The sequence below is a fragment of the Lepisosteus oculatus genome, chromosome 27, assembly GCF_040954835.1.
Source record: "Lepisosteus oculatus isolate fLepOcu1 chromosome 27, fLepOcu1.hap2, whole genome shotgun sequence".
In the NCBI taxonomy this organism is placed as follows: Eukaryota; Metazoa; Chordata; class Actinopteri; order Semionotiformes; family Lepisosteidae; genus Lepisosteus; species Lepisosteus oculatus.
The window spans coordinates 1,246,695-1,313,093 of record NC_090722.1 but is presented as its reverse complement, the minus strand read 5'-3'; the positions used below and the strand labels follow the sequence as shown (position 1 = coordinate 1,313,093).

Below are 66,399 nucleotides of genomic sequence, written 5' to 3'. Positions count from 1 at the left end.
ATCTAGAAAGCTGATTTGAAGTCTTATGTCTCCAGTCATATCAAAGCAGGTCTTTCATGGTCAGCCCACACTAGAACAGACGTTCCACCTCCACAAGCTTGAAGGTCTTTGCCTGAACCCCTACAGCACTGAGACGAAACTCACAAGTGAGGCCAGATAAGTAAATCGAGATCTGTGAGATCTACTCAGATCAGTAAATCCTGGCACAGTCCTGTATGAGCTCCAGATTGAACCTCAGGCACTCGTCTCTTAAATCTGGACTGGCACGCTAACGTTGAGAGAATCACTGGGATGTCTTGCTTAAGATGGACCTGATGCATGAGGTGATGGAGGGGTTCTCACCTGCAAGAACATGCCTGTAAACTACATTGACATTGTTAGGACCCCCAGCCCCAGTGGAACAGTGTCAGGCAGCGTGTGGGTGAGCAGTCCCCAGGAGTAGATCCTGGTGAGAATGACGGAACTAGTAGGGCGAGCAGTTCAGTCCCTCTGACCGGTACAATACCTTGGCTGAGTGTTTTCCTCCTGGAAGAATCTGGTGCAGCACAGCTCCTGTCCCTCTGTGTGTTATTGGTGCACAAATGATAAGAATCGTGTGAATGGGAAGAGCTCTTTTCAGCTGCCTCACATTTTCAGCAAGCGCTTCACAGGAAGGGTGGGGCCCAGTGCTGCCACCAGGGACTGGAGACCAGCCTGAGAGACACACAGCAGCCAAACGGGCACCAAGGGGAACGCGCCCACCCTTGCAATCAGTGCCAGTGAGAGTTTCCACACCCACACAGCCAGTGTCTCAGCTTGATGTCTCAGCTGAGGATGTTCATTATATCTGGAGGTGAGGACAGCTTCTCCACCAGAGTGTTTCCTCTCTCGGACCCCTGTCAAACAGCCCTGGAATTTGAGCTGTTAATTCAATGATTAGGTCAGTTTGGTTGTATAAAACACATTGGATTGTCACTAAATCTGATCCAAGATAGCTCAGATTGATGTTTCAAGAGCTCATTTTTGACATGAATCTGTTTCTTGCATGTGCACTAAACATTAATATGTCTCATGTCTCGTTAGCTGTGAGGAAAGACTGTAAATACTGTCTGCAGCACAGCTCCCTGGATACAGATACAAGTGAGTACTGTGTGCGTGGGTGTGGATGTATATTCACCTTTACTGTTCGAAATGCTGAAATGATTTTAAATTAAATACAGCTTTGTTGCCTCACAGTGCTGGGGCCCTGGGTTCTGTGTGGAGTTTGCATGTTCTCCCGGTGTTTGTGTGGGTTTCCTCAAAGTGCTCCATTCCCACCCCCCACCCCCCCACAGTCCTAAAATGTACAGGTAGGGTAACTGGCTTCTGGGAATATTCTCTGTGACATGTTTGAGTGTGTGCGTGTCTCTGTGTGTCTGTGAGTGTGTGTGTGAGAGTGTGTGTGTCTGTGATTGTGTGTTTGAGCGTGTGCGTGTCTGTGAGTGTGTGTTTGAGTGTGTGTGTGTCCGTGTCTGTGTTTGTGTGTGTCTGTGAGTGTGTTTGTTTTAGCGTGTGATTGATAGATACTTTATTGATCCCATGAGGGAAATTGCAGTGCAACAGCAGCTTTACACAGGCACAGTGTAACGAATGATACAATAATAATAATACAATACGTACAATACAATCAGTACAGTGTAGGTGCACTAAAAGAGTTACTCACAGTGTGGACACACAAAGAACAAACTAGAACAGAACAGTACCCAGAAAAATCATATAACACATATATGAATATAATTATAAATGTAAATATAGATATTAATATAAATGTATTGCACGGGTACCTGGCATATATTGCACAAAAAACGGTACATTGAAGGACCTGAGCCTCCTCAAGAAGTAAAGTCGGCTCTGGCCCTTCTTATGGAGGGCCTGGATGTTTTTAGACCATTCCAGTCTATCGTCCCAGGTACTTGTACGAGTCCACCATCTCCACGCCACTCCCATGGATGTAGACAGGAGTAGGTCTGACCTTGTTCCTCCTGAAATCTACCACCAGTGTGCGTGTCTGTGTTTGTGTTTGTGTGAGTCTGCCCTGCAGTGGACTAGTGTCATGTCCAGGGTGTATCCTGACAAGCGTCTTGCTTGCTGGGACAGGTTCAAGCTCCCTGTGACCCTAATTTGGATGAAGTGAAAATGGACAGATGTTTCCATAATCAGAGTTTCCTAAAATAACGGAACTGCAAGCTCTCTTACAACATTGATATAACAAACGATCAAGTTTCTCAGCCAGAATCTGGTCCCCAAAACTGATCAGGACAAAATCCACCTCCCTTTCGCTGCTTCTCTCTGTCTGTCTTTGTTCTTCCGTTTGGTGTTTTACTCCCCTTTTCAGGTGCTTAAAGGGCTGTAGATGTTCGATCGAAGAGCTAACTTGGAGTCTCAGCTGATCAGCTCAGCAAACGGCTCCATCGATACACTAAGAGCTCAGCAGGAATGAAAACCTGTGACCAGGGTCCCCACTCCTGTGTGTCTGCAGGATTTCAGTCCAGCTGGACTTTCAGTGACCTCAATTAGCTCATTATTGGCTTTATTGGACCAGTTTTACAGCTTCTTCCAGCTCTTCAGGAGCTGCTGCTTCGAAGACCCCTGGAAACCTCACCGACGCCCTTGGTATCCAGGAGCAGAACTGGGGCTGAGCTACAGCAGGGCCCACCAGAAGCAGGCCTGGAGAGCCTCACCTGCAGCTCACAGTGTGAGGCTGGCCTCAGCTTCACTCACGGTCTCCTTCGCTTTGTCTCCAGATGCTTTTGCAGGGACTGGATATCGGTCTGATAGTGTTTGCGGATCTCCAGCTACGTGTGACCGTCAGTGTGTCTGTTCTGGGCTTGAGGGCTTTGAGCCAGACCGAGGCCAAGGTAAGGAATCAGCCCAGCACACGGCTGCTCTGCTGCCAAACTCGAGTCACCACCTGTCCCACAGGAGACCCAGATCAGGACAGTCTGGGGGTGTCTCACAGAAACTGGGACCTAAACTGGCCACAATCTGGTTTCACCCCTGGGTTCTGGTAGGAGGTATTGCAGTGTCAGAACACTGACCAATAGATTCAAAAACAATTTCTTCCCCAGGGCAGTCCGCATCATAAACAGCTCAAATTAGCACCTGCACTTTAAGGTACTGCACTGTTTGCACTATGTCCTGTCTTGGGTGTGTTATAATGTCTATTGTCTAAATGTACTGTCCATGTCTGTTTGTTATTTCTTTTTCCTCCACTGTTACTGGGTACAGCTGAACGAGTAGGCATTCCAACACACTTGTTGTATATGGCCAATAAAACATCTTGAATCTTGAAAGTGACTGCCTGCAGGAAAGCTTACTTTGCCTGTTCAGCAGTAGATGAAACTGACGAGTTCTGACAGAAGTGCTTATTTTATGTGCAGCTGCTTTTTGATACTACTCTTCTGGTGAAATGAATGTACTTAAAATAAAAATTATCAGAGTTCAGTTGGTTTTAGAAGCAGAAGGAAAATGACCACTTGGAAGAAACACATGTTGCATATCCTGCTGTTAAACCTCCAGCCATTTGGGTTTCAGTCAAATGAGGAAAAAAACGATTCAACTTCAGTTCTTTTTCATTTCATCCAGAATGTCGTGGACAAGTTGTCATGAAGACAGGAAACAAGCTGTTTCACACAGAAATGGCTCCAGCTCATGGTGTATCTGACACGTATTTTCATATCCATCTGTTTTATTATTATATTAATAATATAAAATATTTCTACTGTATTCTTGTTCTTCATTCAGGCCCCGCCCCTTGCTGATAGCGGCTTCTGATTGGCTGAGTCGCAGGTCCGAGCGCTCGGCGTCTCCGCCTCCTCCGGCTCCGGCTCGCGGCTGCCCGCTCCGCTGAGGGCGCGAGAGGAGCGCAGCCGTTATTTGTGAGCGGCTGTGTGTCGGAGGAGCGATCGTCTCCCTGCGGCTGATCCCTGTGGAGGCGTGTGGGGCTCCTGAGGCGCGGCTCTCTCTGCCTCCTGTCACTGCGGAGAAGAGCCGAGGGCAGACCTGCAGCCCCGCTCCGCCGCTATGAGAACCAGCGGGTCTGCAGGACCGTCAGTCTCGGACCTCCTGCGGCCCAGCGACGGGTCTCTGCTGCTCCCGGCCGCAGGGCTTCACACACCGTGGCGCTGCTGCAGGGCGCTGCAAGACGAGCTGCTTCAAGACCAGATGTGTCGCTGCGGACTGGTTAGAGCACAAGGTCTGTGCGTGAGCGAGCGGAGTGACCATGAGGAGGAGCCGGAGAGCAGATCTGCAGGGCGAGTCTGGGTCACAGGAGGACTAATGAGCAGGCTGTGTCTGGGAGAGGTCTGGCAGGAGACTGGAGTGACAGTAGAAGCCCTGATGAGCGAGTCGTGTGAGAGAGGAGGGAGAGGCGAGTCTGGATGGAGGGAGGAAGGGGTGTCTGACGTCATATCGTGAGCAAGACGCTCCGCTCCGTGTTTTCTGAAACTTTCCGGCTGACACTTTGGAAATCAGACAATTAGTGCTTCTGTTGGTAGAGTTGGGAAAAATCAGAAAGCATATAAAATTGTAATTTTATAATTAAATATAGTGATTATAATGACTTATTAAACGTGAGCATGACGTCGACACATCGGGATTGTGACGCAACAGTTGCGGTCCGGGAAAGCGCTCCGGTGCTGCTGAGTCGCTCAGCGCTGATGCTCGTAGCGAAGAAAACACTTCAGCTCGACACGGCTTGTCAATATTCTCTGTCTTTTCACTGAAGATCCTGGTGGTTTACGGACGAGGTAGGGACCTGCCGAGGCTCCGTATCGCGGATCCGATTGTTCTTGTTTCTCCTGGGCAGATCGAGCGGTTATTGTGTTAACACGGTGTTCAGTCAGAGGGGGTTAAAAGCTCTTAACCTGCTGGAGTTTTATTAAAGCCCAGAGTGCAGATCTGAACAGGAATTCATTGCTGCTTCTGTTCCTGTCTCTGCTTTCACTGATGTGAAGAATTTGCTTGTGTTCTCAATATCCCGTGTCTGCCCTTCAGCCTGTTGGGTTGTATTCCAGTAGGACCAGCTGGTTAGAGAGAGTTCTGTGGTGTCTAGTGGGTCTGCACTGGCCTGTCAGCAGTACCTTGACTCCCAGTGTGTGAGAAGCGCCGCCCAGCTCCCTGCTTCACTGTGCTGTTCTACTGGCTGACTGACAGGTCCAAGATGAGCCCGAAGGAGTGCAGCTGTGAGCCCAGCAGGGTGAAGTGGCTCTCCTCCTGTGTGCAGCGCACAGGCTGCCAGTGCCCCGGGCCAGGTATGACACAGCTGGATCTAGACCAGTGCCCCCTGAAGCCAGTCCCCCCACACACTGACTCCTGGCTTCCCTTTCCACTGGGACTCCATCCCTGGGCTGACTGACCTGAGGGGCTCTTCGATGTCACCCTGCAGGTCTCCTCAGCTCGAGGCAGGGAAAGCAACAGCAGTCTCCTCATCTTTTCAACTAATAATGATTTGAGCAAAAATAAACAAGATATAAGCTAAAATAATAAGATATAAAATAATTTAGTATGAGAGTATTTTTAAGAAGACTAACATCCATGTAAGGTATGAAACCATTGAAAGTGTTGAAAATGAGTAACTCACAGTGGTTATGAAATGAGCTGTGTCTGAGTGATGTACTGCAATTATTCTTTCATTTACATTTAATTGTAACTTTGGGAAAAGCAAATGTATATTGATGAAGATCTGTCCAAGTCCTTTTGACTGGGTGTGAGAGACGCTGAATTAGAGGCTCTAATCCCCTTAGAGCAGCAGAAGGAGGTTCTCCACCTGGGAGCAGAGCTGCTGCCTGATTCTTCTTCAACACTGAGATCCTCTGTTTGCGGAGGAGCAGCTGCTAACAGGACTGATGTGACCCACAGAGCAGCTCTGTTTGTGGGCTCTTCAGGGTTCAGAAGTGTCAGTGGCTGCAGCTGTTATTCAGGACCACGAAAACAAAACCCTGCACTCTGAAGCCTCCTGCCCTTAGAGCAGATCTGTATTCCTCTCTGGGGTGAAAGAGTCCCAGCTTTTACGGGCTGTGCATCAAAAATCATTTTGATCTCTATAATTCTCAGACATGTGTCAGCAGGGTTTTAGGTCCCTCAGACAACAGGTCAGTTTAAGAGTTTTCTCCCTAGAAGTCTGTGCTGCGGCGACACCAGTGTTTCCCCTGTCTGTGTGTTTGCTGTAGATGAGGTCCTGGCTGTTCTGGAGGGAATGAGCAGCTCTGATGAGGAATCTGGGAAGCTCCTGATAGAAGAGCTGCTCTCCCTCCTGCAGAGGAACACCAAGGGGACACTGCCAGTCATCCTGGGATTCCTCGAGAGCCCCCAGGTAACATGAAGGAGCTCCCTACACACCTCCTGATATAGTCGTTGCAAACGCACTAATCAGGAGCCCAGTGTGCTCCAAGATACTGTCTCTGCTTTTTCTTACAACTATAAGTCAGAATGTAAGCCCTAACGTGTTGTCATCTTGACAGATGTGCTTGAGTGGAAGGCTGGGGTTTCTCTGTGTGTTTCCACTCCCTCGTGTGGTGAGCTGGGGTGGTTCTGCTGTTTCACCCTCAGTGCCCGTTGGCCAGGCTGACTGGCCCTGAAGGAGAAGCCTTTGAACAGACACTCTTGGTGCTGTGATGAGAGCAGCAGTCTCACCCCTGGCTTTGGTTCTTCCCTGCTCTAGGTGACAACTGCCCATCGCTCTGCTGTCCTCCAGGCAGTGGAGAAGCTGCTGCGCAAAACATCTGCGCAGCATCTGGATGAGTCCTTGGCCAAGAGCACCGTCTCGATGGCCTTGAATGAGATGACGATGTCACCGGTATGTAAATCCCTTTAATTTCAATCTATCGAACTGTTGTCTTGCTGCAGTGCTGTGGTCTGTTTCCTTGCCTGTAGCACACATTGTTACATCTAATGGTAACAAATCGTTGTATGTTAACTTGTGTGCTCATTGGCTTGATCCAAGCTGCAGCTTCAACTCCAATACTATCGACTCCCAAGTCACTCTGATCTCTTTTTACTGTTGTTTCAGAAATGGCTGCCTGACTGGCAACAGCCAGCCAGCAACATAGTCATTTGTGTGGTGAGAGACCACTACGACAGTACCATGGATATGGTACTGTCCTTCTTCCAGCCCGGAGTGCTCCCTCACCACACGCTGCTGAATGCTGTAGGAGATATCTCCCGCAACTGCAGTAAGTTCTGTGCTGCTAATGGGGTGTGATCTGCACAGATATATTCCAGATTTTTTACTGTGTTGTATTTCAAACTTCATGATACTGCTCGTATCTGTCCATTCAAGCCCTGATACATGAGCTTATTATGAAGGCTCAGTGTTTGTTACTCATGCCGCTTCTGACTCTCTAGTGTTATCATGAGCCTTGGTCCCTACCCAGTGTGAAATGTGTTTTCTTTGAAGGTCGTGACATAGCAAGGGATATAGTGAGACTGCTGGACCTGCTGGTGCCTGTTCTTCCCCTTGCTGTGACTAATAAAATGAAGGCAATGATGGCTTTTGGTAAGTGTGCAAGCTGTCTCATTTAGGGGGACAGTTGTTATCAATGCTTGGTTCCACTGGCAATCCACTGATAAGGCCTGTTCAGACCGCTTCCCACTGAGCTACAGGACTGCTTTGATGTAGCTGAGGAGTGTAGCAGGCTGTTCCTCTCTTGTGTTGTCAGCATTGGAAGGCCTGTATGAGAGCTGGGCAAAATTCCAGGGTCCCGGGCAGTGTGTTCAGGACTGTTCAAGCCAGGTCATCATAAGTTTTGATGTAGTGCACAGATGGCTGCCATCTTCTGAGCCAAAGGTATGGGATCTTTAATCCAGTGTAGGTTATTTGACATCTTATTAATCATCCTGAATTCTCAGATGTTCTGGAGGAAAGAATGGACTTGAATGCCAAGAAAAGATGTGTCCATGCAGGTATTAGGGAAGGGTATCAGGGTCTAGGGTTCAGATCACAGTAAGCAAAGTTGAATAGGGTGTACTTATGAAGCAGGTTTTATTCATTGCTTAAAGCTGTTCTAACTGTCTGCGGTTTTAGACAAGTTTGCTTTCCTGTGACTGTATCCTTTCCTTGAGGATGATGGTGTTTGTGTTTTGTCTGAAGGTGACGGAGGCCATTGTCTTGGCCCTGGCAGCTATGTGCTGCCTGCTCCCTGAGGAGAAGTTTCAGAGTGAGCTGCCAGCAGTTTTACAGGCCTTCCAGCCACTGTATGCAGCTGAGCTGGACATCAGCTACTCCAGAATCAACAAGGTAGGCCTGTGACCGACAATGGGCCTTTAGGTGTACAGGTTGTGGATTGCGAGGTCCGTTTCTTTTAGAAAATGGATTTTGATTCCTTAAATTGTAGATCGAAACAATCACTAGTAGCACTTTCCCAGTGTCCCTTTGTCCACAAGCTCCAGTGATGTGCTGGTGAGGCCCAGTGCAGAAGAGGATTATGGTCTGTGGTGCCCCATGTGATTGTGGAAGGGTGTGAACAAGATGGATCTGCCAGGGGTAGAGTCCAGGGGAGGCGTTATCCTGCTCTGTCAGATTTTTGTGTGTGATCAAACTACCAAAATCCTAATGCTAATGTGTTATTGCATACACTGAGAGAGTGAGGCCTCTTGATGAAGCAGCAGTGCCTCTCCAGATTGACTCCAACGTGCTCTTCTTTCAGAGTCTGAGTGTGCTTGTGGGGGCAGCAGTGCCGAAGGCCAGACCAGTGCTGGAATCCCAGCTGGAGCAGCTGCTGACCATGGTCCACGCCCAGGTAATGGGGACAGCAGCCCGCTCACCTGCACAGAGAGACGTTACAGTAGTGAAGCCCTCAGGAGCCTCATCAATGACAGCAGCTCAGTGCTGTGATCTACCCCTCTCCACAGCTCATGGCAACACAGAAGTGCCGTGTATCTGACTGCTGAAGCCCTTATTCATTCAGTTGAACGGATATTGATGACTCGGCTCATTTTATCATGGCATTAGAACAGCAGTCCATGAGAGAGTGTGCATGATGCCCTTGTGGGTGTTGTAAGAGTGCTCTGATGCCTGTCTGGTGTCCCAGGATCTGGCAGTGCTGATGGGGCTGTGTGCCAGTGTGCACCTGGATGTGGTGCTGTCTGTGCTGAAGAGACTGGAGACCCAGCTGACTGACCCAGCCTTCCTCTGCAATGAGCAGGGCTCTAGGGTAGGTGTACTGCATCAGAGTCCTGACAGACAAACAGAAGCTGCTCTTAATGTCAGCTTCTACCTACAAGTTTCAGCACCTTGATCTGGATTGTCATGCTTGTTACTGCAGAGTGATTTCACCTGTGCCCTGATTCTGTGCTATGGGCACGTTGCACTTAAAGCACCTGCAGAGGATCTACTGCAGAGAATGGACACTGACTTTATGGAGAGACTGAGACACCATGTCACCACTAAGGTAGGCAACATGTCCTCCTTTAAGAACAAGAGACCTGACAGAGAGAACCTCACAGCTCCTGTCTGAAGAGTGTATTCAACCACTGCTACATTGTGTAATGTGCATCTCTAACGCAGGGAGGTATTCGTAACAACTCTCAGGAATCAGTTCTTCCTTATTTGTTCTGCTACTTTCCTGCAGTGTCTGGGTAGACATTGTTAATTATACTTCAACCTGATTGGATTGTTCTGGGGAGGAGGACACAGGGATACAGTGTCCAGGCTGTCCAGGCTGTGAGTGTCCATCAGAGTCCAGGGCTGGTGGAGGTGAGGTGGCGTCTGGGCTGTCAGTGAGTGAGCTGCTGTGTGTCCCCCTGCAGGAGCCCAGTGTCAGACTGAGCCTGTGCCGCAGTGTGGGCATGATGGCACAGGCAGTGCGCAGCGCCAGTCCCTCCGGAGCTCCCAGCTTCCCTGCCAAGGCCGAGCTCCTGGCGACAATGATGGTCAGTGTGTCTGACGCAGCCGCCTGTCTGCTGTTTTCCTACAAGGATGCTCTGGACAAGCTGTATCCTGTCACTGTGAATCGGAGAACAGATAGTTTTTGAGAAGTGATTGGACGGGAAACTGTTTTGCTATTGATCAATACAGTTGTGTTTTTAGCTTTTTGGAAACATTGCTCCAGAAGTATTCAGAAAAATGACTCCTTTGTTCACACCTAGTGACAAGATCCTGTGTCCTGTCTCTGAAGACAGCACTGAGAACTGCAACAAAGGGGCAGTAGTGGACAACTTCAACAGTCAGTGTAACAGAGCTCATGTGATCTGTCTGAGATTGACCTGCTGTTCTTGTTCCCTGTAGGCTCTTGACCTGCTGCAATTCTTCGGCAGTAGTTATACTCTGGATGACAGCTTGGAAGAGAGTTTGAGGGAGGGGATATTATATCTGGCTGCAGAGGACCTCAGACAGACCATCCAGTCCCTAGTGACCCTCATTTCTCCCTCTGAGAGGTAGAGCACAATTCTAACAGTGAGAAGCTCTTTGCAATGATAAAAGCATCACAACAACAGCACTGTGTTGTGGCGTCAGTGTTTGTGTATTTTAGCTCTGAGAATGAGTTTGAATGCAGAGCCCTGCACTGACAGCTGGGGATGTATTTTACAGCTCACTCTCGGAGGTGTGGCAGGTCCTCAGTACCAGCCAGGTGGTCTCGGAGACCGTGAAGGACCTGGCTGATCATCTCGGCCTGATGAGGGAGATGAAGGTGGATGATCCAGAACTGGATGTAAGTGACTATAGAGCCAATCTGCTGGTGTTTCTAACTGAGCAGAGGACAGATAGTTAGACAGCTGACAGCTACAGCACGGAGGTACTGTCTCCCTGTAATATGTCGCTGCCCAAGAGCAGGCAGAGAGACACCAGAAAACAGGCAAGCGGCTGTGTGAACAAACAGCTCCCTGTTTGCAGCACAGGGACAGGCTGGTGAGCACAGAAAAGCGTGGTGCAGACCAGCAGCCCAAAGCCACGTCCAGAACAGGCCAGATCAAAGCTGGGTGAACACAGAGGCTCAGCACACAGCAAACTCCAAACTCAGAGCTGATGGTAATAAGCACAGTCTGTAAACAGACAGACACAGCACACAAGCACAAGAGGGTAATCTAGACAACAAAGGCAGGGTGAAGCTAGGGGCCAGTATCCGAGGAGCAAAGTCGGAAGACAGGGAGAAGCTTGAGACTTTTGGCCGAGTTCCTGAGCGCTGCCAGACCAAGGGCTTGTGTAGCTTGAACCACCTGAGTCAGGCGTGGTGGACTGGCTAGCACGTCAATTTTAGCTGTCCCTTCTGCTGACCAGCAGCGACCAGCATGACCCTCCCTCAGTGTAACCCTTGTCCCAGCAGTACTGGGAATGAAGGCCGACTGGTGTCCTCCTGTCTTCAGATCCACAGACACACAGAGGAGCAGCTGGCAGCTCAGAGCTCAGTCCTGACAGAGCAGAAGACCCCAGCTGAGCCAGTTGTTCTGCGGGCTCTACTGGGCTTGATCACTGTCCTGTCCATCGCGGACAAGAGTCAAGCCAAAGCACTGGTGCCCTTTGTGTACTGTAGAGCCAGGCCCTGCTTGGAAAGTGTAAGTTTTTTAAGATGTTCTTTATTCAAATATTGTGTCATTTGTTTTTGTCTTTTAAATTTAAATATAACGTTTGTAATTGTAATCAATTGGATATCCATGATTACAGTGTTTGTTCTTTGAGCTACTGAGCTACAGTGAGGTCAGACTCCAGCCCTGAGAGGAGAAAATAAGTGGTGACAGTTTGTGCGTGTCTGTGTGTAAAGTTTCCCTCTTGTCCTGTGTCTGTGTTACAGGAGAGCCCGGAGGTCCGCAGAGTCACAGTGGTTCTGCTGGGGCAGCTGGTCAGGCTGGGCTCTGGGAAAGCCCGGCTCAACAAAGAGGTCCACAGCTCCCTGGTCAGCGTGCTGCTGAACCTGACTGACCCCAGCCCAGAGGTCATCCAGGTAAAGACACAGAGCTGCCGCTGGCTGGGCTGAGCCTGTGGGACTATGGGTCTTCTCGCGTCCTTCTTTGATATTGATACTTGTCACCTATCCAGTGTTTGACCAGCTTTGCAATTGCTGAAGAAAAAAAACCCTACAGTCAGTACGAACTTGTAGCCTGTAAATCTAAACATTCAGAGGGTTACTATCAAGGATGTGTCAAAGGGTTTCAGGGCTGGCTTCTATTTTGTGACATTTGTGTAGTTTCTGTTTAATTTGGGCTCTGTTTCAAGATAAACTGGTTTTGACAATGTGGATTTCCCCAGGCCTGCTGGACAGTCCTACAGCACTTCACCCTGGAATGTGTGCTGTCCATGAAGGAGATGTGCAGGATCCTGGTGAGTGAGGTTCTCCTGGGGCTGGCTTCTGGGCTGCTGGTGAGAGAGGGGAGCACACCCTGCTTTTGGGACACAAACACACGAAGACTTGTGTCAGATTTAGGAAATATATTTGTGCTAAACCAGGCTTACACTGAGCACTAATTACAGTGAGTAGCAGTTTATATCCAGATTATAATCACAGTAGTGCTGATGAGTTCATACACTCTCATTAGATGGATTAGAGGTGTTTATGTGTAATGGAGGGCTGTCTCTCACATGGGGGCTCCTGTACAGTAGTAGCGTGCTGTCTCACACTGCCCTGCAATATTCCCTGTGTCCAGATAACGAGTGGGCAGTTCAGCCTGGCCCAGAGGCTTGCACTCCAGGGTGCACAGAGCAGAAGGGCCTGGGTTCGGGAAAGTGCTGCCATCTTCATTGGTAAGAGCTCAGTGACAATGAGAAGAGTGATTGAGGCTCAGTGTAGAGATGATGCTCCACTGGTAAAAGTGAGTTGTGCTGTGGTTAGTGATGAGGGTATTGCCGGGATGGGAATTCAAGCATTAAAACGCTACTCTGTAGGTTTTCCTTGAAACAGGTTTGAGTCTGAAGGTGTTTGATCACTGGGGTTTTCTCAAAGGACTCAGGCTCTGATATGTCACACTAGTAAAAGGCCTCTAGTAAGAAGGCTCTAGTATGTCTAGCTACAGTAGTCTCATTTCGGCAGCAGGACACTGGGCACCACTTTCAGCCTCGTCTGTCTAGTGTTTGAAATGCATTTTTCTGTCAGTAATGAGGCAGGTTAATCAGACTTACCAATGTCACCAGGAAACACATTTCCATGAGCTGCTCTCCATTCAGAGTGTTGGCAGTGTGCGCTGGTGCAGTATCCTGTGTGGTGCTGTGTGTGCAGGAGCTCTGCTGTTCAACCCCTCTGTGTTTCAGGCCTCCAAGTGCAGCAGCTGCAGAGGAGACTCTGCTCTTGTTTCGCTCTGAGAAGAGCTCAGCGAGGTAACGATGCTTGTGTTTTGTGTCCAGTATGTTGACCAGTTGTTCTTGTACAGTATATTATAATTAATAATAATAATTGCTTACATTTATATAGCACTTTTCTGGACACTCCACTGAAAGTGCTTTACAGGTAATGGGGATCCCCTCCACCACCACCAATGTGCAGCCCCACCTGGATGATGCGACGGCAGCCATAGTGCGCCAGAACGCTCACCACACATCAGCTATCAGTGGGGAGGAGAGCAGGGTGATAAAGCCAATTCATAGATGGGGATTATTAGGAGGCCACGATTGGTAAGGGCCAATGGGAAATTTGGCCAGGGCGCTGGGGTTACACCCCTACTCTTTTCGAGAAACACCCTGGTTTTTTTTATGACCACAGAGAGTCAGGACCTCGGTTTGACGTCTCATCTTAATGAGCGCACCTGTTTACAGTATAGTGTCCCCGTCACTATACTGGGGCATTAGGACCTACATGGACCACAGGGTGAGCGCCCCCTGCTGGCCCCACTAACACCTCTTCCAGCAGCAACCTTAGTTTTTCCCAGGAGGTCTCCCATCCAGTTACTGGCCAGGCTCACACCTGCTTAGCTTCAGTGGCTTAGTATTTAGTATTTTAGTATTTTAGAGTCTGTTTAACCAGAAATTCTGGCTGTAGCCTCTCACACCATAGATACCCAGTGTACAGAGTTTTGAGAAGTTCAGAGCATGGAGATGAAAAATGTATAGTTGGCCTGTTTAGCAGGTTTTTGTGGAATTGCACATCTGTAGTTGCTCTGCTTTATTTTATTCTTTTTAGAGACTTGTGCGGTCTGTGAATTACAGTGTGGCCGTTTCTTCCAGCTTCATAGTTTGACATTTTTGACTACTGTTCCTTCTGACAGTGAAGAGAACACAGATGTCACACAGAAAGGATCTCACACTCCTTCTTTAACCCCACTGCATGAGGTCCAGACCTGCTGCTCTTCACAGTGTCTCCTAACTCACACCTGCTGGGCAAGAGCTGGATCAGCACTGCAGCTGTGTGTCAGGAGCTGAGCAGGACTGCAGGACCCCGAGTAACAGCCTCGTCTCTTTCCTCCCGCAGCCCTGAGGATCCTGCTGCAGGACCCAGAGCCGCAGGTGCGGGAGAGGGCTGCTGAAGCCATGGGGCTCTTCACCCGGCCCTGAGCAGCACTCTGGAGTCGGGGCGCCCCTCCCCAGCCACTGCAGAGACACCTGGGCGCCCCAGCTCAGTCTGGACCAGACAGCACACCTCTCTCCCACACACACACATTTGTGTTTAAATAAATTACACAGCATGTACAGAAGCTGGTTTTCATTCCAGAATGTATGAATGGTGCTGAACCAACACTGAAGTGTATGAAGCGCTTTTCTGTCTTCAGTCTGCAAGTGTTCAGACAGGAGAAGCTGGAAACAAGCTGTTTCACACAGAAGTACAGAATACAGAGCAGTGAAGTGCAGGAGAGAGACAGAGGGGCGCAGGAGAGCTCAGGTGATTCAGCTTCAGCCCAAACCGGCGAGTCTGTCCACCCATCAGTCCGCTGACCTCCTGCGGCACAGCGGCAGGTCTCTGGCTCTCCTGGCCCACAGGGATTTCTCACACCGCCGCCCTGCTGCAGTGTGCTGGGAGTCGAGCTGCTCTGAAAGTGCAATGTGCTTTTACAGATTGTTGAGAGCACGAGGTCTGTGTGTGAGGGAATGAAGCAGGAACATTATAATGCACAGTATAGCAGACAGATCTGTCTGTTGCAAATCTAGATCATTCTTTCATACAATTGGTGCAGCAAATGAACATGAATTGTCTTGGTTTGGTTTGGTTGGAGATTTTTATGATCAGGAAAAGCCACGGTGATGGTGTAGCGTGAAAGACAAAGCAGCAGGTCTGTGGAAAGTGGGAGGAAGCTGCAGTCTGAAGTGATCGTGGGGAGGTCATGTCATAAAGAAGAAGCGCTGCTCTGTGTCTTCACACACTTTCCAACTGACACTGGAAATAAGAGAACCATTTGCTTGTGGGGAGAGCAGGAAGAATACTAAGTTGTATAATAACTTTCAATCAATTAATAATATTAATGATTGTAATCACTGATTATGCGCATGTGTCACGTAGTGGCAGCAGGATTGTGACGTAACATTCGGCAGTCAGGAGCGCGTTCCAATTTTACTGACTTAAAGAGCTCAAGTACGAAGCAAAGAAAACATCTCACCTTCTGAGCTTCTTTTTCCACTGCGGATTCAAGAGTCATAGCTGTTTACTGCACTAGGCAGGGACGTGCTGAGGCTCGGTCACACAGATCGGATTGTTCTAGTGTTGTTTCTCCTGGGCAGATCGAGTTATTACTGTGTGAACATGACTGTCTGAGCAGGAAGGAGTTCAAGCCTCTTAACTTATGGGTGGTTTGTATTCAGTAGAAGACTATGTACAGAGTGCAGATCTCAGGAGAAATGAATTGTCGCTTCTGTTCATGAAGTGCAGGACTTCCTTGCGTCTTTCATTTCCCCATTCTGCCAGTTAGCAGAGGTGGATTGTATTCCAGTACAAGAAGTTGGTAAAAGAGAGTTCTGTGGTACCTAGTGAGTGTTGCTGCTGGCCTGTGAGCACTACGTTGACTTGTCACGAGCGTGAAGCCATGTCCAGCTCACGTCTTCACTGTGTTGATAATTTTAAATGCCAGAAATGTTTAGTTATAGTAGAGTTGTAGGACAGAATTCCCATTTTGGAGGGGTGCATTAGCACACTATTAGATATTAACCAGGTTGAGGGATGGATAGATTCAGCTCAGTCAGAACACTCAGTCATTTCAGAAGTGGCTGCAGTCCCTCCTGGCCCAGCTGTCTCCAGGTCAGCGCCGGCACCAGCAGCAACCACACATGAGCCCTGGGTCGCAGACAGGGGTCTAAGAGCTCAAGGACTAGACGCCCTGCACACCAGTCACCAGTCCGACTCAACAATAGGTTCTCTGCTTTAGGCAGTGCGTCTGTTGATGCAGATAAGGTGCTCATAATTGGCGACTTGATAATCAGGAATGTTAGAAATCCTAACCATCACAAAGCAGTGGTCTCTGTAAAATGCCTTCCTGGGGCCTGAGTTTCTGACATTGAGGCGAAACTAGACACATTTTCCAGTAATGAATCTTCCACCTTGGTTGTTCACGCTGGAACAAATGATATAAATGTGCAAAAGAGCACAAAGAAAAAGTTCGGAATTTAGTTGTGTCTGGTCCCTTACCAATCTTATACAGAGGGGACATACCCTATAGTAGGCTAAACTCCCTAAATCACTGGTTGCATACAATAGAATAACCTTTATTAATAATTGGGACATTTTTTGGGAATGGCTTTTATAAATGGGACGGTCTCCACCTTAACCAGAGGGGATCATTAATTCTATCCCAAAATATAGCAGAGAAGCTGCTTGCTTGACTACTAAGAGCACCAACCAGGCCTCAGCCATGTGATCTTAAATCGTGTGCTGTCTGTACTCCCAACTCTAGTTCACCTACTGTACCGACCCAGGTTCTCTACCACATGGCATCCCATCAATCACATTACTATCCAGAACCAGATATGAGTGTGAATAGACAGAGTATTGCAACTATCACTAGACCTAGTTTAGAATTCAGACGTTCCTATAGGGGCTCCTCTGTTGACAATTTAATTTCCATTCCACTGGAAATTAAACCTAAAGGAAGGTAAACCTAAATCAGTTAAAACATGAAACTACCATAAAATGCTCACTGTTAAATGTTCGCTCACTAGGCAACAAATCAGTTCTGGTTAATGATATGGTTCTTGACACCAACTCTGACCTCTGCCTACTAACAGAAACCTGGTTTCGACCCACTGACACTATTCCTTTAGTTGAAGTCTCACCTAATGGCGAAACTTTTTTACAGAAAGCTCTTTGCTCAGGGCATGGAGGTGGCCTAGCAGCCATCTTCAGTCAGTCTCTGAGAATTGAATTAAAAACTATTAATGACTTTCACACATTTGAAGCAATGCTCCTTAAAATAGCTCCCGAATCATCTACATACATTCTTTTAGTGTACAGACCCCCCGGTAGATCCCATCCCCACTCAGCTAGTCAAAGATTCCCTCGAAGTACTGGCAGGACCTATAATTAGTATGATGAACACGTCCCTTGCATCAGGCGTTGTACCTGATCAATTTAAGGTAGCGGTTGTTAGATCAATATTGTTCTCTCTTTACATGCTGCCGCTAGGGAGGAAAACATGAAAACATAATATTAAATTTCATTCATATTCTGGTGACACTCAAATATACATTTTGTTTGCACCAAATGACAACTCTTCTCTTATCACTTTAGTTAATTGCATTAATGAAGTAAAGATTAGGATGTGTGAAAACGTGTTACTCAACTGACGTTCTATTGTTTGGAGGCAACAATACTGATAGGACTACTATAACTTCAGCACTTTACTCAGAGGATTTAAAAATTTGCCTCAAAGACTCTGCACGTAACCTAGGCGTCATATTAGACACGAGGCTCTCATTTAACTCTCATGTTAAAACAGTATCTAAAACATGCTTCCTATAGTTAAGAAATATCACAAAACTAAGGCAGTTTCTCTCCACTCAAGACAGAGAGAAATTCATACATGCTCTTGTAACAGCAGGTTAGACTATTGCAATGCCCTACTATCAGGGAGCACATATCGCACTTTCAACACCTTACAGCGAATTCAGAATGCAGGAGCTAGAATCGTTACTAGGAGCTGAAAGTACGACCATATAACCCCCATACTTAGCTCTCTTCATTGGCTTCCTATCAGGTACAGGGCGGACTTCAAAATCCTTCTACACAGTACTTACTTACAAGGCTCTCAGAGGTCAGACACCTGTCTTTCTAATGGCACTTATTAATGTATACCACCCAAGTCGCCTGCTTAGTTCACAGAATGCAGGTCATCTTCATATTCTATGAATTAATAAAATAACAGTTGGCTGTAAAGCCTTTGGTTACAGGACCCCTATCTTATGGAACAGTCTCTCACCCTATATTCAGGATGCCGAGTCAATCTCAGTATTCAAATCCTAGCCTATTTGCTTACACTTATAAATTAATAAATATATTTCTGGACACTTCACTCAAAGTGCTTTACAAGTAATGGGGATCCCCTCCACAACCACCAGTGTGCAGCCCCACCTGGATGATGCACCAGTACACTCCTCACATACCAGGTCTCAGTGGGGAGGAGAGCAGAGTGATGAAGCCAGTTCAGAGATGGGAATTATTAGAAGACCATGATTGGTAAGGGCCAGGGGGAAATTTGGTCAGGACACTGGGGTAACACCTCTACTCTTTTCAAGAAATGCCCTGGGATTTAGAATGACCACAGAGTGTCAGGATCTCACTTTACGTCTCATCCAAAGGACGGCGCCTTTTTACAGTATTTACAGTAGGAGGAAGTTTGACTGAAGAGAAAGCGACTGCTTTATTCTGCTATCGAAACCACACAAAATATATGCACACATGAGGAGACCGACGGAAAACGTACACAGTTTAGGGTGGTAACTCGTTAACTACAGGCTATAGACTTATAAAGCTACACAGGACACTAAAACTACTATAACACTATTTACATCAGCAGGGTCAGCTGCTGGTCATTGTGCTGACCCTCAGACTCCCCCCGGCTACAACTCCCAGCCTGCTTCGCGGTACCCTGAGTGCCTAGGTGTGCTTCCTCCTCACCACCGGGCGAGGGCCCTACAATATATTTTAGATTACAAAATATAAATGCGGGAGCTGAAAGAATCTTGCAACCAATCTTTTCCGCAATTCGAAAAAAACTACATCAAAAGGGGAAGCCAGTAATCCTAAATCAAAGCCGGGATCCAGGAGCCGTCGTTCAAAGCAGAAAGCCAGGAGTCTGAAACCGAGGAGTGTACTTTCCGCAATCCAGAGACCGCAGGTCCAACAGGGACAAGCAGTTCCAAGCTGAAGAGGTGTAAACGAGAACAAGCGAAAAGCAATAATAAAGCTCACATGGACTCCGAGCGAGGAGGTCAGGGAAGACTGTGCTTCAGTGTATAATGAGATGGTGGTGTGGTGGTGAATTAGTGATCCGGTAGGTTGCCTAATTCAGCGTGGTCTACGCAACAGGGAAGCGGGGATCATAACAAGTAGCAAAGGAGCATTTTTTTCAAACATCGGCTGCATAGAGCCCTGTTACTCAGGAGTTAGTCAACGAGGCTCCCAAGTAGAGCTGGGTGTTGTAACTTGGGCATTTCTATCCACCTCCATCTGAGGGTTTATGGCAGAAACTAAACTACACTTTGCCCAATACACAGCTCATCTGTGCTTCAGAATGGAATGTGTTCAACAACTGTATAGAATAGTATGTCTTTCAGGGCGCCTTTTTGAGGAAGGAAAATAATTCCCTCTTGCAAACAGGTTTCCTTTTCCTGCAGGTGTCACTCATCTAACATGCTTTATGCTCAGCTGCTGAATGATACACATCTGCTGTAGTCTTACCTGGCTGCTGCTTGAACTCAGTGTCTTACTGATACATACTCCAGAGAGGCTCTTTCCATTCAGACTGATATAACCTCTGACACCACCTTTTGTTTGTGTAACCATGGAGAGTACCAATATCAATTAATTCTTTCGCACAATGTGTTTTACAAGAGTCTTGTACATACATCGTTGGATATATATATATACTGTAGGACAAGTTATTTTATAGGCTAAAATACCACATAATAATCCAATTTAAAGTATTGCAAAAGAAAAAGTCAACATACAGAGGCACTGTCTATACTTAACACATGCAAAAGCTTTTAACATTGCACTCTTTCAGTAAGAGTGTTCTCACAAAGGACACCGAGATTTGCCACTCTTCACAAAGCGCTGTCCATTGTTCTTGAAAAGCTTGAAATTCCCCCTGATCTGCATTTTTTTTCTGCTGCAGTTACATTTTCACATGTTGTTGTCTGTTAACATGGAACAAGAAAGCAATAAATAATATAATAAATAATAAATATTTATTAAAACATAAATATTGTAGTATTATTAACTGAAGATATTTCCTTTCAGTGACTTGGTCAGTGACTTGTACAGCTGTTCAGCTCATTGTAAGCCACCATTAGTTCTATATGCAGTTCAAAGCCACAGTCAAGTCCATATTTGTGAGCTTATTTGGGGAGCTGCTGGGATGAGACAAGACCTTTTCTCCTGACATCAGTCCAGTAGAACTGTGGACCAGCTCTCACATGGGATCAACAGAGACTTCACTAACTCACTGCTGAGGTTCAGGCAGAATATCCCACAGTGTTGACCTCTCACAAACATGCTTTTTATTTACAGGTCAGACACATTGTTAAGCAAGATGTTCTCAATTTGAAAATTTGAGCTGTTCTATGTTCAATTTACAAGAGTTGATCTGTTTTACAATCTTGTGCAATGACCTCACATCTCTAGACAACTAATATCAGAGTTTGTTTCCTGCTTTTCTAGGCACACAGAGCTGTCTGTTAATCACATGAAGGACACCTGATGTCAGGAACTAACGAGGATTAGAACAATATCCACTGGTGCTCTAATAATGTTAGACACCAGATATTGCAATAGAAGATCGTAGGTCGACTGCATTATTTTAAAACTAATTTGACTAAAATCTCAAATTAAATTGAAGATGTATCTGTTTCTCCTTTATGTGACAGGTGCAGATCTTCTGAAGGCTGTGCCCCAAGTTATATAAACTTTGGGTAGAAATATTTCAGTGGTACTCAAAGGTGTTTGGGAAGAATATACCCCAGACCCTGAATTAGCACTCTGATTATTCAGCGACAATGTTCACATTAACCATCAGCACTGGTGTTTGGAATAATTGTGGCTGAACAAAATTGCTTCTATAGCACAAGCAATCTGGAGCCATGCCATGAGATCTGGGGCCCTTTTCCTCAATATATTTAAAAACATAGAGCTTTGTTGTTGTGTGATTATGGCTGTTACAAATTTTGACTTAACAAGAAAACTGGCAAAAAGGCAGCAGCAAATTTGAGGATTTTTAATCTATTGTCTGTTTTTCATGTTTCTCATTAAAAATATCAAAGCTTTTTTGAAGATCCCAGAGAAGTCCATCCAGAGGCCAGTCAGCCAAGCAGCAGTGCCACCTAGTGGTCAGAAAGCTGAGCAAAGACGGGTAGGACTATAACGAGATGAGGGATAATGTGGGAAAAATTATAAAGCAAATATTGTTAGGATATATAGTTAAGTGTAACATTTAAATAAGGAGATGCTATACAAAAACTGTACCACTAGTAATGCTTCATTTCAAATTTGCTGTCAGTTGCAACAGTTTTTGCTCTGGAATCAGCCCAAACTGTGAAGAATGACCAGATACATTCTCAGGTTCACGTGATTGTCCTGCACTGTTCAGGGGCCCAATTTATGTATTGAAAATACTGAAGGGCAATAAATCTACTGTATGACCTTCACCTTCCTGTCTGGAAACAGGAGTCACTTCACAAAGTGTGGTCAAAAGTACTGTGTGGAACCATATTGTTGCAGTTGGTAAAGACTTTTACAAAAAAAAATCTCAATGACACTGTATCAGCAATTGTTACATACTCAGCCTACTTTAAAAGTTTAAATTAACATTTTGAAAGAAACTGAAAAACTGATTACAAGTAAGGAAGTAAAAATGTAAACAAGAACCTGAACAAAGTCACAGTTGAGTGGACTGTACACAATACTGCTTCACTTGATTACAAATGCACACACAACTTGGTAAAGTACTAATAGGTGTTATTTTTGTAATGTGTTGTAGGTATTCATATGGCAACTGCATTTTCAATTGTACAGGTTCACCAAGCCACATCCCACTTAACTAGTAACAGCAATGAAGTGTCACACCTAAACCCGAGTTAAACCTCAGGTGAGTATTCAACCATGAATACGAACTATTGTAAAAAAAAAAAAAAAAAGCACCCAGTCAACATAGTCAGGGATGTAATAGAAAGTTAAGACCAAGTGCTTTGCACTGACACATTATGGGAACAAACATTATACTGGAGTGGTTTAGGGTTAAGAGAGTGAAAGGCCATGAGGACCCCAGTCACAGCCTCAACTTACATCCCTGTTTAGGGCCACTGGAAAAGACCGATCAGTGATGCTCCCCAAGAAACATGGGGGCACTCTAGCTAATCCAGTCATGCACAAAACTGGGACTAAGCCACTGTGGAAAGAGACTAGGTGTTTCATTATCTTATTTCAGGCAAAGAGCCATGTGAGTAGAGGGCTTTCAGGTGTGGATATTAATGCCTAATGGGACATGCCAGGTAGTCTTCCTCATTAAATCAGGAAGACTGGTCTTAAGATCATTAACCAATTTGAAGCTACAGAATTAGACACCACAGAAGAACAGGGTTTTTCAGGCATTTTTATTGCAGCACAGAGAAAACCCAAGAGGGGCATTAATGCCTCATTCCACTCTGAATCCTTCATGCAGCCCAGTCATGCCTGTCACTTTCCACTCAGGACCAGACCACACAGGCTGCTCAGACCTGGCACCTCTGGACTCGGCCATCTTTGCACACAACCCAGAGGATTCCTCGGTCATAGGACACATGCCTGGCCACACCAGCTGCCCTTAGAGCCCACCAGCTCCTGCCAAAGGGGTTACAGGCATCAACACCAAGCCTGCAGGAAAAGGCACAGGGTTAGAGCAGCCTAGAATCAGGACAGTCATTCATGCACCCATGTGCATTAATCCCTCCCCCAGCTCACCTCTTGAAGACCACTCCATTCCTGTTCACCCCATACACACTGCCATCTGAGCCCACCTCCACCAGGGACAGGGAGCCCTGAATGGGGTACCACCTGTCAGAGCCTCTGCAGGAATCCCCACTCACATCCAGCTTGACAAAGATCTGGTCCAACCTGTTCACTCCCCAGCAGCCAAATGACCCACAGGAATAGTACTTGAGGGAGCCCACAACAGGAATCCAGGGGATGTTGCCCTGGCCAGCATACTGCAGCACAGGCCCGCTGTTCAGGCAGAAGATGGAATTGGCAGCATTGACACCAACCACGAACTTGTCTCCACCAGCATCAATCTGGATGAGGGAGCCTGCAGAGGAGAGCAAGAAACAGCTGTTCTCAGCAGGGGTAGTGCAGTGCTCATTTCTCAGTATTAAGTCATGAACACTTGAGGAATTAAAGATGTTCTGGCTGAAAGCAGCCACTAACCATGGATAAACTTGAAAGCCATCATTTCTAACCCATATAGATCAGCTGCAGCCTCACCTGGCTGTACTTGGATCCACCTTCCCCGAAGCCACTTGAACACAAGGCTTGCGAGACTCACACTCCAGAGCCCTGCTGGCCCCACACTCACATGTTTCCCCTTCATGGCCAGAGAGACCCAGCTGTTGCCCTGGTAGCTGACCAGGTTGTCTGCATTGTCGACTCCACACACCCTTCCAGCACCAGCATCTATCTGCTTCAGACTGCCAGGCACAGCCCGACACTGCAGGGCTTCAGCCACAGATACTGGGAAGGAGAGGACACCACTGGGTCAATGATCACTTAAAAGCAGCCTGAGCTGAGGGCAACATAGGATCATGAGCATCCAACACAGAGGGACTAAGTCAATAGACGAGGACAGAAGAAACAAGCCAATAGGGCGTTAATGAATCAGCAACAACATCAAGTGAACAGAGCTCCATACACAGAATCAAAGGTTTGCAGAACTTCAAGAGCACACAAACATCCATGTCATGGATTTAACACTCAGGCAGCATCTATACTCAAGATCAAATACCTATACTGAAACCCTTAAATACTAGCAGCATGCAGTTAATCCTCCCATCTGCCTTTATGCTGTTCCTTTTAGTCAAAGTAAGAAACCCAAACCTTACCTAGAAAGAATCCTACAAGCAAACACAACACATGGCCTCTCCCTTCCATGTTGATGAGTGATCACACAAACCTCATGTATGGTATAAACCCCCACAGTGGCCTTTATATACTCAAGGCTGCTGGGCTTCCACTCCTACACACACCTGTCTAACCAGGTGTTAAATTGTGAACCATAACGAGCTGCTGATTGAATCACTCAAGTATCAATTACAGAAGACATCATTAATTATATTCTCTCCATAGACCTTATAGACCATAGACCATAGACCTTATCCTCAGGGTTTAGGAATCACGGCGACAAGAACTGAAATTGAAGCCCAGTGCTTCAGATAGTCATGAGCTGGATTAGTACTAATACCAGCAGTGACATCCTCCAGTAGTGCAGGTCAGGGGTGGTCTAAATTAGATAACGAGACAAATAGTTTCATTGCAAAGCTGAATGTTTGGTTACTCTTGCTCTTTGTCATGAGATATTTTTTTTCATTTCAGATTTGATCTCCCAGATTAAAGATTACATTTTTCTGAGCACTTAGAGGAAAATATCTGGGCCCTAGACTGAAATATTCCAAGTCCAGTCTTGTTTTCTCAGTTAATGTCATGTGGGAGAGGATTAGTGATAATTCAAATCTATGAAAGCACAAGTTCCTGCATTCAGAATGGGGAATTAATGATACTGTAGCTCTTAAAGCACTTAATTCACGAGTGACCATTTGAACAGCACAGTGGTGTGGATTAAGAACTGCAGCCTCACAGTTCCTGGGGTTGATGTCCAACTGAATTTCCTGCTGTGTGGAGCTTGCATGTCTTCCATGTGGATTTTCTCTATGGGATGTAATGGAAAGTTACTGAAAAAAAGTGTTTTATCCTAAATATGTCTTTTTACGGGCAGAGCTGTGTTGTAAAAGCAGCTGGATTCTTAGAACAAAGTGTGATTGTACCCAGCGAGTCAAGGCCATGGGATGTTCTAAGAATATGTTGATCTCCGTCCCAGCAAAAAGGCGATGGGTAACTGCACGTAGCTGTCTTTTCTGTCCTAAGCCTAAGACCTATAAGGACTGGAAAATGACTGTCTCGCCTGTCTTTGTTTTACCAACCTACCATAATGAAGTAAACAAGTTCAGGTGTTGGATCAGCTAAGTGTATAAAATAAGGGACCTTTTCCTATTTTACTTTGAAAATCAGCTCTCACTTGCTGCACAGACTGGTGGTTGCTGTTTTTCCCTATTGCGCAATATGAATAAATGCATTACTGAGTGAATGAGAACACCTCTCCTGACTCGTCTTTGATAAAATTCCAAGACAGGGACCAGTTTGCTGCCAATTTAGAAAGGCATCCTGGCTTTTCAAAATAGTTTACATGGATGTAAAAGGTTATGTCAATGATTAAAAAATTGCAGCTTAACACACACAGCAACAGTGTAACGAATGATACAATAATAATAATACTATACATACAGTACAATCAGTACAGTGAGAAGTGCACTACGAAGAGTTACTCACAGTCCATAACACACAAAGAACAGAACAGTACACAAATTGCACAATATAAATATGAATATAAATGTATTGCACTGGTCCCTGGCATATATTGCCCAAAAACGTCTTTAAACGGGAAAAAGAAAAAGAACAGCTGGATCAGTTTACTGTTCAGTCCAGAAACAGGTCCCTGTCAATGTTGCCTCTGCCCAGACACACAGTGGATGCGTTGTACAGTCTTATGGCAGAAGGCAAGAATGACCTCCGGTAGCGCTCCCTGTCGCACCGTGGTTCGATCAGTCTATTGCTGAACGTGCTCTTCAATCTCACAAGCATGTCATAGAGGGGATGGGAGACGTTGTCCATGATGGCCTCTACCACTGCGTAGAAAATGGCACTCGCCACCACCAACTGATAGAACATATGTAGCATCTTTCTACATACATTGAAGGACCTGAGCCTCCTCAAGAAGTAAAGTCGGCTCTGACCCTTCTTGTAGATGGCCTCGATGTTCTTAGACCATTCCATCGTCAATGTGCACTCCCAGGTACTTGTACGAGTCCACCATCTCCACGCCACTCCCATGGATATAGACAGGAGTATGTTTGACGCTTTTCCTCCTGAAATCTACCACCAGTTCCTTCATCTTTGTTACATTCAATTGCAGGTGGTTCTCCCCACACCACTCCACAAAGCTGCTGACCTCTTCCTCTGCACTCTTCCTCCTGCCCATTCTTGATACATCCCACTGTAGCGGCAAGGCTTATTAAAATACAAATATAAATATTAAAAGCTGAGATTCTCCAGCAACCCTAATAAATGGCCATCTCTTGCGCCTTACTGTCTGGGAGAGTCTTATTCAAAGTTGTTTACAACCCTAAGGTCAGAGTGCATTGTTAACCATCCTCAGCCAATCAGGAACTGGTAGGGCAGGTTAACCCCACATGGGTCTCGAATGCCCACAGAACTTTCAACCAACGAACGACCGTAGTTCCTCCAGGTAAAATAGGCAGCACAAGGCTTCCTCGGGGCGCCTCCCGGACATTCTCAGACTCAGGTCCTCCTGGACATCCTCAGACTTAGGTCGGACCACCACGTAACGGCCAGTGTGTCCGAGAGTCAGAACTTCACTTCAACAAGTGAACTACGGTCAGAACTGTGGACAGCTGAATCTGTGGATTCAGGACTTGCGCTACATCAGGAACGAACCGGTCTTCTTCCTGTCTAAAGAGTGTGACCTGCTTGGACCCACAGTCACTTTTCTCCTGTGGACAAACTCTGCTAGTTTCAGCCAACACTAACTAGCCAGTCTTCAGAGAACATCAGCAGAACACCGCAGCAGAAATCTCTCCCACTTTTCTCTCGCTGAACCAGCACTGCCTGGCACCGAGCCAGAGAACGCCGATTGGACACAGCAACAAGCCTGCAGCTGTTTGTGTCCGCGGGAGATCTGAATCCACACAGATTGGATGAGTATTCAACATTCTGCATTACAGCTCGAGAATTCAATTGTTACCTCAACCTGAGATTATATCAATTTAATTCCTATGAGTGATGTACTTGCTTTTGAGTATCTAGTGTAGAAGTTGTAATCCAAGTTTATTTACATAAAGGTCTAAATGAATGATATACTGAACGTATGTCCCTCTTGGTTTGTAACTCTTCATGACTGAATATATACCTTTTGTATTCTGCTAACCCTCACAATAAGATCTGTTATGTTTATATGCACATTTTATGTATTAATAAATGTATTGTGGTGTATTAGTATCCGTGTGTGCGTTGCTGAGTATCCCTCTGGGTCGGTCTTATAATAGCCATCAAACAATCATTTTGTGACTTAATGCTACAATTAATAATTGTCCCAGTAAATGCACAAAACCCCTACATTTATTGGTGTCTCATGAGAGGATGCCTACCCCACAATTGCACAATTGCAGCACATCTGAGAACATCTGCAGGTGGCATGACTCTGAGTTGTATTTAAAGTCCAAAGTATAGAGGGTGAAGCGGAACGGAGAAAGAACTGTCTCTGAGGAGCCCCTGTGTTACTTACTACCTGTTCAGACACACAGTTCTGAAGTCTCACAGACTGTGGTCTGCCTGTCAGATAGTCAGTGATCCACAAGATCATGGAGGCACCGACTTGTATCTCCTCCAGCTTCCTCCTTAGAAGTAAGGGTTGGATAGTATTGAAGGCACTGGAGTCAAAAAACATAATCCTTACAGTGCTGCCAGCCTTGTCCAGGTGTGAGTAGGCCCTTAGCAGCATGTAGATGATTGCAACCTCCACACCAAAACTGGGCTGGTAGGCGAACTGTAGGGTGTCCAGTGATAAACTATCTAGAGATCTCAGGTGGGATAAGACCAGCCTCTCCAGTGCCTTCATGACATGAGAAGTCAGCTCTACTGGTCTGTAGTCATTGAGGACAGAGGGGCACCCTTTCTTTGGTACCGGGACCAGGCATGATGTCTTCCAGAGCACAGGGACTCTCTCCAAGCGCAGTCTCAGGTTGAACAGTCGCTGGAGCACTCCACTCAGCTGATCCGCACAAGCCCTCAAAACTCTGGGACAGACGTCATCTGGACCTGTGGCCCTACCGTGGTGAAGCCTCTTCAGCTCCTTCTTCACCTGGTCAGCCGTGATGGTCAGCCTGGCCTGGGGGATGTTGCTCATAGCGCTGTAGGTGCTGCAGGTGTTAATGGCGGAGGTGTTGGAGAGTGGCAGCTGTGGGGGATGGGGGGGTGAGTAGCTGTCGGGGGTTGTAGCTGTAGGCGGCCATGATTGTGGGGGATGGAGGAGGTGTTGGGCAGTCGCAGCTGTGAAGGCTTCGGGAGCATGGGGCTGTGAGGGGATGGGTGTTGAGCCACAGAGGACCCTGAATCAAACCTGTTAAAAACTGGTTCAACTTGTTGGGCATCTCCAGGTTCCCCTCTGTTGCACCCCCAGCCTGTTTGAAGCCAGTGATCTCTCACATGCTCCTCCATACGTCCCTCACCCTACAGCTTGTCCTCTACCTTCCTCCTGTAGGCGTCCTTGTTCTCTCTAAACTTCTGCTTTAGCTCCCTCTGTACACCTCTTCCTTATCCCCCCTCCTAAAGGCTCTCTTCTTATCATTCAGAAGAGCCTTCAGGTCGCTGGTGATCCAGGGTTTGTTATTGGAAAAGCAGTGTACGTCTTTGGTGGGGATGGTGTTGTGTACGCAGAAGTTAATGTAGTCAGTGACATAGTCCATCATGTTGTCTATGTCGTCCCCATGTGGGTCGCACAGCACATCCCAGTTGGTAGCCTCCAGACCACCACGTAGATCCTCCATAGCCTCCTAAGACCATCTCCTCACAGTCCTAATGCCCGAGGTTGGCGCTGGACAATAGGCGTGTATAGTGGTGTAAGCAAGACAAGGTTGTGATCTGATCTGCCAAGGGGGGGAAGGGCTGTGGAACTATATGCATCCTTAGCGTTGGCATAAAATAAGTCCAGTGTTTTCTTTTCTCTGGTCGGGCACTTAACAAACTGGGGGAAAGTAGGCAAAGTGATGGAAATAGAGACGTGGTTTAAGTCCCCTGAAATAGCTATAAAAGCGCTAGGGTGCTTTGTTTGTAGCCTGGCTGTGACTGTGTGTTTGATGTCACACGCTGCCTCTGCGTTCGCCGTGGGTGGAATGTAAACAACAACAAAGATGGTGCATGTAAACTCCCGCGGCAGATAGTATGGATGCAGTCCTATGGCAACCAGTTCAATGTCCGGGTTACAGAAGCGCTCCTTTACATGAATATGTCCAGGATTACACCATCTGTTGTTGACAAGCAGAGCGAGCCCCCTCCTTTCCTCTTACCGCTCACGGTGCTTCTGTCCGCCCGCACCGGCTGAAAGCCGCGATGGTAACATTTGAGCCAAGTCTCGGTGAAACACATGATACTGTATTCTCTATACTCCCTCTGGCTCCTCACCAGTTCGTCCATCTTGTTCACTAAGGACCTCGCATTTCCCATAATGATCGAAGGAAGATAGGGTTTAGATCTCCTTCTCTTTGCCTTTCGCGTCACACCAGCCCTACAGCCTCGGCTTCTCCGGAACTGATGGCTTCTCTCCAGTGAGTAGAGCCGGACGCGTTAGCGCTATCAGCTGGTTCCGCCTGTAGACAATGCCTTTGTAGCTATCGGCATTGCAACCCGATAGAAACAGAGGTCCAAGTATCAGAAAAAACAAGAAAAAGTATCTCAGCTTTCCTAGCATCCATCATGTTGTGATCACAAATCTAGTTGCCGGCAAGGGTATGAAGAAAAAACACTAACACACTACCATTAACTAACTGAAAGAAACAAAAAGACAACAAAAAGACACAGAGCTGCTGTAGCAGGCTGCCACTAACACAGTGCCATCTCCTTAGATGCGTTGTTGTAGCTGCTTGTTACCCTGTTTAAGGTAGAAGGTCACCCCTGTCTTAAGCAAGACATCCCACTGATTCTCTCAACGTTGATCTGCCAGTCCAGATGTAAAGAGATGAGCACGTGGGGTTCAATCTGGAGCTCATACAGGACTGTGCCACAGTCATGGGATTCACAGTCTGTCTTGGATCTCCATTAACTCACTTGTGAGTTTCGGTTCAGTGCTGCAGGGGTTCAGGCAAAGACCTTCAAGCTTGTGGTGGTGGAACATCTGTTCCAGTGTGGGCTGCCCACGAAAGACCTGCTTTGATATGATTGGAGACATAAGACTTCAAATCAGCTTTCTAGATGAAGTGAAAAACAACTGAGCCGCCCTGCAGTGAATGGAACCTTTCTGAGCTGCTGTACATATCAGAAAGCACTCTGGATCCTTCTGGATTCTCTCAGAGGTTGACAGCTCAGGGGCTTCATTTTGTGTTGAATGTGGAGTTAGTCTTCTCCACAGCCTTCTCATAATGACCTGATTCTATACCAGATTTAAAATCACAGCTATTGATTTCACATGGGGTCATAAACTGCATATCATTTATTTTAATGATGGTGCTTGTTTTACAATAAAACTGAAAAAAAAAACAATTAACAAAACATCTGATTCAGCATAATCAAGTCCAATATAATAAAGTTTATAAAGTGTTAACATCATTAGAGATGAGGCAAGAAGATTTCAAATAGGATCCTGAACAGTGCTCCCAGGAGAAACAAATACAACTCAAATTGAACTTTATTGTCATATGTAACTTATACTCGTTTTTCTAAAACTGATATACTGGCAGGATGTAACACTGAGTTTTTGTCAGAGTTCCATCTCTGTTTACATCATGCTGAGTCTTGAGGAAGAGCTGCTAACAGTGTCCTGTTGTTCCTTGTCCCACTGTAGCTGCAGCCCAGAGCTCCCTGCAGTGCAGAGCACCTGACTCGTGTGCTTGTGGAGGATGTGCTGCCACTGCCTCTGCAGGATCCCAGAGGCCCTGAGCTCCAGGACTGCTAGACTCAGCCGCTGGTGTTGGGTACAGGCGGCAGACGGTGTCTTAAGAATAGCTGCTCTTGCATTGTGGAACCTGTGAAAATTCACAATGGCTGTACATCCTTTTGCAGAGCACAATCCCTGACACATGTGCTGTACCCTTTTCTTAAAAATGACTCATTTCCAAGGTTTTGAAAAGGAGACATTAATTTGGAAAACATTGGCAGAGTATTTAATATTTAAATGATTAATTAAAGATTTGCCATTTGTGTACAATCACACACCCGATTCCTAGTCTCTACTTCGTCCTCTTCATCTGCTGCATCTGGTCAAGCTGCTTGGACCAGGGCTGCACTCACAGGGTTGTGTGTTTTTTCAGTCTGTGTCAAGGAGGCCCTGAAGGAGTATGTCCTCATGAGCTTTGTGGCATCCCTTCACAACCCCAGCAATCAGGTACAGTCAGAGCTGCAGTGATCTGGCCTCACTGTGCTGCCATGTGTCTGTGCTCTGTATTCTGCTGCGCCTGGGAATGTGTGAAGTACTCCTGAGGTGTGTGGAAGGTGTGAGGGTATTTGTGTGTCTCAGCGTGTGCAGACTGGTCCTCTGCAAACTAGATGTGCTGTTATTCCTGTCCTCAGGTGAAGTATCTGGAGTCGCAGGTCCTGATTGAAATGGGGCAGAAGGGCTACCTGGGGCTGGGGGCCACAGTCTTAGCTCTGGAGTACATAGTGAAGAACTGTGCCCTTGCAGATGACTCCACCCAGGTATGGCGCTGCAGTTTCCGGTTCTTTGTCAGTAATGTTCCTGAATGAACATGAAATAAAACCTTGGACTTCCTGTTGAGCAGCGCCCTGAGAACTGTCAGTCCATCCCAAGTGTTTGGCTTTACCTCTTCTTGCACAGCATGAGTATGTCCCTGCTCCACACCCAGTGGGATAATGTGTGTGTTTCTGTGTGTTCAGGTCAAGCAGAGTGTGAGCAGCAGCACTGTGAGGCAGTGCTTTGAGGCTGTGCTGGCCTGCTGGTGTGCCGATGAGAGTGTGACTGAAGTAAGTGCCTCTGTCTACAGTCTCTGCCACCTGAGACTGGGAACCTCTTCCAGCTCGATGCTCAGGCAGACTGTTGTCAAGCTTGTCTATTATCTCTTCCTGTATCCTTTCATCCTCTTTCACTGTGTTTCTTTAGAAAGTGGTGCTGCTTTGGTCGTACCTGCTGAAGTTCCTCACCTGGAGGAGTTATGAGCTTGGTTAGTATTGGGGATCAGATGGAGTGTCACAGTCCAGTCCAGAGCAAATTTGCTCCTTGGTTCTGGGACTAATGATTGCCTCCCCTGTGTGTCTGCAGCTCCTCTCTAACACACAGAGCACAGTGGCGGATGAGGTGTGGGCCTGTAGGCTCACTCAGGACACAGTCAGAGTGCTCTGCCCTCTCAGCTTCACCTCTGAGGAGAAGGTGAGTCTGACAAAAGGCTGAGCTACATGAGAAGCTGGGACTTTTACTCACTAAATGTCTTATTCCTCACCTAGTGTTGTGACGTAGTGACATAGCAGGTTTGTCTGTAATTTGCTGTGTATTAGATGTAGTAAGGTGTGTGGTTGTTCAGGCTAGATTCATTCATGTGAGCTGTGAGCTGTGTTTCCATGAGCAGTGTTTGATTGTCCAGTAGAGGAGAGAGCCCATTCAGTGTGAAATGTGCGTTCTGCGCTCTACTTCAGTGTGTTGTCTCCAGAGTGTGTTGTCTCCAGAGCTAACATGTCCTCTCAGTGCAGCTGTACAGAGCAGCCTCCTGAGCTCAGTGCTCACTGTCCTCTTCTCCGGTGTCACAGCCCTTCCTGTACCAGTGTGTCAGTGCAGCTGCCCAGAACATCTCTCAAAAGGAGACTGTGAGAGATGCGCTTCAGGACAGTCTACAGGAAGTTCATTTTGAGAATCCTGCAGAGAGAGAGGTGAGGTGATCTGTTCCCACTCCTCACACAGACTCAGGGCTTCTACTGCTTCTACAGCCATGAAAACTGTAATTCTCTGAGCGTTTTCTTTCTACACAACTGATGGACAGACAAGGAGTATCTTTGAAAATCTTCCCATCTGACCTCATACATGGAGTATGAGGACAGATGGGCAGATTTTCAAAGTACTTTTCCCAAGAGAAGCATGTTCTACAGTCTTCAGAAAGTCACTGAAAGCTGAGATTTGTTATTCTAGAAACTGACAACATATGAATGGAAAGTAAACATTATACCATCGATCTCTGGTATTCCTTTAAAGGGGAACTGTAACACATTTTATATTTAGAGCTTAGAAACTATCAGCATTGATGAGTGTATTTTAAACCACAATAAAAGTCAGATGTAAGCTGGAGGCTTTACAAGTTACTGTGTACATCACAAAATAGACAAAATTTCCAGAAATGCCCAACATCTGCGATTCAACAGAAATATTGCTCTCGACATTAAGACAGTCTAGCTGATAAACTGAGCTGACTTGTTAATTCTGAATGCAGATCACACTGGAAACATCTTTCTATGTCTGCAGCACAACCTATTCACTGAGGTACGTATTCACTCGTACCTCACAGTACATGTATCATTTTAGTGACTAGTGAGCAGGAAGGGCCGCTTCACGGCGCAATTCATACGAACTAACGCTCTCCCCGTGGAGAGAACAGGGGTTTGTGACAATATGGCGACTTACAGAACTTTCAAAACGTTCATGATTTTGTGGTTAATTCGATATTTGTCAATGTTTTCTATGCCGTTAATCAATTCATTTTGCTACAGAGATTTACTAACCGGTCTGAGAAACTGGGACTGCAGTTCCCCTTTGAAATTCTATTGGAAAGCTGGGCGGCGCATGAAGAACCTTTGACAGGCTTCCGTCACCTTGCCAAGACGTCACCTTTAATAATCAGCTCTTGCAGGTCCAGTCACTCGGAATGCTCCGGCTGCCACAAAGAGCACTGCAGCAGATCGAAAGGTATTGCCCAACACCGTTTCATATTTGCAGATGTTCAGGTGCAGGACAGCATTACTCTGCTAAACTGCCACGTGGCACAGTGAATCCTTAATGTGCCATGTATCTAACACACAGTAAATCTTACTTTTATAATTAAAATTAAATGTCTATTACTTATATCTGATGTACTGATATGTGACCATCTTTGTGTATTCTTTCAAGTTAATTGAATTAAATTAAGTCGGGAAGAATGTATCTGAATCTTATGTTAAGAAACGCCACATCAATTAAACAACAGCTGAGAAGTTTAAAAACATTTTAAATAACGTTTCATGCACAGTGTCACCCCCTTCTTGCAACGATCTGGTTCATGCTCGGAAACTTAAGAATATCACACTCATAACACTCATTGGATGAATGAGGAGATACAGTACTTCAGCTTAAGAGAAATTGTCGCAAATCAGAGTGCTTACTGAGAAATCCTAAACTGCAGGTTCATTATGACTTTCTGAGAGAACAGATTTCCACCTACAATACTTCCATAAAAAGGGCAAGACAGTTGTACTTCTCTAATGTAATTAACAAACACAAAGATAACACTAAAGTACTTTTTCCCCCACTATAGACAGTTTAATAAACCTTACTTTTTCTCGTATTTTTTCTTATGATGTATCTTCTATAAAATATGAAGATGTTTGCAATTCATTTCCAAGATAAAATTATTGATTAGACAGAATATAGCTCAGACAACAACGACGAGTCTCATCGATTGTCCTGATCAGCCACCTACATCTGTTATGACATCTGTTCTCTGTTATTAATCTTCAGACACTTAAAACTGTTACAGACATCTTCCACATGTGATCTTGACCCTGTTCCTACAACTCTTTTTAAGAAGGTTTTTGATTGTGTGTAAGATAATGTTTTTACTATTGTAAATTGCTGTCAGCTGGAGTTATTATGTTATTAGCAATTTTAGACCTATTTCAAATTTTCCTTTTTTAAAGAAAATTTTGGAGAAAGTTGTTTTTATTCAATTAAAAGAATATCTGGTCTCTAACATTTTTTTGAGTAACTTCAGTCAGGTTTTCGTTCTAACCATAGTACAGAGACGGCATTGGTCCATGTTGTGAGTGACCTGAGACTGAGTGAAGATAAACATAATTTGGTTTTACTTGATCTCAGTACAGCTTTCGATACAGTTGATCACAAGATTCTGATCAACCGACTTGAAAACTGGGTAGGTCTTTCAGGGTTGGTTTTAGAATGGCTTAAATCTTATTTGAAGAATAGATCATTTTTTGTTGCTTTGGGAAATCAATCATCAAAACATTTTGACATTTCTTGTGGAGTTCCGCAGGGTTCCATTTTAGGACCTCTGCTCTTTTCATTATATATGTTACCTTTAGGTCATGTAATTAGGAACTGTGGGATCAATTTAATAGCTATGCCGATGATATAAAACTGTATATCTCTGTTCCATCTGAAGATCAAAACTCCTTCAACAGACTAATCGGCTGTGTGTTAGATATATCTCAGTAGATGTCCCAAACTTTTCTACAGTTAATCAAGACAAGACTGAAATATTGATATTGGGTACTAAAATTCAGAAAGAACTCTTGCAGGATAAATTCAAATGTTAAATCTGTCCATGCATTTGTTACCAGTAGAATCGAATATTGTAATGCTCTGTTTAGTGGGCTTCCCAAGAAAACAATACATTCCTTACAACTTGTTCAAAATGCAGCAGCACGGATCCTAACAAAAACAAGAAAGAGAACACATATCACTCCTGTTTTGAAAGATCCTCACTGGTCACCTGTATTTTCTAGGATAGATTTTAAAGTTCTTTTACTTGCTTTTAAAGCTCTAAACGGCCTAGCACCTATGTACCTTACTGAATGTCTGTCATTATATGTTCCTATACGTGACCTGAGATCTGCAAATACTGGCCTTCTGCAGATACCACATGTGAAATACAGAATAATAATAATAATAATAAACTTTATTTTATATAGCGCCTTTAAAGGTGGCTTCTCAAAGCGCTTTACAGGATGACAATAACAATAAATAAGAAGACTACAACAATAAATAAGAAAATTTCACAAGACAGGACACAATTATAATTACAACAATACAACAATAACAATAGAGGAGACCGTGGAAGATGGTATTAAGAAGAGCAGAGGGGTGAAGAATTGAACCAGTTAAGTAAAGGCTTTTCTGAAAAGGAGGGTTTTGAGTCTGGATTTGAAGGAGTTTAGAGAAGGTGACTCTCTAATATCCTTGGGCAAGGAGTTCCAGAGCTTGGGGGCATAGCAGGAGAAGGCCCTGTCGCCCATACAATGTAGACGGGCTTGGGGGACAGTAAGGAGGGCAGAATTTGAAGAGCGGAGGTTGCGAGGTGGGGAGTAGGGCGATATAAGTTCAGACAGGTATTGAGGTGCCAAGCCATGTAAAGCCTTGTAGGTGAGCATGAGGATTTTAAAGTCTACGCGGAATTTGACCGGAAGCCAGTGCAAGGACTCCAGGATAGGAGTAATGTGAACACTTGCACTAGATCTGGTCAGGATTCTGGCTGCTGAATTTTGGACATACTGCAGCTTGTTCAGAGTAGATTTAGATACCCCAGGGAGCAGAGCATTGCAGTAGTCAATTCGAGAGAATACAAATATGTTGATCAGCTTTTCAGCCACAGTTAATGATAGCATAGGGCGTAGTCTTGCGATATTTCTAAGGTGAAAAAAAGATGTTTTGACAGTATGCTGTACATGTGGGTCGAATGTTAAGCCAGAATCGAATATAACCCCAAGGTTTTTCAATTTTGATTGGAGCTCAAGTACAGAGCCATCTACAGACAGGGTTACAGGACTGGCTTTACGAAGTTGATGGGGGGTACCAATAAGCATGACTTCAGTCTTGTCACAGTTAAGATGAAGGAAGTTTTGAGTCATCCAAATTTTTATGTCAGAGATGCAATTAGATAGAATAGAGACAGCCACATCAGTGTCGGGTTTGGTATGGATGTATATTTGAGTATCGTCAGCGTAAAAATGAAAGCTGAGGCCATGTGATCTTAAAAGCTGACCAAGTGGGAACATGTAAATGCTGAAGAGCAAGGGGCCCAGTATTGAGCCCTGAGGGACACCAGACTTGACAAGACCAATTTCAGACCTGTACCCATTGAGAGAGACAAAGTGACAGCGATCAGTGAGGTAAGACTTAAACCATTTGAGGGCAGTGTCAGAGACTCCAAACACAGTCTCGAGACGAGAAAGCAAGATGTTATGGTGAACAGTGTCAAAGGCAGCACTGAGATCAAGAAGGATGAGTATGGAAAGAGAACCAGAATCAGAAGCTATTAGGAGATCGTTGGTGACTTTGACTAGGGCGGTTTCTGTGCTGTGAAGTTGTCGGAAGCCAGATTGGAGGGGTTCGAAAAGGTTGTTTGTCATGAGGTGGTTATGTAACTGAAGTGTGACAGCACGTTCTAGAATTTTAGAGAGAAAGGGTAAGTTGGAGATGGGGCGAAAGTTGTTAAGATTGTCGAGAGCCATGTTAGGCTTCTTTGGCACTGGGGTAATAGCAGCAGTTTTGAGGACCGTTGGTACAATGCCGGTGCTCAAGGATTCATGTATTATATTGAGGACAATGGGACAGAGAGAAGAGAAACAGGACTGGAATAAAGTGGTGGGAATGGGATCTAAAATAGATGTGGTGGGTTTCATGCGCGTAACTAGTTTGTTTAGGGATGCTGAGTCAAGAAGAGAGAAGCTGGAGAGACGGGAACCAGAGAAGTTGGATGAGGAGGGAGGAGGTGTGGAAATTATATCCGTAGTGGAGAGAATGTGATGCCGGATGTTGTCAATCTTAGAACTAAAGAAATCTAAGAATGTGTTGCAAAGTTGTGATGAGGCAGGTAATGTGGTGGGGCAGTTTGGCTTGAGCAGTCTGTTGATGGTGGAGAAAAGATGTCTGGGATTGTTTTGGTGATTTTCAATGATGTGAGAGAAGTAGGTGGATCTAGCAGACTCTATAGTAACCTTATAATCAGATAAGTAATCTCTCCAGGCCTGATAATGTACATTTAGGCCGGAAAGACGCCACCTACGCTCAAGTTTGCGAGAGGCTGCCTTCATGAAACGCAGATGGTCATTGTACCAGGGGGCAGGGCGAGAGAAGGAGATGGTTCGAGTTTTTAAAGGAGCAAAGGTGTCGAGGGTAGATAAAAGAGCATTGTCAAGTAACTGTATTTTGTCCTCTAGAGGGTCAGAGGAAGAGAAACAGGATAAGGAGGACAGAACAGAATTTGCAAACCTTGGGTGATCAATTGATCGCCAGTTGCGGAAATTTACAGAGTGTGAGGGGGAAGTGTTAGAAACAGGTAATTCCAGATTGAAGAGAATGGCTAAGTGGTCAGAGAGGCCTAGATCAAGGGGGGAGCAGTGGGAGACAAAGGAGTCATTTGCAATAATTAGATCTAAGGTGTGTCCTTTATCGATTGTCCTGATCAGCTAACAGACCTACATCTGTTATGACATCTGTTCTCTGTTATTAATCTTCAGACACTTAAAACTGTTACAGACATCTTCCACATGTGATCTTGACCCTGTTCCTACAACTCTTTTTAAGAAGGTTTTTGATTGTGTGTAAGATAATGTTTTTACTATTGTAAATTGCTGTCAGCTGGAGTTATTATGTTATTAGCAATTTTAGACCTATTTCAAATTGTTTTTATTCAATTAAAAGAATATCTGGTCTCTAACATTTTTTTGAGTAACTTCAGTCAGGTTTTCGTTCTAACCATAGTACAGAGACGGCATTGGTCCATGTTGTGCATGACCTGAGACTGAGTGAAGATAAACATAATTTGGATTTACTTGATCTCAGTACAGCTTTCGATACAGTTGATCACAAGATTCTGATCAACCAACTTGAAAACTGGGTAGGTCTTTCAGGGTTGGTTTTAGAATGGCTTAAATCTTATTTGAAGAATAGATCATTTTTTGTTGCTTTGGGAAATCAATCATCAAAACATTTTGACATTTCTTGTGGAGTTCCGCAGGGTTCCATTTTAGGACCTCTGCTCTTTTCAATATATATGTTACCTTTAGGTCATGTAATTAGGAACTGTGGGATCAATGCCGATGATATAAAACTGTATATCTCTGTTCCATCTGAAGATCAAAACTCCTTCAACAGACTAATCGGCTGTGTGTTAGATATATCTCAGTAGATGTCCCAAACTTTTCTACAGTTAATCAAGACAAGACTGAAATATTGATATTGGGTACTAAAATTCAGAAAGAACTCTTGCAGGATAAATTCAAGTGTTAAATCTGTCCATGCATTTGTTACCAGTAGAATCGAATATTGTAATGCTCTGTTTAGTGCGCTTCCCAAGAAAACAATACATTCCTTACAACTTGTTCAAAATGCAGCAGCACAGATCCTAACAAAAACAAGAAAGAGAACACATATCACTCCTGTTTTGAAAGATCCTCACTGGTCACCTGTATTTTCTAGGATAGATTTTAAAGTTCTTTTACTTGCTTTTAAAGCTCTAAACGGCCTAGCACCTATGTACCTTACTGAATGTCTGTCATTATATGTTCCTATACGTGACCTGAGATCTGCAAATACTGGCCTTCTGCAGATACCACATGTGAAATACAGAAAGAGTGGAGAGGCTGCTTTTTGTTTTTATGTTTCTAAATTATTAAACTCACTACCACTTTTTATCTGGTAGTCAAGCTCGGTACATTGTTTTAAAAAACATTTGAAAACATCTTTTTAATTTAGCTTTTAGTTAAAATGGTTCTCTGTTCTTTCTATTTATCTTTCTTTTTTATTTATCTTTTATTGTTCTTATTCTATTACGACCTTCCTAATTTCTATTTCCTTTTCAAGCATAAATTGACATTGATGTTGCTTTACTGTATTACTGTGTTTTCCTTTACAACTAAAAGTATATCTCTTAATTTAAGATTTTATTTGTACGCTTGGTTTGTAAAGCACTTTGAGATGCTCTCTGTATGAAAGGTGCTCTATAAATAAAGTTTATTATTATTATCAGGAGCACAGTTTAAAAATGTACATAGATTACTGGAGGAATGCAGGAAACTAGATGATGAAAGAGCTAGGTAGAGAAGGAAAAAAACAGAGGACTTCTGCTTTATAAGGCTGAAGCTGAAATTCAAGCTCTCAAAATTACACAAGGCAAATGAAAAGTTAGGACATGGAAGTGTTAGGAATGTTTATAAAAGGCTTAGACGCAGGGATAGTAAACTTCGGACACTTGAGCAAAATGTTGTGGAATGTGAGCAGGCAGTCATTCTGAATGAACTGCAGAAAAGTGAGTTAGAGAAGGAAAAGGCACAACTAGAGAAGAGTAATGATGAATTGCAGGAACAGTTGCAAAAGATTAGATATACAGTACAAAAAAAGGAATCACAGAAGGTTGCGTATTACAAAAGGAAATGTGATTCTGAAGCAGATTTAGCACATGGGGAGAGGGACCTGAATGAGCAGGTGCAGTTCTGGCAGGGAGAATATGAAGGCTTGAAAACAGAGACAGACAGGAGAGTGAGTCACAATATTAGCACTGAGAAAAAGGAAAGTATAGTGATGCTGTAAGAGAGGCTTATATGGATTTAGTAGCAAACATGGGCATTCGTGCACGAAAGGTCTAAGATAGTCAGAATAGTTTTGGATAAATTGGTAGGTATTCAGGTCGACAGATTGCCAGGGGAAAGTTTTTGTAAATATCTTGTGTTAGAAGAGAGACAAGTTTCTAAAACATCTAAAAGAAAAACTGTTGCAAGAAAGTAATTGAAGCCTTGCCACAGATGGGACCACTTAATATGGCCATAAATATGGAACTGCAGGGACTTCTTTCCAGGAGGGTAGCAGGATGCATTTGGGACTCAGAGAGCAGAGAGGTGGTGCAAGATGCTGTTAACAGTGGAAGCAGGGATTCGGATGCAACGCTTTCTGAGAAGGAAATTGTCTACAAAATTACAAATCTAATTGGCGACAGGGCAAGTACAGAAAAAAACATTAATGAAATCCTGGCACGGTACAGAACTGATATCTTGCCTGAAATTGTATATGGATTTGATGACCTCAGTGAGACAGACAAGGCTAGGATCAGACTTATCAATGAGTTGTTCTCTGAATTGCATTTAATTGATGCCTTGGCACATGAGGCAAATGTTACACTTTCTGTCTGGGATGATTGTTGGTGGCGAAAAGGTGGGCAGTGTTAGTTTAGACTGGATGCCTAGAAGGGTTGGAGAGAGTGGTACAGTTAGATTGATTAGATCAGTGTGCAAAGCCATCCATGAATGAGGGTGTGAGAAAAGTGGCAAATCTGTACAGTTTAGATCTTTTTTGTTGAGCCAGGGAAAATCTGATCATGTCCCTCTGATTCCCTTTAAAGGAAACTGAATTAATGCAATGTTCCACAATGCAGCTAGAGTTTATTTTTTGCAAGCTGAATTGCTGGAATTCATGCATGATATACTGTAGGTGATGAAAACAAATTAATAGAAGCACTGTTTAAGGTTTTGAGTGTAGCTCAGTTGCAGGATGCAGAGCACTGGGAATTATTTGTAAGGTTGTGACAGAGCAGTTGTGGAGAGCTCTGGGAGCACGTTTTAGAAATGAATGCGAGATACAGGGAGCTAGTGTGTAAGCTGAAGGAATGGCAGGCTGATAGCAGTACGTTAGTCAGAGGTGAGGTACGCTTGTTTACCAACATGGAGGCAAATTCCGGACCTGTTCTGCAGAAGCTCACAGAATAGAGGAGCCCTGAATTATAGGACATGACTAGGCAGGCAGAGGAATTGATCCTTCCTAGTTTTGTAAAGGTGTGTTGTAGGATGGTAGCAGATCATTTGGAATATGGCAGGTACTGTATGATAAGGTTTCAGAGGAGATGTATAAAATGTTTGAATCAGCACCAAGACACATGTAAGCTATGAGAGGGACTTGGGAATCTTTGACAATTTACTTAAAATACTGGTCAGAGCAACTGCAATAGCTGTTGAGGGTTTGATCATGTTTAAGGAGAACAGGTCTTGGCAGTGGCTTGAAAAACTGGATTCTGAAAAGAAGGCAGAAGTTTTATCTCAAGCTAGAGTATCAGTTAAAGAGCAGAGGGCTGTGTTTTGGGAGAGGATGGATAGGATAAGAGATGCCAAGTTGCAGACACTTAGAGAGAAGAAGGAAAAAAAGATAGAAAAAGAAACGAGATATAAGGACAAAGGAAGTAGCGGTAGAGACAGGAAAGTATGGGGACTTTGGAACAGCGAGGAAGAAATAGATGAGCAGCTGAGGCATTTAGATGAGAACAAGAAGCTTCCTGCAGTTACAGCACAGTTGAGGTTTAGGATATTTGTGTGAGGAATGAAACATGAAAATGGAGTTTTCAATTTTTCAAAGGAGGGGAAAAGGCTTAGTCTAGAACAGCTGATTGATAACTAAAAAAGTGTTTTCAGCAGGCCAGAGGAAATCCCAGGTACATCTAGAGAAGACAAAGATTAATGTTTGGCACCATCAGGACATACTGTTGTAGAAAAGGTAGAGATTTTAAAGGATGCTTTTAAGCAGCATTTTAAGGCTGGGGATCTAGGTAGAAAAATGGTTTGTATGGAAAGATTAAGAATTCTTATGTTAATTAAACCAGAACATTTGTTAGGAAAGAGAGTTAGACATGCTTTTGAAGAGAAAGATAGGAAGGTGTGATACAAGGGCACAGTCGTTGAAATGAGCCTAGATGGCCAGGAGTATGTTTTTAAATAAATATGATGGATTTAGAAAAATGTGGTGGTTTGCTTTGTGGAAAGATTATATGAATAGTTATTTAGAATTGCTTCCTGTTAGTGCAGAGGACTTTGTAGGCAAGAAAATGGAGCACATTTGTGAGCAGTGAAGATGGGAGTGAATGCTGGTGGCCAGGCAGGGCAGTCCGTGTAAGTAGAACAGGAGACTTGTTTGTTGTGGATTGTGTAGAGGAGGGTGATTATGTTTTAGGCTTTAATTGATTATCCATTGTTAGATGATCACATGGATAATGAGGTGAGGGTTGTTGCTTAGATTTCTTAAGTTCCGGGCAGTTGCTAATGTTACATTATGTGTAAGATGCAGATAATTTTGAGGAAGACGAAAAGGAAAACATCTTGTAGCTGATGCTGATGCGCCAGGGAGGCTGGTGAAAAGTTGATCCCTGGAGCCAGCAATACGAAATTACTGCTCTATATATAATGGCTGATGTAAATAACCTCCTTGCCTTGTGATAGCTGGTTTCCAACATTGTCTATAGTTACTTGTGAGTTATAATTTTTACACTGTTGTTCATTGTTATTTGTTGGATATGTATGTTATTCAAGTACAGTTTATATCCTGTTAAGATTTATCTTATGATGTAGCCGTGCAATGCCTGTGATAATGCCTTTTTTCCCATCAGGTCCAAAGAAAGTGCATATCCTCAGAGACTCTATGTTGTGGGGCCTGGAAACACTGATGCCAGCAGAACAGGTGTGGCTGCACCCTGGCACAACACGCAGTGCCCACCAGCACCTGTACCACCTCCAGGCCCTGAACAAGGATATATTACTGATCATTAACACGGGGACCAATAACAGATCCCAGGGGGACTCCTCCTATGACATCCTTAGAGCTAGGAAAGCACTGACTGTGGCAGGAAGGAGAGCATCTCCTTGTAAGGTTCATATGGCAATTTGCTCAGTTTTGCCACGGCTCTGCGATGCCTCTTTGCTGCTGGAGCTGTGAAAGAAGCTGCCCGGGCTCTTCCACAGCTCCCCTCTCACATGGACCATGTGCAGCTCCTCAGGAGCAACAGAGTGCTTCTGCAGAACCAGCAGCCCGTTGCTCAGGCCTTTGCTGCTGATGGGCTTCATCTCAGGGCCGATGGGAAAAGGAACTTTTCTCAGTAAATTTTACATTTTATTTCTCATTATTTTAGAACTTTGATATATTTTATTTAAATAGTTGTACATTTTATTTTTTATAATTTACTTGTTTACTTTCATTTTGTGATATTTTGATTTTAGTTTGTCAGATCAAATGCACATTTGACCAAAGTCTTGTAAATTATCACTTTTTACAAGATGTGGAAAAAAGTGCAACAATTGACTCCAACGTTATTTTAATATTCATGACTATATTTGAATTCATACCTTTTATTATGCATAATAATTATTAAATGTGTAATTTATATGTACATTGTTTTGTATAGGTGAAACCTTTTCAAAATGTATAAATCATTAAAGATGATTAAAAACATTATTTTCCATGTGTAATATAATTAGGAAGTACAATAAGATCCTGCTTTAACAATGTTATCAAATGATCAGTCTAATTTGTTAAAAAATCAAAGGACTTGAAGTAAAAAGAAATGACTAACATTGTTTGATTAATTTTAAACACTAAGTTATAAATGCAGACGCGATCGGTGCCATTAGCGCTCAGTCTGTGCTGCTAGGCTCCGCCCCCTCTGTGACGGACGCAGTGGGCGGGGCGCTGTTCTCCAGCCTGACTGGGGAACACGAACCCGCTGATCTGTTTCACACCACAGGAAGAGAAGAGAAGGAGATTGTTTCTGCACGAAACGCGTGTTGTGTTTCACTGGGAGCGACAACACCCGAGATCAAAGCGTGATGAACTATTACGGAGCGGATATTGCCTTAACCCGCTGGGCTGGGGGCCGACCTCCTGCCCACAGGACGCAGGGTGCCCAAGGGGCAGCCGTTGGGGTGGAGCTGGGGTGCGAGAGTCGCATGCGAGGGAGAGGAGGAAATCATGCTGGGATTTATAGCATCTGGTGGAGGAAGGATGACGGGAGCGATTGCTTATTACCGACAGCTGAGTACAATTGAGCGTGGTTGTTGTCACCCCTCCCAAACTTTCGTTATAAACTCCATTCATGAAATTCAAGTATTTTAAAGGGTTAATTATAAAGTAAAAAACGTACAATGTACACAAACATTATAAGCTGATCACCCGTTTCTTAATGATCTAATCCCGTTTTTTATAGCGTTTAAAGTCATGCAATGTTCCAAGCTGGGACACTTCACTGTATCATATTGTAATGCCCTCGCCTGGTGGTGAGGAGGAAGCGCCCCGAGTCAGCCGGGAGGCCAGACAAGGCGGCGGCGGCAGGGGCTGAGTGTTGCGTGGAAGCGAGGCGCACCGTTGAGGACCTCTACCAGCGGAGCTGCATGGGCCTCGATCAGGACCAGCGGCAGCGGCTCCAGGAGCTACTCGCCCAGAACGAGGATCGCTTTGCGGCGAGAGATGAGGACTGCACCCGCACTGCCCTGGTCCAACACGAAATCAACACCGGCGACGCTCGGCCCATTCGCATCCCACCGGGACGCATGGTTCACGCCAAGCGCAGCTCTCTGGGGTTGGCCTCGTACTACCGGAGGTTCGTCCGGGACTTTGCCAGCATCGCTGCCCCGCTGCACCGCCTCACCGACAAGGGCCGCCGTTTCGACTGGGACTCGGGCTGTGAGACGGCCTTCGGCCGGTTGCGTGAAGCTCTGGTGGGGGCCCCCGTGCTGGCCTACCCCGACCCGTGGTTGCCGTATGTTCTCGATACCGACGCGAGTAACTCGGGGGTGGGTGCGGTGTTGGCGCAGGAGGGGCCAGATGGGGAGCGCGTAGTGGCCTACTATAGTCGGGCTTTGACTAGGGCTGAACGGAACTACTGCGTGACCCGTCGCGAGCTGCTGGCGGTGATGGCGGCGGTCCACCACTTCAGGCCGTACCTGTTCGGGACCCGGTTCCGGCTGAGGACCGACCATGCGTCCCTCACCTGGCTGCTCCACTTTAAGGAGCCGGAGGGGCAGATGGCGCGATGGATAGAGATCCTGCAGGAGTACGACTTCACTGTCGTGCACCGTCCGGAGTCTCGCCATCTCAATGCCGACGCTGTCTCGCGGCGCCCCTGCGAGGCCACGGACTGCCACCACTGTGCCTGGCGGGAGCAGTGTGAGGAGGCTGTCCGCACCATGGGGGAGGCGAGAACCGCGGCCATGGCCCAGGAGGGGCCGCTGGGGGTGGGCCTGTCAGAGTTGGCGCAGCGTCAGGCAGCTGATCCTGACGTGGGGCCGGTGCTCCGCTGGAGGGCAGCAGGAGTGCGGCCTACGCGAGAGGAGCTCGCCCCGCACCCAAAGTCCGTCAAGGCCCTCTGCGCCCTGTGGGAGGCCTTGGAGGTAAAGGACGGGGTGCTACGCTGGGGGTGGCGGGTACCCTCCATTGGCGAGGTACGGTGGCAGCTGGCGGTGCCACGGTCGCTCCGTGGGGCGGTGCTCCGAGCGGTGCACGGCCAGCCAGGCATGGGGCACTTCGGTGGTAAAAAAACCCTGCAGCGTCTCCGAGGCCATTTTTATTGGGGTCTTTGCCACCGGGATGTGGAGTGGTATTGCCGAACGTGTGCGGTGTGTGTGGCGCAGAAGGGCCCCCCTGAGCGCTCTCGGGCCCCCCTCCAACAACACCAGGTGGGGGCTCCTATGGAGCGGGTGGGGGTGGATGTTTTAGGCCCGTTTCCACGCACCAAGTCCGGGAACCGCTACGTCTTGGTGGCCATGGACTATTTTACGAAGTGGCCGGAGGCCTACGCCCTCCCGGACCAGAGTGCCCCCACGGTGGCCAATGCACTGCTGGAGGGGATGTTTGCCAGGCTGGGGGTGCCGGAGGAGTTACACAGTGACCAGGGGCGTAACTTCGAGTCCCAGGTCTTCGCCAGAGTGTGCTAGCGTCTGGGGATCACTAAGACGCGGACCACACCGCTGCATCCCCAGAGCGACGTGTTGGTGGAGCGGTTTAATCGGACGCTCGCCACCCAGCTGGCCACCCTGGTGTCCCGGCACCAACGGGACTGGGACCGCCACCTCCCCCTTGCGCTCTGGGCAGATAGGACCGCGGTCCAGGAATCCACCGGGTGCACCCCGGCCTCGCTCATGCTGGGCCGGGAAATGTGAACCCCGGTGGACCTGGTCTTCTGCCCACCGCCCGGAAACGGGTCGGAACTGCCGGCTGGACCGGACTGCGAGTGGGACCTGCGACAGCGGATGCGGCGGGTTCACAGCTTTGCACGGACCCACCTGACTCAGGCGGGAGTCCGGTAGAAGCGGCACTACGACCTGCGCTGCAGGGGGCCTGCCTTCCAGCCCGGGGACTAGGTTTGGGGGTACAGCCCGCGCCGCCACAGAGGCCTCAGCCCTAAGCTGGCGCCGTCGTGGGAGGGGCCCGCTGAGGTACTCGGGGTGGTGGGCGAGGTCTGCTACCGTGTCCGGTTGCGAACACGGGGGAGAGTGGTGGTCCTGCACCGAGACCGCCTGGCCCCCTACCGGGCCCGGGAGGAGGAGCCGTGTGGGGAGCCTCTAGAGGAGCAGCCGGGGCTGGGAGCGACACGAAATCAACACTGGTCCAACACGAAATCAACACCGGCGACGCTCGGCCCATTCGCATCCCACCGGGACGCATGGTTCACGCCAAGCGCAGCTCTCTGGGGTTGGCCTCGTACTACCGGAGGTTCGTCCGGGACTTTGCCAGCATCGCTGCCCCGCTGCACCGCCTCACCGACAAGGGCCGCCGTTTCGACTGGGACTCGGGCTGTGAGACGGCCTTCGGCCGGTTGCGTGAAGCTCTGGTGGGGGCCCCCGTGCTGGCCTACCCCGACCCGTGGTTGCCGTATGTTCTCGATACCGACGCGAGTAACTCGGGGGTGGGTGCGGTGTTGGCGCAGGAGGGGCCAGATGGGGAGCGCGTAGTGGCCTACTATAGTCGGGCTTTGACTAGGGCTGAACAGAACTACTGCGTGACCCGTCGCGAGCTGCTGGCGGTGATGGCGGCGGTCCACCACTTCAGGCCGTACCTGTTCGGGACCCGGTTCCGGCTGAGGACCGACCATGCGTCCCTCACCTGGCTGCTCCACTTTAAGGAGCCGGAGGGGCAGATGGCGCGATGGATAGAGATCCTGCAGGAGTACGACTTCACTGTCGTGCACCGTCCGGAGTCTCGCCATCTCAATGCCGACGCTGTCTCGCGGCGCCCCTGCGAGGCCACGGACTGCCACCACTGTGCCTGGCGGGAGCAGTGTGAGGAGGCTGTCCGCACCATGGGGGAGGCGAGAACCGCGGCCATGGCCCAGGAGGGGCCGCTGGGGGTGGGCCTGTCAGAGTTGGCGCAGCGTCAGGCAGCTGATCCTGACGTGGGGCCGGTGCTCCGCTGGAGGGCAGCAGGAGTGCGGCCTACGCGAGAGGAGCTCGCCCCGCACCCAAAGTCCGTCAAGGCCCTCTGCGCCCTGTGGGAGGCCTTGGAGGTAAAGGACGGGGTGCTACGCTGGGGGTGGCGGGTACCCTCCATTGGCGAGGTACGGTGGCAGCTGGCGGTGCCACGGTCGCTCCCCGGGGCGGTGCTCCGAGCGGTGCACGGCCAGCCAGGCATGGGGCACTTCGGCGGTAAAAAAACCCTGCAGCGTCTCCGAGGCCATTTTTATTGGGGTCTTTGCCACCGGGATGTGGAGTGGTATTGCCGAACGTGTGCGGTGTGTGTGGCGCAGAAGGGCCCCCCTGAGCGCTCTCGGGCCCCCCTCCAACAACACCAGCTGGGGACTCCTATGGAGCGGGTGGGGGTGGATGTTTTAGGCCCGTTTCCACGCACCAAGTCCGGGAACCGCTACGTCTTGGTGGCCATGGACTATTTTACGAAGTGGCCGGAGGCCTACGCCCTCCCAGACCAGAGTGCCCCCACGATGGCCGATGCACTGCTGGAGGGGATGTTTGCCAGGCTGGGGGTGCCGGAGGAGTTACACAGTGACCAGGGGCGTAACTTCGAGTCCCAGGTCTTCGCCAGAGTGTGCTAGCGTCTGGGGATCACTAAGACGCGGACCACACCGCTGCATCCCCAGAGCGACGTGTTGGTGGAGCGGTTTAATCGGACGCTCGCCACCCAGCTGGCCACCCTGGTGTCCCGGCACCAACGGGACTGGGACCGCCACCTCCCCCTTGCGCTCTGGGCAGATAGGACCGCGGTCCAGGAATCCACCGGGTGCACCCCGGCCTCGCTCATGCTGGGCCGGGAAATGTGAACCCCGGTGGACCTGGTCTTCTGCCCGCCGCCCGGAGACGAGTCGGCACCGCCGGCTGGACCGGACTACGAGTGGGACCTACGGCAGCGGATGCGGCGGGTGCACAGCTTTGCACGGACCCACCTGAATCAGGCGGGAGTCCGGTAGAAGCGGCACTACGACCTGCGCTGCAGGGGGCCTGCCTTCCAGCCCGGGGACTAGGTTTGGGGGTACAGCCCGCGCCGCCACAGAGGCCTCAGCCCTAAGCTGGCGCCGTCGTGGGAGGGGCCCGCTGAGGTACTCGGGGTGGTGGGCGAGGTCTGCTAGCGTGTCCGGTTGCGAACACGGGGGAGAGTGGTGGTCCTGCACCGAGACCGCCTGGCCCCCTACCGGGCCCGGGAGGAGGAGCCGTGTGGGGAGCCTCTAGAGGAGCAGCCGGGGCTGGGCCGGCCGATAGTGGGGCATCTGTGGGTCGCCAGCCGTCACCGCGGCGCAGCGGTCGCTCACGCAGGGTTCCGCAGCAGTTGGCCGAATACGAGTACAGCCTGAGGGGGGTGTTCGACGTCGGCGAGACGCCAGACGCTTCAGGTGGGGGCAGTGTAACGCCCTCGCCTGGTGGTGAGGAGTAAGCGCCCCTAGGCGCTCGTAGTACCGCTGGGCATGCTGGGCGTGGTAGCCGGGGAGAGTCTGAGGGTCAGCACGATGACCAGCGGCTGACCCTACCTGTGTAAATAATGTCATAGTAGTTCTAGTGTCTTGTGTAGTCTTATAAGAGTATAGCGTGTTGTTAAGTAATTACCACCCTAAAGATGTGTACGTGTTCCGACAGTCTCCTCATGTGCGTGTATATTCTGTGTTTGTTTTTGTGCGGTAGTTAATGAATAAAGCAGCGCTTGGTTTGTTAATCACATCTCCACTGGTCCTTTGTTCTGAAAAGAACCTGTAAACGCTACAATATTTTCAATTTCTTTTTTTAAAACTTAAAAAAATCGTTTGCCCAGCAAGATTTTAATTTTGCACGGTAACGATATATATCACGATATAGATTGTTTTCTCATAATTTCAATAGAACATGCTTTAAAAGGAGTACAACTTTTTTATTGCCTGGAGTTAGCTATTAGGCTATTATTAACTGTTGGTTAGCTACCGTGTTGTTCCTTTAGTAGTTTTGAAATTTCACACTGAACTGAAGTGCATGTCGAACAGTTTAAGCACATTTTTATTTTGCAGAACTGAAACAATACAATAAACTTATGAACATGAATTAAATAAGTAAATATGTAATACTTCAAGTAAAATTCTTATCGACTTAAATTTGTAATACTTCTTAAAACAAAATAAAGTAAAAAAATAAGATAAAAACTCTTCAGGCATTAAAGTAATAACCCCTCCAGTATTCAAACGGCTGCTTCGTGTCCACATGGAAGCCCGCGTGGTGAATGACTCGGGCAGCAATGTCTTTTCACCCCGACACGAGAGCTGCTGGACTCGCACCCCTGTTCCGTCTTGAGCGGATGGAAGAGGGCGCTTGTACTACCGCCTCTGGCTAAAATCGCCGCCCGACAGAATTGGCAGAAAACCGGTTTCTGCTCACGGTCCGACTTTTTAAATCCGCGCCATTTCCAAACGACCGATGAAGCGCCCTCCTTCTCAACAATTCCGTATCTTGTGGCCGGCTCGCTAGCGCTGCCTTTCTGCATTTCTCCGCGTTTTCCGTTTGTTAGTGTTCGCAGACCGGCCCGGCGAACAGGTGTTTGTTTTCAGGGAAAGGGAAGAGGACGCCCGCGTGTTTATATTGGCCGCCATGACCTCAGACGCGTCATAAACCGGACGTCTGAACCACCGAAGATCAATCATTCTGAACCTATCCGATTTCCAAATATCAGCAAGATTAACATTTTCAGAATTAGAGAATTGGAGCTAAAATATGGCAGAATTGTAAACTATGACGGTGCTGGTGGTGCAATCTGTGTAAACATCAAAATCCATTCTCTACCGGTATAAACGGTTTAGCCAAATCCATATCGGACACATGTTTCTACCGGTATACCGACTATATGGGTTATACTGCCCACCACTGTTTCAGTCCCCTCTCATCCAGCTCAAAATCTCTTTCAGCTTCTCCCCTCTGGAAAACATTTCAAATCCTTCCTCTCAAGGACTGCCCGTTTCAACCTCAGCTTCTATCCCACTGCCAGACGAACTGTGAATTCACGTTGAACTCTGACATTTAGTTGTATAATGATGCTGTTACATGGAAATTGTTTACATATGTGACAATGTTTGTCTTCTGTCCTATTTGAATTTGTACTGTATATGTTGTTTGTATGTCTCATCTGTGTTCTTTGCTGTACCGAAAGCCAATTCCACCAACTACTGTTGTGTGGCAATAAAGAATAATGAATTAATGAGTCCCTGAGGCGTACCGTCCAATATTTCGAAAGAGTGAAAAAACAAGCTTGCATGAGAGAAAAGGGCGCAGTGAACTGCGCAGAGTAGCTGACGTTGACCAAGAGCTAAAGTTGCTTAAAGAATTTAAAATCCGTCTGACTACTGCAGATCTCATGTAATTGAGCAGAAAGTCACCGTGCTCTTATAAGCGGTTCTGTTAGCAGAGTTTGAGTTAACACACTGCACCCCTTTGAATGGATTTTTATCACCTTTATTACCTTTGCCTGTCTGGGGTGTGGGGCTGTATCTCTTCCTCAGTTTAAAGTCTGATACGTCCGCAGTAAACTGAGAGACTAAAACCCACTATCGATAAAACATCTGCTTTGCGACACTTCTCAAACTGCTCCAAAGTCGGGCGCAGAGTATCATCCTCTAAACTGAAAGCCACAATGGACTCCACAATCACCCGTAATATTCAATTCAATTCAATTTATTTTATATAGTGCCTTTCACAACAAGGTTGCCCCAAGGTGCTTAACAATGCAAGTAACCATGCATGTTGTAAATACAGAACAGAAGACCAGAAGACAACGGAGGAGAGGAACCCAAAACTACTTAGTTAGGAAAAGAAAAACCTCTGGGGGTCCAAGGTCAACTGGCTGCCCAACCCCTTTGGGCATGCTAACATTATACAATTCAAAAAGGAAATAAATAAATGAGGGTATTAATCCATCCATCATGTCTTCTGTATGTCAGTATTACAGACTGCAGTACCGTAATATCTGTAATACAAAGGACCACCACAAACTAAAACAAGCCCAAGAGCAGCACGCGTGAACCAAGGAAAAAATATCAGCTCCACAAAACAAGTCCCCAAACATGCTACATCCCCACTATATTAACAGCAAGGTGAAAGTGGGGAGGTGATTTTTATATTTTTTTAAAGAAAATTAAAAATAAGAAACAATGACATGCCCCTGCCTAACTTTATTGCATGGCTTTAAAAGCTATAAAACATTTTTAGATAGTTAAACACCACTTATGCATGAAAAGCAGCTGATTTTTCTTCCTCGTGATCAGCTTAGAATCTTTGTGAGCGCTGTAAATTAAAATAAGACTGCCAATGCAACACGAAACGTATACACAAAAATCACATTCTTCTCTAAAACCAGGAATGACTTGGCTAAAGCTGCGTCAGTGACAATCGGGAAGGTGTACTGATGGAGAGTGGAAGTACAGCCCGCTTCCCTCCCCCACTGCAAGGTGGTAATGCGCTGGCTGGCACGAAACAGCCCTGCTTTCCGGGTCTCCCGGTTCATTCATCAAGCTGTTACTTACAGACCTGCTGACCTGCTTCACACCACAAGAAGAGAGGACAATGTGATTCTTTCTGTAGAAAACACATTGTTATGTTTACAAAATTAAAGTGTTTTAAAAGTTTAATTAAAAAGTACAAAAACACTTAAGATTCTAAGCTAATCATGAGGAAGAAAAATCACCTGTTTATCGCACATAAAAAGTTGTTTTAACTATCGTTTTTATAGCTTTTAAAGTCATGCAATGTCTGATTTAGGAAGGGACATGTTCTTGTTTCTTATTTTGGATTTTCTTTAAAACGTTAAAAGAATCTGTTGCCCATTGTGCCATACAGTGTGATGTTACATTTTTTATGTTTTTAAGACACTTAAGAACACTTAGACTGATGCATAAAAATGTAGCACAATGCATTCTCACGTTATGAACTCGTTTACACCTGGGATCCACTTAATTCACACTAAGGTTTCTAAAAAAGCAACCTGGTACTAGATATTGTTTAAATAAAAGTTGTGAAAATCGCGATCTTTAAAATGCCTGTGTTTTGAAGGTTCTGTGTTACTGACATCAGAAACTTGTCTTATAAACAGGCATTTTAATTAGAAAGCAGAGGTAATGAAAACCGGAAAAAACTCTGAAAACTTAAAAAAAATACAACACATTTGAAATGATCATTTATTATTAATAAATTAATATTGTTAATAATGATCAGATATATTATTATAGTTTCAGTGGCCTTTTTAATACCACTTTGTTATTCCCGATTATAACTACAAGGTATGTATATGATTTCGTTTTAAGGCTTGTTGTAAAGTCTTGTGTTAAACTGCCCTACTGGGATGAATAAAGTATTTTGAATTGAACTTAATTAAACCGGTGGAACAGGTTTGTACTCCCACTGTTGACAGTATTCACATTTGCTCATTCATGTTTTTATTTTATTATTAATATCATTTAACACTGAATACACTGTGATATACAAAAAAATAATTTAAAATGTTAATATAGTGTCCATAATATGTGTTGTTTTATTTTTTAAAAAGTGGACTACGGTAATACTACCTGATTTATATATCATATTTAGATCTTTAAATTAATATCGTTATTAATTTCTTTAGTTACGCGATTCCATATTACATTCCCTATTAAATTGATTCTAAAAGGTACACATTTTTTACTGTAATAATAACAGCAAGCATGCATAGAAAAGATTAAAACATTATAGCTTTTACAAAGTATATAAACTTAATATAGCCAGAAAGAGCACGTCAAAACTTTTCCAGAATATCCACCGTAAGTGACCGTATTAAAGACATTGATGCATAAAATGTTTATGAAGAAAGTGGAATACTGTTGTGTACTTTTTATTTAAGCAACCATTACCAGCCATATACAGTATGTATAATATATTTATATTCTTAAATTAATATCGTTTATGATGATATGACGTTCAGAGATGTTATGTTCCTGTCATTTTTATACTCAGCTACCAAAATTTCCCTTTAGTTGTAAAATTCCATATTAATATTCCAGATTAAGAGGATTTAAACATGCACAGCAGAGAGATTGAATGAAGCAATCGTTTCACTAACATCTAATGCACCACAAGTGCCACCTGTCGATCATCTCTGCCCAGCGAATCACGTGCCGTGGCAACCTGCAGCCCCAGTCCCACGTTACGGGGTTTTACTGCGGATTCTGGATGTCTACATCTGTAACAGGTCATTTAAATCTCACATAAAGGCACACTGACAACTAGATGAAACGTTGCATTTACATTTTTGAAACTATACATTTTTTATTCTACTCAGTGTTCCACAAATCGGCCCATCTGACAGATGATCCTTTCAGCTGATAATTCAATTACTAAAATAACAGTAAGAACATGACTGGAGTGTATCAAGTCAATTCCACACGGAGAGATTTAGCCCTCTGGCTTGAGTGCAATATAAATCCCGAAAGTGAATCCCAGCAGGACTGACCTCCCCATGGCCCCGCCCCCTCTTTAGATACTGTGCGCAGTCATGCCTCGACCAAGTCCCCACAGAAACCAATGGAAACACAGAGCAAACCGCTCATCTCCACCTTCTTACAATATTTCACTGATCTGTCACAAATCCACGTTTGGATTAGGTGAGCCGTTGTTACTAGACTAATAGCTCATTGACACCTGTAGAAGGCTTCACAGCCAAAACGTGTTTCTTTTCTTCTCTTTTCAGCCTGGAATAAACCTTTACTTGTTCCTAATAGTTAAGCACCCGATTTTCAACAGGATTTTCTTAATTTATTATGCCGAACGTTGCTTCTGATACAACAACTTCCAAAACAAGTTAATTTATCAAAGATGAGGGCACAGTCACTGCAGGAGTGTTAATGCAAAACTGTCCAGCGCAGCTCCCTAATTCAAAGTAAGTAAGGAAGAAGAGGCTAAAATTATTCCAAACTGGTGTAGAGAGTGATAATCAGCCATCTCCTCGATTGCCACTGTAGCTAATTGCATCAATGAATTAAAGACTTGGATATGTGAAAACCTTTGTCACTCAACTCTGATAAAACTGAGCTTCTGCTGTTTGGAGGCAACAGTGCAGATACGACTGCTATAACCTCAGCACTCAACTCTGAGGGTTTAAAAGTTTGCCTCAAAGATTCGGCACATAATCTAGGCATCATTTTAGACACAAGACTAATACAGTATCGAAGGCGTGCTTCCTACAGTTAAGAAACATTGCAAAACTAAGGCATTTTCTCTACACTCAAGACACAGAGAAACTAATACATGCTTTTGTATACAGCAGATTACATTACTATAATGCCCTGCTATCAGGGAGCACCTATCGCACTTTCAACACCTTATAGCGAATTCAAAACGAGGCAGCTAGAATTGGTACTAGGAGCAGAAAGTACGACAACACCTATACTTAGCTCTCTCCATTGGCTTCCTGTCAGGTACAGGGCAGACTTCAAAATTATTTTACTTTACTTATAAGGCTCTCAGAGGTCAGGTGCCTGTCTGATTAATGGAGCTGATTAATGTTAATGATTAATCCACATATTAATAAAATAACAACTGGCGGTATAGCCTTCAGCTACAGGGCCCCTAGTTTATGGAACAGTCTGCCAGCCTACGTACGGGATGCCGAGTCAATCTCAGGACTTAAATCCCGACTGAAAACCTATGACTTCAGCCCAGCCTAATCACACCTTACATCATAGCCCGCTGGAGCTATGGCTGCTGGTGCTGCTGTACATGCCATTGTGTGTCTCTGTGTTGGCCCACCAGGTAGATACATCTGTTCTGACCAGACTATCCAAGGGGGACATCGCGAATATAGCTATCGTTTAAGGAGAATTTGCTGGTCTACATGGATCTGCATGGAGTACTGTCACACAGAAGGACATGATGGAAGGTTTAATACTCCACACTTAGTACTTTTTTTTAATTGTATAATGTTAGCATGCCCAGAGGGGTTGGGCAGCCAGTTGACCTTGGACCCCCAGAGGTTTTTCTTCTCCTTACTGAGGAGTTTTGGGTTCCTATCCTCTGTTGTGTTTTGGCCTCTTCTCTTTCTGTACTGTAACACGAATTACGGGGGAGCTAGGGGGAGCTTAGCTTACCTGAATAAGGCACGAGCTTCCCTGAAGAGACCATTTGCGAAATTTTGGGGGTCTCTAAAATACGGAAACTGTCAATTAAAAAATGTCCTATTTATACAGTATAGGTCACTTTTTTCCGGCATAGACTACATTTGCGTTTCTGTTCTGAGCGTGTTGCTGCCATAGAAATAGCTAAGTAATTTAATACAATACCGATCAAGTCATGGTGGTGCTGTTACAAAAGTAGGCAACGTTCCTTTACACGTGACAAATGGACAAGCTAAAACGATGAAAACTGAAAAACGTCGATAATGCCCAAGAGAAAACAGGGAACTTGACTGGCTAATCTTGGGTTCACAAAAAAACCCAAACTGCGCGATCTGACTGTTGCTGCTAGCGGTTGCTCGTCAGACAGTTTAGATGCTGACTTGCCTGCCTGGCCTGCCCCTCCGAATACGTCCACCAACAGCGCCAGCTCCCCAGAGGAAGAGGCTGATCCCTCTGTGACCCCAGTCGCCACCAATCTCCCGGCTAACTGGACCAGTCAGCAGTGGACAGAGTAAAAAAAACGCAACCTGTGGCTTTTTGTTAAGAAAAGAAACTTGGGATGCACAGCATGCAGAGATGCAAAGAGTCTCCTGCTGTCAGAAAAAGCACTTGGCATGCATTTATCTGAGGAGTGGATTCATGGAGATGTAAGTAGGCCTTTGCAGAACCAGCTGCGGAAAAAAATATATAAACACGGTGATACTGTAGCTTATCACATAAAAGGGCCGTTGATATTGAAGAGACGAAGCAAAAAGAAATTCTCCCAAACAAGGTACTTGAAATTAAAGCAAATTTAATTCAAGAAACCGCAGTTTCATTCAGATCTGCCCATATGGTGTCTGTAACGCTTACGGCCGACAGGCACTGTGTAAGAGCCGGCGTACCAGAGCGGGTGACGTCACCGCCCTTCCCTGTGATAGCAGGACCACAGCTACTGGGCTGTAGAAGAGATCTCTCTTTGGCTCACGGGGCTAGGTCGCTGCAGAGAGACGCGGAAGTCCCGGGTTCGAGCCCCGGACGGTGCAGGGGCCGACCTGATGCGGCAAGGGCGCCCGCCCGAGCCCCCGTTGCGTTACATTGGTGTCAGAAGTGGGATGGGATAGCCCTTCGCCGGGGACGGCGATTTAAGCGGGGGAGAGTGTAACGCTTACGGCCGACAAGCAGTGTGTGTAAGAGCCGGCGTACCAGAGCGGGTGACGTCACCGCCCTTCCCTGTAATAGCAGGACCACAGCTACTGGGCTGTGGAGAGATCTCTCTTTGGCTCACGGGGCTAGGTCGCTGCAGAGAGACGCGGAAGTCCCGGGTTCGAGCCCCGGACGGTGCAGGGGCCGACCTGATGCGGCAAGGGCGCCCGCCCGAGCCCCCGTTGCGTTACATTGGTGTCAGAAGCGGGGCGGGATAGCCCTTCGCCGGGGACGGCGATTTAAGCGGGGGAGAGTGTAACGCTTACGGCCGACAGGCACTGTGTAAGAGCCGGCGTACCAGAGCGGGTGACGTCACCGCCCTTCCCTGTGATAGCAGGACCACAGCTACTGGGCTGTAGAAGAGATCTCTCTTTGGCTCACGGGGCTAGGTCGCTGCAGAGAGACGCGGAAGTCCCGGGTTCGAGCCCCGGACGGTGCAGGGGCCGACCTGATGCGGCAAGGGCGCCCGCCCGAGCCCCCGTTGCGTTACAGTGTCCAAGGAAAGATTAACTTATAAAAAGTTCACTCCTTCAATAATGTAACCCGAGCTTAATGGTGCCAAAGTAGGCCCTGTACATAAGTCAGACCATTCCTGTGCTGAAATATGTCATATTGCAAAGCAAATGCAGAACAAGCTTGTGTCGAGTATAAAAGAACTTAAGTCACAAAATAGCCTCACTATTGATGAAAGCACAGTGCACGGGCGTGCTCACCTCATCGTATACATGAGATGCGATGAGAGTGGGAAAGGGGATGTGGACAATGTATTTTAAGACATCACAGAGCTGACGGATGGCACAGACACGGAATCAATCTACAGTTGCCTGAGAGGGAGCCTTAGTAACGTGGGTTTGGATGATGAGTTCTTGAAGAAATATCTCATCAGCATAGCCACTGACGAGGCTGCAGTGCTCACTGGCAAATCCTCTGGACTGACTGCTATACTAAAGCGTGACTTTCCTAAAGTGTAGTCCATACGCTTTCTGGCACATCGCCTTGAACTGTTAGTACAGACCTTCGATATCTTGACAGCCAGGAAAGACACTGGCGGTCAATCCGCAGTGAAGGCCGAGCAGTGCTCGTCACTGGGCGTGTTTAAAGATGTTGACATCTCAGAGGGTACAGGAAAGATAAACCGGCTCCAGTTCTATCAGTCTGTGATCAGTAGCCTTACAAAGCGACTCTGATTCTGAATTAGTCCAGATGCTAAACCGCTGGATAAGGGCTTCTGGCCACAGGATTGTGATGTCTTAATTCTTTACGGTGAAGTTAGTGCGCTTGGTAAAGCACTGGGCGCACCCATCAGAGAGGCAGTGGAGGAATTCCGCGACTGGAAATTACAAGGCAAAGCATCAGGACAGACGCTGGGAAAACTCCACAGCAGGCCGGACGTGCCTCTCCACCTCAGCCGACTGCGAGCGGGGGTTCTCTGCCCTGAGTGACACTAAGAGAAAACGAAGCCTCTCCTCTCCTCTTTTTGTTGATCTGAATGGACCTCCTTTGGAGAGATTCGATCCCTGCCTCTTGTATCATCTTGGAGTAAAGCAGGCCACCGCTCGTCCACCTCATGGGCAACAGGACGGACACCACAGACAGCTGAGCCCAGACCTCTGTGGACACTTCTATTGTAAGGTAAGAGTAACTCCTGTTAAACTATAACTATATAATCCAGTGCTCACTTTGTATGCGCTAGCTGACTGGCCTTTCACACGTGATGTGTCCCCCCCAAACCAGGGGTGAGCTCCCCCTGATGCCAAGATATCATTCGCACCCTGCTGTAACGTCATGTGTTGTCACACAGCTTTGTTAATTGCTTTGGGGCAACCTTGTTGTGAAAGGCGCTATATAAAAATAAATTAAATTGAATTGAAATTGAATATAGGACAGCTTTTGTCTAAGTCATTTCTGTTTGAGGAGGTGCCAGTTACTGAAAGTAACGATTCACACACTTCAGACACCACTTTCCTTATTCCAAGCACTCCGAGTAGCCTACACAGTACAAAACTGCTCCAGTCACAAGGAATCACAGCCCTACCTGTGAACAGACTGTGAGTTTCTTTTAACGCTGAGTTCCAGTATGATGAGCTGTATTAACAATGTAATTTGTGCCACAGAAAGTAGTGTTTGTGCTGCTTTTGTTCCTCAGATATATTGAACTGATGACTAAAGCTAGAATACAGCAATAGCTAGTCTGTATTTTACATTGTTTACATTTTTCTAATTTACTCATATTTTTAGCTGTGGCTAAATATATTTTCCCAGAAACTAGATTACTCAAATTATTTCTAGCAAAAAAAAATATCTGGTAAATTATAACATTTTTCTGTTAGGTAGTATTATTTATTCCAACATTTTTATAAACCTTATCTGGAGAATTCTGATCAGCTTGCCCAGCAGGATTGAGGTTTGACTGTAACTATAAATATCGTTTGCACCCTTTGTGTCATCAATGTGTCACTGTCAAGCTTAGTTTGGTTCTGTAATTCTGTTTTTATGCTTGCCTGCTTATCAACATTGAAGCTCTGCTCTGCAAGACAAGTCTGTTGTGAAGACTTATTGTTCATGAGTCCAAATCACGTCCATATTAGCTCAACCCAACAGACAACACTGAGGACTGGATGGAAATATTACACCATCATGAGAGCTCTCCGCTGCTGACAGTCTCATCACACTCTGTTGCTGAAGGTGAGCTGCAGGGACCAGTTGACTGTGTTCACGTGTGTGTGATCAGGCACAAATGGCAAATCTTTAATCAATCATTTAAATATTACATACATATGAACCGCAATGTAACTGAAATCACAAATTGGAAATGAACTCTGCCTCCTTCTGATATCTTGACACAGGTAGATTTCAGCTTGACTGGCTGAGCCACTTTCTGACACCCAGCCAACTGCTGTCTCAGACCAACATGAGTAACAACCCGGTGTTTTTCAGGAGGATGATTTTGGAAACACGGAGGAGATCAGCTCCAGTGTATTTTTGTTTAACACCAATACATTTGTGTGCAGTGAACTTCACTGGGTCAGTATTATTCTGATACTAAGATTTCCATATGTTGTCCAAATTAATGTCTCCTTTTCCAAACCTTGGAAATCAGTCATTTTTAAGAAAAGGATACAGCACACGTGTCGGGGATTGTGCTCTGCAAAAGGATGTACAGCCATTGTGAATTTTCACAGGTTCCACAATGCAAGAGCAGCTATTCTTAAGACACCGTCTGCCGCCTGTACCCAACACCAGCGGCTGAGTCTAGCAGTCCTACCTGGAGCTCAGGGCCTCTGGGATCCTGCAGAGGCAGTGGCAGCACATCCTCCACAAGCACACGAGTCAGGTGCTCTGCACTGCAGGGAGCTCTGGGCTGCAGCTACAGTGGGACAAGGAACAAAAGGAAACTGTTAGCAGCTCTTCCTCAAGACTCAGCATGATGTAAACAGATGGAACTATACAACCTGTCACTATAACTCTTTTAGAAAAAGCATGACCACAGGCCAGTCCTATAGAAGCCATTTTCAAGGTCTGAAAATACATCACAACATATATTTTGAATGTATTGTTTTAGACTTAGGAGTACTGCAGTTGATGCACCACATATTGATGTTAGGAAATGGCACTTATTGAAGTGGAGAAGACGGGGAGCTTTGTGAGAGTTATGTTCTCTGACTTCTCCAGTGCCTTTAACACCATCCATCCACCTTTACTGAGAGACAAGCTAAGGGCGGCGCAGGTGGACACTCCCCTGGTGTCCTGGATTATAGACTATCTGACCTGCAGGCCACAGTATGTACGGCTACAGAGCTGTGTGTCCGAACTGATTGTTAGCAGTACTGGGGCTCCACAAGGGACTGTCCTTGCTCCATTCCTGTTCACCTTTTACACCTCTGACTTCAGGTACAACTCTGAGGCATGTCATCTGTAGAAGTTTTCAGATGACTCTGCAATTGTGGGGTGTATTAGAGAGGGGAGGGAGGAGGAATATAGGAGCTTGATTACCAGCGTTGTGGAGCGGTGTCATCTTAACCATCTCCAGCTAAACACCAGCAAGAACAAAGAAATGGTCCTGGACTTTCGAAGGAATAAGTCTCTGCTGAACCCTGTTTCCATCCAGGGTGAGGCCATAGAAGGGGTGCAGTCCTATAAGTACTTAGGGGTACACCTGGATAATAAGCTGGAGTGGTCTGGTAACACTGACGCCCTGTACAAGAAAGGCCAGAGCTGACTCTCAGGTCCTTTGGTGTGTGTGGAACACTGTTACACGTTTTTTATGAATCAGTGGTGGCAGCGGCCATCTTCTACGCTGTTGTATGGTGGGGTAGCAGCATCATGACAAGAGATGCAAATAGGCTCAATAAACTAATCAAGAAGGCTGGCTCTGTGTTGGGGCTGAGCCTTGACCCCCTGGAGCTGGTGGCTGAGAGGAGAATGCTGACCAAGCTCACAGCCATCATGAACAACGCCTCTCATCCGCTTCATGGGACTGTTACTGGGCAGCAGAGCACTTTTAGCAACAGACTGTTCCAGCTACGGTGTTCAAGGGAACATTGCCGCAGGTCTTTCCTCTCAGCGGCTGTCAGGGTGTATAACGCTGCCCTAGGCTAGGACTGTTAGCCCTTCATTTGCTCGTCTATGGACAGCATGTTGCTCCATTGTACTTTTTTGACACTCAATCTGTATATACCTTTGCACATTTTGCACATATTTTATTGTTTTTACAGTGACTATAATCATATTTTGCACACACCTATGTATTTATTTTTATTTATTTATTTTATATTTATTTATAACTAATTTCTCGTCCACCTAATGTCTATTTTTGTTTTGCTTCTCTTGGTCTGCTGTAACACATCAATTTCCATTCAGGATCAATAAAGTCTAATCTATCTATCTTATTGCATCAAACATAATGCCCATCTGCCTCAAACACACTTAAAAATGTAATTGTGAAGAAATGGAAGCAGTGAAGGCAGTTTCATCAGGAAACAGTACCTCAGTGTGGAACAGGCGCGCAGGGCCTGCAGACAGACAGCTCGGCTCAGGGCATCACTGGGCTGCTTTTTAACAAACGCCTGTGAAGAGATGGGAGAGAAATGTAAACCCCACTTCCCTCCATCAAAAGACACCAGGACAGGGCCTGTGCTCATCTACAGGCACAGCTGAGAGTCCAGAGACTGTGTGCAGCTGCAGCTAGGAAGAGAGCGAGGGCACCTCTCTCCCCTCTGATTTCTACTGACAGTAAGGACTGTCAGAGCATCCGTGTGGGAAAACAGCAGACAGGCGGCTGCGTCAGACACACTGACCATCATTGTCGCCAGGAGCTCGGCCTTGGCAGGGAAGCTGGGAGCTCCGGAGGGACTGGCGCTGCGCACTGCCTGTGCCATCATGCCCACACTGCGGCACAGGCTCAGTCTGACACTGGGCTCCTGCAGGGGGACACACAGCAGCTCACTCACTGACAGCCCAGGCAGGCCCTGCAAGGAGTGAAAAACTCACTGAAATAAATCCTGGCTGCACACACCTTACAGAATGTACCAGCAGGTTAGTCAAGTCTGCAGAAAGCAGTTGTGAGGCTCACACTATGAGCTCTTCTGTTCTTAATAACAAATTTAAACATAAAACCTTAACTGTGATCTTTAAATTTCCTTCCTCTCTGGTGGTCAAATGACCAGTAAAACTAGTTTTAGCTCAAATCCTGGGTTGATTGCTGTATGGAGTTTGCGTGTTTTCCCTGGGTTTCCTCCAGGTGCTCCAGTTTACTGCTCCCCGTCTGTCCATTAAGTCATACAGAAAGGATACGCTGATATTACAGTTTTCATGGCTGTCGTCAACAGCAGTAGAAGCCCTGAGTCTGTGTGAGGAGTGGGAACAGATCACCTCACCTCTCTCTCCATAGGATTCTCAAACCCTGCTTCTTTCACACTGTCCTGAAGCGCTTGTTTCACAGTCTCCTGATGAGAGAGGTGCTGGGCAGCCGCACCGACACACTGGTACAGGAAGGCCTGTGACACCGGAGAAGAGGACAGTGAGCACTGAGCTCAGGAGGCTGCTCTGTACAGCTGCACTGAGAGGACATTAGCCGTGGATAGGGATGCTCCAATCGATCGGCCGCCGATAGATATCAGCCAATTTTCACTCCAAATGACTCGATTGGTGTTCTCTAAACTGACCAATCTCAAAAACCAATTTTGCGATGACTACATTTCCGACATTACCTGAACATACAGTAGCAACATGTCCTCGCTGGTCTGGCAGTTTTTCCACACTTCTACAAAAGACGAAAAATTTGCAGTTTGCAATACATGTGCAAAAGAAGTCACTCGTGGGGGATCACCAGCTAAAACGTTCAACACCATGAACCTCATCAGAGATTTGAGAACTCAACACCAAAAAGAATCCGCAGAGTGTGAACAATTAGCAAGTGCAAGAGCTGCAGCGACACGCAAACCGACTCTCGCTCAGCCATCAATAACGGCAACACTTAACACACTGGAGCCTTACAGTAGGCATAGCAAGACAGCCGAAAGAACTACGGGCAGGATCTCTGCAGGCGACGTATGAGGAGATTCTGAATGAAGATAAAACCGATGGTCGGGACAGGAATGACTCAACAGCATCAGAGATTAATCTCCACCTCAGTCAGCAACTCATCCCAAGAAGCGCAGAGCCAATGGCTTTCTGGAAGAGCAATCCAAGCCGTTTACCCTGCCTTGGCAGAAGCAGCTCAGGTCTGCCTTGGCGCTCCTTGTACGAGTGTGGACAGCGAGCGTCTATTCAGTACAGCAGCGCACATTTTGCATGAGAAGAGGAACATATTGTCTTCAACACACGAACAGCTGCTCCTCTTCATAAACAAGAATCTGCCCTCGATGATTAGTAAACAAGAGGCTCAGAGGCTAAAGAGCCAAATTATTCAGACTTGTTTCCTTTTGGTTGTAGTCGTCTGCAATCTGCTTGTTAAACATCTTATTGAACATTTTATTTATTTTATTAGAATTATGGGTTGTGGTTAAGACAAGCCTTTAATGTTGTTTTAGCTGTTTTTTTGATATTGCTATATATGTGCCAAAATGTATACAGTATGTAATATTTATAAAGGTTTTGTGTGCACGTTTGATGAGTAAAAAGTCTTTATTTTAAGTCATTGTTTTACTTATTTTAGTCAAGTTAAATTCTTTTATGATAATTGAACAATAAGCCCACTACATTTCACTGTGTTAATAAAAAATAAACAATTTATTCCTGTGGTCTAGTTTATTTTATTATTGGAAAAAATAACCAGGGTAACACTTAGCCATGGGACATGAGGCGTGTACAGGGCTTATTGTAATGATTTTAACAGAAAAAAGCGTCCGATTCTAATGACAGGGAATCAGCCCTCAACAGCCTGATGGGAGCATCCCTAGCTGTGGAGACGACACACTGAAGCAGAGCACAGAGCGCAGAACCCTGAAGGTGCTCTCCCCTCTACTGCACAATCAAACACTGCTCACAGCTCACATCAACACAACAGCACACACGTATGAACCTAGCCTGAACAGACACACACCTTACAACATCCAATACACAGCAAATTACAGACACACCTGCTATGCCACTACGTCACAACACTAGGTGAGGAATAAGACTTTTAGAGAGTAAAAGTCCCAGCTTCTCATGTAGCTCAGCCTTCTGTGAGACTCACCTTCTCCTCAGAGGTGGAGCTGAGAGGGCAGAGCACACTGACTGTGGCCTGAGTGAGCCTACAGGCCCACACCTCATCCACCACTGCGCTCAGTGTGTTGGAGAGCAGCTGCAGACACACAGGGAAGGCAATCAGGTCCACAGCAGAATGAGCAAACACACCCACACACCACACTGGGCAGCTGAAATTACTGCACAGCTATGAGGACTGACAACGATTCTCTCTCGCTGCAGCACATTGGCAGCCCATCGCCGCTGCAACCCGGACTCACTGAGTCTGAAGGCAAAACCTCTCTTGAGAGCTTCGCTGTCAGTGTGTGAGACTGACACACTGCTGCTGGAAATACCTGCGGCCGGGAGCAGCAGAGACCCGTCGCGGAGCGGGGCTGCAGGTCTGCCCTCGGCTCTTCTCCGCAGTGACAGGAGGCAGAGAGAGCCGCGCCTCAGGAGCCCCACACGCCTCCACAGGGATCAGCCGCAGGGAGACGATCGCTCCTCCGACACACAGCCGCTCACAAATAACGGCTGCGCTCCTCTCATTCCTGCTGAGCTCTTAGTGTATCGATGGAGCCGTTTGCTGAGCTGATCAGCTGAGACTCCAAGTTAGCTCTTCGATCGAACATCTACAGCCCTTTAAGCACCTGAAAAGGGGAGTAAAACACCAAACGGAAGAACAAAGACAGACAGAGAGAAGCAGCGAAAGGGAGGTGGATTTTGTCCTGATCAGTTTTGGGGACCAGATTCTGGCTGAGAAACTTGATCGTTTGTTATATCAATGTTGTAAGAGAGCTTGCAGTTCCGTTATTTTAGGAAACTCTGATTATGGAAACATCTGTCCATTTTCACTTCATCCAAATTAGGGTCACAGGGAGCTTGAACCTGTCCCAGCAAGCAAGACGCTTGTCAGGATACACCCTGGACATGACACTAGTCCACTGCAGGGCAGACTCACACAAACACAAACACAGACACGCACACTGGTGGTAGATTTCAGGAGGAACAAGGTCAGACCTACTCCTGTCTACATCCATGGGAGTGGCGTGGAGATGGTGGACTCGTACAAGTACCTGGGACGATAGACTGGAATGGTCTAAAAACATCCA

General features: G+C 46.2%; 3 protein-coding genes across 12 annotated transcripts; 1 reads left to right on the top strand and 2 right to left on the bottom strand.

Annotated features, from left to right (window-relative positions):
* Window positions 1-3,834: 3,834 nt before the first annotated feature.
* Window positions 3,835-14,571, top strand: LOC138225234 (uncharacterized). Of its 5 annotated transcripts, none has more exons than XM_069184743.1 (20): window positions 3,835-4,387; window positions 5,173-5,270; window positions 6,189-6,331; window positions 6,680-6,814; window positions 7,028-7,190; window positions 7,415-7,513; window positions 7,677-7,804; window positions 8,108-8,254; window positions 8,664-8,756; window positions 9,048-9,170; window positions 9,282-9,407; window positions 9,766-9,888; window positions 10,244-10,392; window positions 10,547-10,667; window positions 11,320-11,508; window positions 11,745-11,894; window positions 12,200-12,271; window positions 12,595-12,691; window positions 13,196-13,261; window positions 14,349-14,571. In XM_069184743.1, exons 2-20 carry the CDS (start codon window positions 5,180-5,182, stop codon window positions 14,429-14,431), a joined length of 2,298 nt encoding a protein of 765 aa, XP_069040844.1. In that variant the 5' UTR covers window positions 3,835-4,387; window positions 5,173-5,179; the 3' UTR covers window positions 14,432-14,571. The 5 variants fall into 5 exon arrangements, with proteins under 5 accessions (XP_069040844.1, XP_069040840.1, XP_069040843.1 ...); XM_069184739.1 differs by having other exon boundaries at window positions 3,835-4,766; XM_069184742.1 differs by having other exon boundaries at window positions 3,835-4,766; window positions 5,037-5,270.
* An 8,076-nt stretch (window positions 14,572-22,647) lies between these two features.
* LOC138225242 (fish-egg lectin-like) lies at window positions 22,648-24,265 on the bottom strand. 2 transcript variants are annotated; one of them, XM_069184769.1, is made up of 4 exons: window positions 24,146-24,252; window positions 23,532-23,777; window positions 23,013-23,355; window positions 22,648-22,925 (listed from the first exon to the last, which is right to left on the bottom strand). In XM_069184769.1, exons 1-4 carry the CDS (start codon window positions 24,192-24,194, stop codon window positions 22,784-22,786), a joined length of 780 nt encoding a protein of 259 aa, XP_069040870.1. In that variant the 5' UTR covers window positions 24,195-24,252; the 3' UTR covers window positions 22,648-22,783. The 2 variants fall into 2 exon arrangements, with proteins under 2 accessions (XP_069040870.1, XP_069040871.1); XM_069184770.1 differs by having other exon boundaries at window positions 22,749-22,925; window positions 23,138-23,355; window positions 24,146-24,265.
* Window positions 24,266-24,428: 163 nt separating this feature from the next.
* On the bottom strand, window positions 24,429-63,992 carry LOC138225247 (maestro heat-like repeat-containing protein family member 1). 5 transcript variants are annotated; one of them, XR_011183789.1, is made up of 6 exons: window positions 63,829-63,983; window positions 63,496-63,615; window positions 62,917-63,087; window positions 62,606-62,685; window positions 60,885-60,986; window positions 58,706-59,241 (listed from the first exon to the last, which is right to left on the bottom strand). XR_011183789.1 is itself a non-coding variant. In XM_069184776.1 (5 exons), exons 1-5 carry the CDS (start codon window positions 63,976-63,978, stop codon window positions 24,498-24,500), a joined length of 567 nt encoding a protein of 188 aa, XP_069040877.1. In that variant the 5' UTR covers window positions 63,979-63,985; the 3' UTR covers window positions 24,429-24,497. The 5 variants fall into 5 exon arrangements, 4 of the variants coding, with proteins under 4 accessions (XP_069040877.1, XP_069040878.1, XP_069040879.1 ...); XM_069184776.1 differs by lacking the exons at window positions 58,706-59,241; window positions 60,885-60,986 and adding an exon at window positions 24,429-24,543 and having other exon boundaries at window positions 63,829-63,985; XM_069184777.1 differs by having other exon boundaries at window positions 58,706-60,986.
* Window positions 63,993-66,399: the final 2,407 nt, after the last annotated feature.

Excerpts from the sequence above, each read along its gene's own strand:
- LOC138225234 (XM_069184743.1), top strand. The coding sequence starts at position 5,180 with ATGAGCCCGAAGGAGTGCAGCTGTGAGCCCAGCAGGGTGAAGTGGCTC. Across the intron at positions 7,805-8,107 it reads TGCCATCTTCTGAGCCAAAG|GTGACGGAGGCCATTGTCTT; the intron begins GTATGGGATCTT and ends TTTTGTCTGAAG. Across the intron at positions 9,889-10,243 it reads AGCTCCTGGCGACAATGATG|GCTCTTGACCTGCTGCAATT; the intron begins GTCAGTGTGTCT and ends TGTTCCCTGTAG.
- LOC138225242 (XM_069184769.1), bottom strand. The coding sequence starts at position 24,194 with ATGGAAGGGAGAGGCCATGTGTTGTGTTTGCTTGTAGGATTCTTTCTA. Across the intron at positions 23,778-24,145 it reads GCTTGTAGGATTCTTTCTAG|TATCTGTGGCTGAAGCCCTG; the intron begins GTAAGGTTTGGG and ends TCTCCTTCCCAG. Across the intron at positions 22,926-23,012 it reads AATGGAGTGGTCTTCAAGAG|GCTTGGTGTTGATGCCTGTA; the intron begins GTGAGCTGGGGG and ends CTTTTCCTGCAG.
- LOC138225247 (XM_069184775.1), bottom strand. The coding sequence starts at position 63,978 with ATGAGGTTCATGGTGTTGAACGTTTTAGCTGGTGATCCCCCACGAGTG. Across the intron at positions 63,616-63,828 it reads TGTTGCTACTGTATGTTCAG|GCCTTCCTGTACCAGTGTGT; the intron begins GTAATGTCGGAA and ends CCGGTGTCACAG. Across the intron at positions 63,088-63,495 it reads AGAATCCTATGGAGAGAGAG|GGCCTGCCTGGGCTGTCAGT; the intron begins GTGAGGTGATCT and ends CACTCCTTGCAG.